This window comes from Uloborus diversus, chromosome 1 (assembly GCF_026930045.1).
Source record: "Uloborus diversus isolate 005 chromosome 1, Udiv.v.3.1, whole genome shotgun sequence".
Taxonomy (NCBI): domain Eukaryota; kingdom Metazoa; phylum Arthropoda; class Arachnida; order Araneae; family Uloboridae; genus Uloborus; species Uloborus diversus.
The window spans coordinates 48,566,550-48,638,638 of record NC_072731.1 but is presented as its reverse complement, the minus strand read 5'-3'; the positions used below and the strand labels follow the sequence as shown (position 1 = coordinate 48,638,638).

The window sequence follows — 72,089 nt, the reverse complement described above, 5'->3', positions numbered from 1 at the left end:
AAATCAATTTTTGCCGTGAGAATATAGATCGAATGTACTTTAGATTTAAAAAAGGATGCTGTGAGCAAATTTTAATTTTTACAAAACTAAGGCTAAATAATAGAGAGACAAAAGTGCACATATGAAACAAACCAACTAACATCCCTATAAACTAATAGATACGTCCATTTCCGTCAATAAACCGAATATTAGAATTTCCATGTAATCGATGGTCAGACAGTAAGTCAATTTTTGGCTTGCAACAAAACTGCAAGGTCTGTAGAATAAAAAAATGAATAAATAAATAGAAATTTAAAAAAAAAGCTAACTATAACAAAATATGTTGTACTTGTGCTTAATGGCAGCAATCTAGAATTTAAAGAAAGTAAATATCGGGATATTAGTATTCACTTAGGTAAAACTTACATCTATTCGTTTGGTTTTAGAAAAGTTTCCAAACGAAAGGTATAATGCAAGATACGTGTTCTAATATTAAGAATTCTGGTTAAAAAATAATAATAAAGAAAAAGTATCAAATTTCAATTTTTTTTTATTTCAGTTGAGAGTAGTTATAAAAATTAGGATTACTAAGAATTAAATCTCGCAGCTCGTCGACTTACGTCTAAACAATAAATGTAAATGTTTTGCAAGAAACTATTTTCTTTCTCTTCGAAGAGTTTTAAATTCTGCGGAGCTAAAATAGTTCATACAGAGCTAAACAAGTCAATTTTCCATTGCACGTATCATATTTCTGTTATTAGCCGTATCACTCTCTAAATTATATTAGACTTACAGTTGCACCTTTTCAAAGTTTGGAATTGCTTTTAAAGCAAAAACGTTTTTTTTCATGCAAAAATAACACATAATTAATATAAATATCTAAAGAATTTCCTCACGCTAACTACCAGGCATTCCGGATTAGCAAATTTCAGTTATTAGTATTTTTACTTTTAAAGTGGGATCAATTTAAGTTCAAGTAGTTTTTTTGAATGCACACACAAGCACACAGAATCAAATAAATGTTACTTTCATAGAAACACTTAATTTTCATCAGCTAATATTGAAAGTATATATAAACAATTATCCCTTAAGATAAGGTCTATATTTTAATTGCCCCCCTCCGTAAAATAAAACTGACACTTTTTTTTTCTTAATTTCCTTTCTCTACAAGTCAATCATTGCAAGAAAATTAAAAGTAAAGTTAACCATTTATGGAAAAATAAAGATTTTACATCTAAATCATCATTTACGGCAAAAATAAAATTGTTTGTTTTTATTTCTTTTTGTATGAAACGTTTACAGAATGTTTATTAGGTTTTAATTCATATTTCTTGAAGTAAAAAAACCCCCAGATGTTCAGAACCTTTAAATATTTTTGCGAATTTTCTGTGTTTAGAAAGTTTTTAGACACAAAAGTTTTGAAATTTTCGAGTAATACCGAGCATTTTTTCGAAATGTTAAAAAATACCTTTAAAATAACTAAACAAATGCATTTTGTATACGTTCTACCTGAAGTTTAGATATGTTTAAAACTTACTCCATAGGAACTAGTGAAAAGGTTATTTGAACTATTCAAAATTGACCTACAACTTATTAAAAAAATAAATAATGAGCATTCGCACGAAAAAGAAAAAAAAAAAAGATGTTTCGAATTGGGGCTTTTCACTTAAACGTTTCTAATGAAGTCGAGGGGGTATTAACAAAAACAGAGCGACAGGCGCGCATCTCCCCCACCTTCTACTAATTCTGCTTTCCTTTTCGAATATTGAATTGTATTATTTTTTTTCTTTTGACTTATATTTAATTTTAAACATATGCTGCCAGATATCTTTATGCATAAAAAAAAAGATTTTTTGTACCTTAAGTTCAGATTTACAGAAAAGTTGACTTAAAAATGAACAAAAGGAGATTTATTTTATCAAAAACTGCTTTACTTATTAGTCGTACCAGAAACATATCTTTTCAAGAATCAATTGTACCCACGTTTCACTTTTTCAATGATGCTTAATTAATCATAATTGATTTATTATGATAATTATACTACATTCACTGCAATCGGAATCATATTTTCATTTATAAGTAAGAGCGTTGATTTGAATTTACTCTTATCGTAATCACAAACAGCTATAAATAGATACCTCTTGTAATAGAGTATTTGACAATCTTAACGTTATATTTGATTAAACTAATAAATGCACTTACAAAGGGTTTATTATGACAGTATTTGTAATGTACTTTTATGGCATGCATTTATGGTAATTGTAATCATGTAGTAAATCAATTATAATATTTAATGGAATCTCACTGACATTTTCAACGACAACTCTCCATCATCGCAACTAACGATATTAAAATACTGCAATCATCACAAGAGTGATCCACTGGCAGCTTATATTTAATCTTTTATAAAATGATGATCATATAACTGCATCTTAAAGAAAATTTTATGAATAATTTACAGACCAATTCGCTCAAATGCTTTACAGCTTAGTGATTAAATTACTAAAGCATAACATTATTTCCACTAGAACTATTCTTTAATATTCGAAAAAAAAAAGTTATTTTCTTGCTCATAATTCGCAACAAGCGATGCCAAAATGTACACAGATTTTCGGGAAAAAATTGAAATGATATGCTAGAAATAAAATATGCCCCTTGGAACATATCCAAGAATGAGATTGGAAGACTAAGTTGTTTTCACTTCACTTCCTTTTGGTCTTTGGTTTTTAATTTTAGTTTGCGTCGATTCGTCCATGGATGGTATCATTATCCGTCCTGAAGGTTGTAATTCTGAGGTTTCTTGAGAAATATATTTATGCTCAATGAATTTTATTGTTATTTGGTGGAAGGTTTTAGACTTGTTAGATATCTAAAGACTTTAAAAGTTACTACATCATGCATGATTTGTACGTTTATTATTGCACAATAATAATAAAGAACTGTTATTATGAATTTGAATGCTAATTCTTAGATTTTTTGAAGACCTTATATGGGGCAGTGAGAAGTAAAGGGATGAAACTGGATATCTTAAAGTTTTGAGTAAAACGTGTTTAAAGATAAGGTCCTGGGTAGACTTTCATTGAAAAGTTTTTTTAAATCAAGCTGTATAGCAGCACCTACCAGGGCTATTAGTACTATCTCTTGCACCAGGACACAGGAGAGGTCCACTCACCACTTGCACTGGTTATCTCCAAGCTTTTAATTCTGTCACTTACAAACCTTTGCTCACCAATGCTTCATATGAAAAGAATGGAACAACATTTAATAATATTTTTTATCACAAATTTATGACAGTTTACTGTTAACATGGCTAATGATTCTGATTTGAAAACATACCAAGTTCAAAGGAAGGTAAAATAATTCTGATATGATGACTAAAAACGGTTCATGGTAAATGATAGTCATTTGCCAAAAAGCTTTGATATGTCTTGAATGTCACTTGATATGTATCGAAGGGACAAAGAATTATGACTTGTCCCATGCTTTTTTGACAAAGTTGTCTTGACCAAAAGAAGGAGCATAATTAAGCGACAATGAAGTGTAGCTTCTGTTGGTGATATTATATTGTCGTTTATGGTTTATTTAAGAAACATTGATAAATGACGGATTGTAAAAGCCTGAAATCTTGGCTGGGTCATCTTCATAAGGAAAAAACTTATAACAAATAAAAAAAATAAATAAAAAAACCTCCAACTCTTTTGAATTATAGTTTAGAACAGTCTCGATCACATTAACTTTTAAACAAACAACATATGAGTATCGTTTCAGGATTGATCACGCGTATATGCACTGGAAAGAACGTGACCTTAACACTGTTGAGTCATTGAGATTGAGCGTGACCTTATATTAAATCTAAGCTTGAGGACATTACAGCGTTAGACGCTGCAGATTTACGCTCTTCATCAACGAAAAAGTACGTTTAAGACTTCCGCTTGATGAAGCGGAAAACTGCGCCAAATACAATGCAGAACTGAGTAATAGCGCTTTGAACAAAGTCCAACGAACTCAGTTTTTATACGGTATTACATAACAGAAGCTCCGCGCATGTCTGCCTGTTTTCTGAAGACCTTCACCTTTTTACTTCAACAGCTATTCAAAGACCACCTTTGGTTAACCATTATTCAACGGAAAATAGTTACTTGCTCAGACGAATAATGATTTCATAGGAATGATATTGCCAATACTCCTGCCGAAGAGGATGCCAATGTTCCTTTGAAAAACAAAGAGTGCTTATTTTTTCTTGAGATTTTCCCAAGAAGAGAAGTTTAAATCCCTATGCTTGGAGTAATCCTTCGTAATATGATTGGTATAGCAGAGATTGTCCTGGTTCTGCTATTGCTTCTGGTAGAGACATGGAATCACCATCTCCAGACTTGTCACTGAATACGTAAAATGCCTTAGATACGAGTCGGATGGTAAAGTATTCCACCTGAACTAAATGTAACACCGAGCAGGTTTCTCCCAGTCAGGTTTTTCTGGTACTTGATAAAGAGGACCTTTTACAATGTTCTCTATTTGATTTTGATTTTATTAGGACTTCCGGGCTCCTTCACCTGTCTTGAGAAGAGTTAGATCAGGCAGGATTAGAAACAACACCGACGATTTCAGATAAATCGTGATTCCTGAATCTTCATGTCAATGGACATATCGGAGTAGGCTATCTTTTGGAGGGTCAATTGGTCGACCTATGCAGTTTAGACCATAAACTGATTAATATAATTATATGTTAATATTGGCATTAATGTTTGTAGTACCGTAAACTGAGGCTACTTGGACCCGAAATTTCCTATTTCTTGCGAGTTTTATACTGATTTGTTGATTAAATCCATAATGTGCACTGATAACCTTGTTTTTACCACTTTTTAGACGTTCTGCTACCAACTTAAGTCTTTAAGCAATATATTTTTAACGCTTGACATTTCTTTTCTGTTTTTAAAAATTGGTTTCAAGTAATCCCGCGCTCGGGCTACTTGGTCCAACTCAGCAAATCCATTAGAAAAGGCTATAAAACAGGTGATGGGATACAGAATGACCATTGATTTTGAAATAAAATTCAAAACGCACATTCCAGTGAGCAAACTATTTGTATAAATTAATATAAAACCATTGATATATAACCAGGGTCGAGTGGGAGATCTCGAATACTTTTCTTAAACCAAAAAACTCTTCGTTAAGTATAAAATGTCGCTTAAGCTTACATCAAAGGCGATGTAAACTGGTTTACAGACCCATCTTTACAAAAACATTCCCATAAAACGCCTTTAAAAGTTTTATTGACGTTTATGTTTCATTATTAGTACTTTATCAAGTTATATAGAACAGGGAAACATCAAAGTAATAGGGTGGTGGAAGCATCAATTTTACGTTTGGAACTTTTACTTCCGCTCTGTTGAAGCTTCACTTCTGGTTCACCGTATCTCTATCTCTCTTTCTCTCACACGCACACACACACACACACAAACAAACAAAAAATGCTAGCGCTCAATTGGCAATTAATTATTTATAGTCAAATATGTCTTCATAGAAAAATCTTCGAAAGGGACCAAGATGAATCTTTTCCCAAAACTAATGAGTTGAACAAGCCCAGTTACCTTAATCATGAAATACGCAAAGGTACCTTTGGAATTTACGCTGTTTCATGATTCTTAGAAAATAAACTAATACCAAATGCACTTAATTTAGAAAACATTATGAATTACTTAAAATATCATTAGGAAGAAACATTATCATTCATTTCTCAGAATAAAATGAAAAGAAAGGGGGGGGGGATTTAATCGTAGTTAATGCAGTTAATATTATTTATTCATTGCCAAAAAAAGACCTAAAGAGAAATTAAGAAAATGACAGAGAACAGAAGTGAAGTAAAAGCAACTGGCAGTCCCAGTCTCATTTTTGGACGCGATCCAGGGCATACGTTGGTTGTCATAAATCAATTTGTTTTTGTCATAAATCGCACTATTTGGCATCATTTACTCCAAATGACGGCACAAAAAGCGTTTCTTTACGATTTCGAAGAACTCTGGTGGTTAAGAATTTTATGCTTTTGTAATTTATAGCATAGCAAAATATTTTTTTTTCAGATGCATTTTTGTAAAACTAATCTTTACTAAACAAGCAAGTTCTTGTCATGAAAGAATTGTTCGATCAAAAATTTGAAGCAAAATTAATTCGAGCGAATTCTTTACACACAATTTAAAAATAATGACTTAGCTTGTGCCTTTTTGAAACAGAATTTTTGTAAAAATAGTCCATCGTGTATGGAAAATTGTGGTATCATTTCAAGGTTTATGTGTCTTCGAAGCTCTAAAAACTACGAGAGGGCCATTCCACAGAAAACGGTAATTTTGTCCCGCACGTGACGCTTTATACATTTCATAAAAAAGAATAACTTAAAAGGATGATGAAAAAAATTTTGTTGCTTAAGAAACCACAAACGCATGTGTGACTTCTTATACGCAAAAACTTTCTTCAAAAATTATTTCTTTTTTATGAAATATAGGAGCCGTCAAGTGTGAGGCAAAATGACCCTCTTCAATGGAATGGGCATATACATATTTTTACTTCCTTGTACCATAAAGGATGTATTATATTCGCGAAAAATTTTTTACTTAAAACTCAACCTTAATTTCCATTTTACGCACCCCCGAACGAATGTTGAGTTTTTTCCGACCCGACACGTGGATAAGTGCCCAAGAACGTATAAACACGCGAAATATCCATAATGACGATTCCCGAGTTAATTACAGCGAATTTTCTCGTGACGTTTGTATGTACGTATGTATGTATGTGCAGATGTATGTCGCATAATTCAAGAACGGTAAGTTCTAGAAAGTTGAAATTTGGTACGCAGACTCCTAGTGGGATCTAATTGTGCACCTCCCCTTTTGATTGCATTCGGGTGTTTCTAAAGGGTTTTTTGCCCCTTTTTGGGGGGAATCATTGTTAGTTTCGATGTAAACTCAAGTGGTGTTATAATTTGGCGGTCACTTGGCGATATATCGCCAGTGTTTTGGTCGCCAAGTTTTGTCGGCAACTTGGACGATTGTTTTTTGAAATCTGTTATAATTTGGCTACTGTTGGTGATATTTAGAGAGTAAACTATTGACTCACATTAAAATTAGAGTAAAAGGAAGTCATGTGATGCAAACATCAGATCGTTTTTTCTATGGTTTAAATAATTATTTCTAAACTAATGAGAAATGTTTCCATAACTTTCAAAATCTACACTTTGTTTCGTCATTACTGTATTAATAGAGCAAAAATATTAGCTTATTCATAAGCAAGTTACCAGAGGTTGACTTTGGATATCCCGCGCGTGACGCATGTAAATAAATTTTATTTTAAATAAAAAAATTGTTTGATAAAAGGATAATTGTGTCTGGAGTATCTCTTTGTATCAAATGTAAAGTTTAAAATTGCTTACTTCTGTTTCATTAAAATATTAATATTCGTTTTGAGTTGTTTCCAATAAAAATACAGGGTGTTCAGGAAAGGACTCCCTGATTTAAAAATTAGATATCTCGAAAACAAATGCCGATATTGGAAAAAATAAACGGTTACACGCTGTAATTGCAATAGAAGTCCCCATAAATAGCGCTGCAAAGGGGTTGGACGATAATTTCTAGCGTAAATGTAAGTACCTTTGAAAGATAAAACTACTGTTGAACGCCTAACCACTTCGCAGGACAACTTATGGGAATTTCTATTGCAAGCGTTACAGCGTGCAGCGCCCCCCTGTTGTCAGTTTTTGTACCTAATTTCCAAGTTTCTGTACATGGTTTTTATGGGTTTCACAATAAACATACCGTTTATTTTATTCCAATATCGACCTTTTTTTCGAGATATTTAATTTTGAGTCCTTCCCTGGAAACCCTGTACAAGCAAATAACTTTTCTTAAAAAGAGAAGGTAAGATGCCTTGCCTTCTGCAAACAGAGAAACCGTGACGTTTTCGATCAATAATTGTTCCCGATCAACCGTAATGATTTATTTCATATAAAAGTTTCACTTAAAATTTCAAGCAATGTCTTTAGTCAAAAACTACTCCTGACCATTTTCGTTAAAAGTTACATCTAAAACTTTATTAGAAACCTTACAAATCTGTTATATTTTCGTAAAGCTGCAATAGTAGGATTAAACTCATAAAAGTCAAAGCGATTGGTGAATGCTTCGATTACACCCCGTTTTCAGTTGCATATGGTTTCACAACATTCCACTGAAAAGATGTATAGATGATGTTTTAACTTTCTACGTTGTGTAAGACTTTGAAATCATTACAAAAAATATCATTAGAAGGTCTAATATTTTCTATTTTGAATTACCCTCTGTTAAAAATGTGAAAAGGTTCACTCAAGTTATAAGGTGGAAACTTTCCATCCATAATTTATTATTTTTTTTATCGGTCATTTTTTTAATCACATCAGCAAAAAATAACTCGCTTAAATTAGATTTAAAACGTATTTGTTTACAACTGGCTTCAGTTTTATGGCGCCTATTCATTTTCAATTAAATCTCTGTATACATTTGAATGCTTCCGAAATGACAATAGCTCCCCTCTAACACACCTTAGAATAGTTCTTAATCAAAAGAGTTCTCAATATTGTTCAACCAAATGATTAAAAATTAAAACGCCCGTTTGACCGAATTACTCAGCCCTGCTAAAAAGAAATGAAACAGCCAAATTGGAAACTTTAAAAAGTGTAAGGTATTCTGCAAATTATTCAGCGTAACCACAAATTTGATGATAAAATTCTTTCTTACCATAAGGTACATACGATTTCCTATTTTGTTGGAATATTTTGTACTTTCCTAAGTGTATCTCATAAACTATTTTGCTATCTAAATTCATGCTAAACATTTTCGCAATTAATGTGTTAATGTAAAAATATTTCTGTAATTTTAAACAATTTTCTTAATTATGCTAAGTCATAAGGAGGATACAGAAATGCGAGCATGTTTGTTAAAGTATTTTGAATTAATCCGTTAAATGACTCTTATAACTGCAGATCATTATATTTTAATGTAAAAAATCTTCTGTCCAAGGTAAGAGTTATACTTTTCTCAAATTTCTAAAATGATCAACAAATTCTACATGAGTTTATGTTTTATTGCAGAGGAAGAATATTTTGTGAAACATTTTGATAATTACAGTATTCTGATGTAACTCTTTAAATAGTAAAACAAACAACTAGTGCACCATATCATCAAAATCACAAGTTCATATTATTTGATAACTGATGCTTAAAAGAAATTGAAATTTCTGCCATAAGAGAGAAAGAAAATATATTACCGTTAATAGAACAATTGGAAAACATATTTTAACTCAAGAATTTTAGCTTTAATTTAATTTTAAATTGACGACACATTACTAGACTAAATCCTTGACAGTCCATAAACGCGTGTTTAAAGTTCTTTCGGACTTCAATTTTATAAAAACGGTATTATTTCTTTTAATGCCTTTCTTCAAGCCTCACAAAAACACATACCCCGCTTTTTTTCTTGTTCCAGAATGTTTTTAATTATTCTGCTATTATTTGTACTATTTCCAAGTTTTCCTATAAAATTGTCGATTTTGACAACCTGCATCAAAAGTTTGCACGAGTTTGCACAGAAACGTAATAAAGTTATAAATAGAGCAGATTACTAATTTCATAAATTTTCCTTTTTTCGCTTATTTTTGGATTCACAAGTTTCAGTCAGGTGCATAAATTGAAAACAACTACAGGATATTATAAATTGGACTATAGAAAGACAATTTGATGCTACTGACTGACTTCAACGTCAGTCCCAGAAATAAAACAGGGTGATATTTTTCAATTTCGATATTTTCAAGAGAAATCCACCATTTTAGCTAGTTCCATTTCTATTTGCCCGAATTTTGCATCAAATAGCCTTTATGTACTGTCTTTTATAATATTGTGTAGTTGCTTTTGAGCCATACTCATGACGGAAGCCACAGAACCTAAATGTAATCGAAAAAGCTAAAAATTATGAAAATAGAACCGTGTTCTATTTGTAGCTTTATTATTTTTTCGGGCAAACTTTTGCTGCAGATTATCAAAGTATACACTCTAAAGTAACTTAGGGTATAACTTAGAAGTTGTACAAATGAGTACACAGTGTTTAAAAACATTAATTTACATAAAAAATTCATAAAATGGAGGATATTTTTTCGAGGCTTCAAGAATTGCATTTAAAAAAAGATTTACAGTCTTAAAAAGTAAAAATTGATATAGAATAGAATACAAACCTTCCCCAAGCAAACCCATAATAAATTTTTCTTCTAATATAATTTTAAAGCGAAAGATAAGACGTTGACAGTTTATTGAAAATCTCAAATATCGTAAACAAAAACAACGGAATCATCAAAGAGCTAAGTTCCGACTGCTGGCAAATTTTTATGGATAATTTCAATGAAAAAAGAACACTTCCACATAATGGCATGTTTATCCACCTGTTTTGAGACTTAAGGTCGACACCAATCAGTAAAGTTGACACTTCGACTTTCGGCTCAAATAGCCCTCTGATCGGTGTATTAAAATGGATGCATAGTCGGTCTGTAATCTAATGCATTCTGGTCAAATTTTAATTTTACACCGAAAAGACTTAACATAAAAGATTCCTTAAAAGTACATAACAGCATAAGAATTAGATTCTAGCTTGCAATCTCACTCATTACATATTGCTAAAACGAAATTCTCAGTGATTTTCGATTCTTTTTATCTCTATATATAAATAACTAAATATATATACGGGGTGACAAGAAATAACATGGACACACACAATGAATTATAATTTTAATGCTCATGAAAATGTTATGACCTAACTTCAAAATACAGGGTGTCCAGGAAAGGACTCCCTGATTTCAAAATTAAATATCTCAAAAACAAAGGCCGATATTGGAATAAAATAAACGGTATTGTGAAACCCATAAAAATCATATTCAGAAACTTGGAAATTAGTAACAAAAATTGCCAAAAGGGGGTGCTGCACGCTTTAATTGCAATAGAAGTCCCCATAAATAGTGCTGCGAAGGGTTTGGACGATAATTTCAAGCTTAAATGTAAGTACCTCTAAGAGGTAAAACTACTGCTGAAGCGCCTAACCCTTTCGCAGCACCATTTTTGAATATTTCTATTGCAATTGCAACGTGCAGCACCCCCTGTTGGCAATTTTTGTTACTAATTTCCAAATTTCTGTACATGGTTTTTATGGGTTTCACAATAAACATACCTTATTTTATTCCAATATCGGCTCTTGTTTTCGAGATACTTAATTTTGAAATCAGGGAGTCCTTTTGCTGGACACCCTGTAAATATGAATACATTATTTCGTGTAATATACAGGGTGACAAGAAATGAATTAGACACACATGATACATCATAACTTTAACGCTAAAGAAAATATTACGACGGAATAACGTATTCATACTTCTTTTGAAGTTTGGTCGTAACATTTCCATTAGCATTAAAATTATAATGTATGTATTATGTGTGTGCAAGCTATTTCTTGTCACCCTGTATATGTGTTACCGTTAAAGTATATAATGCAATTATTTTATAGAATACCTAGTATTCCATGAAATAACTGTTTGTGTCCGATAAAGTGTGTAATATTTTATTAATCTGACACTTTAACCAGTTATTGTATGAAATAATTACGTATTCTATAAATATACTAATGAGAGACAGTTAAAGTGTAAAATAAGCAATTTATTTAAAATGAAATAACTATAGGTATTCTATAAATAAACTAATGATAAACAATTAAAATGAAAAAGACGCAATTTATCTAATTTATGCAGCGTGTAAATGGTATTTATGGAAACGTATCATAAAATCATTTGTTACAACAAGGATTATTAAAATGACACTCGGAATTACGAAGAATTTATTTCTAAAAAAAAATTGTTGATACTGGGTTTAACACGAACTTTCCTGGATGGCCTGGAATAGTTCATAAATGCAGTAGGGGTGGAAGGTAAATGGTGTGGATGCAAGTGGCAAGGCGCAAGATATATGATATAGATTATTTTACACTTTAACGGACACGATCAGTTATTCCATGAAATTACTAGGTATTCTATAAAATAACGGATTTCATACTTTAACGGTAACATATGCCTTGAATTTAATATACTACATTTTATTCTTAAAAATCGCAAAAATAAAGCTTTTTTCTCTTTTATTAAATAAAAACACCATTCCATAAAACATAAGACGTGTTCGATAATTTTTGCAGTATTTCTCTTAAACGCTTAGTTTTAATGCACGCCTGAATTATTTTTCAGTAACTCCACTTCTTCAGCAGCAACTTTCCGGAGACTGTCAAATTAACTCATTAATGTTTACTTAACTTCAAAGCCTCGGTATTTTTCTTTTGAAAACACATTTCTTTCATATTTATGATCGTGAAAGGTCTCCTGGGACTAAAAACATTTTTTGCCTTAAGAATTCGCAAATGATTGATTTTGAAGGTTTGACGCGTAGTCTTGTCTTAATCAATTTTAGTGCTGCGTATTGGCCTTTCAATAGTGTTTAAAGGTTTTGTTTTAAAAGCCGTGAAAATACTTCTTCGCTCCATTAAAAATTGTTTCGATTCAAGATTGTTTTATGCAGTAAATTGTTTTAAGCAGTAAATAAACCTTTTTAATTTTTTTTTTAACGAAAGCTAGCCTTATGGAGGTTTGATGATTCGCTTAAAAATATTTTTAATGTTTAATGAATTTTCAAGCAAAAAAAAAAAAAAAAAAAACTTTTATAAAACAGGTTCAGTTGGGATCTTTTGAAACTATTCTTCCAACAGTAGATAGTTTCTTTCTTGTACGCAGAAATGGCTTTTAACTTTGCCTTTTATAGCTGGGGAGCAAAACGACAAAAATTAATGGAAAACTGCAAACTGTGATTAGAAGATGCCACTTGGAAGGAACGTTGTTTATGACTATAAAATGAAATTAAGACCTAGAGGCACTTTCAAAAACCATTTTAATTCAAGAAGGCGGCGTTTTTCAAAATGGCTACCCATATTAGCGTTTTTTAAATGTATGTCATTCATAAGAGGTTTTAATATCGATTTATTGATTTTACAGGTCAAGGATTTTGTTTTTTTGTGTTGAAAAAAAGAGTCATTAATCAATATAAGATCATAAGCGATGTTTATTATTAGCTCTCAGTCGGTTTTTAAACTCTAAAATGCACCGAAATTCAACAAAAATTGAATTTTTTAAATTTTAATTTTGCTATTAAACTATATTCGTTTGAACAAATACAGTCCTACGTCTGATAATTTAGGTAAAGGAAGGCCTACTCAAAATATTGAGTTTAACATTAACACTACCTTGAAAAAAGGAAGTGTGCTCAGTCTTCCAGAAGAGTTTATTACGATAGTGAGACCAGCATTACTTTCTTCAAAAGGACCTGATATTGCGATTTGTTTCGATGCTACATCAAAACTTATATTGTCAACCACTGCCATAGACAACAAGAAGGAAGAGATCACATGAATCACGTTGTCAGTACTGATACCAATATTGGACTCGATCTTTCTTGGACTGCCTACCATGCATCTTAGTAGGACAACTTCAACTAATTTCATGCCTAGAATTTCCACACTTTTACATCTATTTTACTAAAATTCATTATCAATAGCTATGATTTGCGATGAACATAGTTAAACAAGATACGCAATTTCTTAATAGAAATCAAATTCCTGCCATGGCATTTTATCAACCATTGTTTGCCAAAGCAAAATTAATTCAGTGGAATAACCCATAACTATATGGTGAAAAGAAATTTTTCATCATGTTTGGTGCACTTCACATTGAACAAGCTTTTCTCATTGTGCTTGGTCAATGGGAAGACAGTAAATGGAGTGGTGCAATTACTTTTGCTGATATTGCAACTTCAGTGGAAAGTTCAACAGTTGCGGAAAGTTACTTGAAAGTTAAGCACGCTAAGAAAGCTAGAGTAATTCATCAAGTAACTGCTACTGCCCTGTATCACTTGCTTTTTTATGCTTATGCTTATGAAGAAGCATATTCCGAGCTTGAGTTTCAGCCATGGTGTGAAGAACGAATTGAAAAGAGTGTATTGGCTAACTTGTCTTAATATGGGAATCTTACTGCTCCTGTATGTTCGCTTAGTCAGAGATGGAAACTACATTTTGTTCCGTCAGTTCTTGAAAGAAATGTTTACTTGTATTTTTTCCGCATGTAATGAATTTATTGTTGTTTACTGTTAAAAAGCAATCCAAAGTTTATCCAGACTTAATGTTGGCAAGGAAAAAAAGTAAGATATTGCTAAACTTAAGACATCTATATCAACAATACACATGACAGTATTCCTAAAACCGCTTTCTACCATGTCTTGACGATGCAGTATCATTTTTGAGTCTCTTTTCTCTGGGCCAGGGCAAGTAACATCAATGAGGGAAGATTTTGCAATACTATTTCCTTTAACGTCTTCCCCTAAAGTCATTAGAGTCTGCACATTTGTTATGGTATTTACAACTAACGTACCTTACAGAGCAGAGAACCCTTCTTTGTTATTGGAATTTCTTTGAAAAACCTTGCCGATTTTTATGTAAAGTACTGTGTGTGAAAGCACATGTCTTCTTCTTTCTGCAACCCACTTTTCTCTAATTTGACCTTTAATAGTTGGTATAATATATCTGCCTCAAATAAAATCAATTCTCTGGCATTGGAAAGTTTCAATATCTATACGAACGTTTGGTTTAAATACATTTTCATAGTAATCAACAAATGTTTTAGAGGTTTGTGGCTTTAAATTACTCACGTCGGTTGTCAATCCATCTAAAAAGATCTTTATGATGCAGAGATTGAACTATCAAAGCTACATCGATCATTTATTTCTGGACAGTTTGTCATAAGAAAATCTAATAGATTATTCTCAGCAATCAGTATAAATCTAGCACATGAACAAAATTATGCAATAGTTAAAGGGGATGGCGGTGCAATAGGATTGACACCGGATCCATCGGCACTTAATCGTTGGATGGTTTCTAGACCAGAAATAAGCCGATTAATAGAAGAGTTTGAGCGTGATATTAAGCAAAAACATGAAGAAAATAGTCGACTTCATCTTGAGTAGTACCACTCATTTCAAGTTAACATTTTTACTAAGGTTAGAGCTCTTTATAGCACTTCGAACGAGCTTGGAAATCCATTTTTGGAAAATGTTACAGTGATGTCAATTCCCTTTATGTATTTTTTTTTTCATCTTTTGCTGCCTCTAAAAGTCCCATGGTTTTTAGTGTTTTTTGTTTCGTTTTTTTTGCCTCCCCCCCCCCCCTTACTCCACTTATAAGCCCCAATCTCCGTCACTGCTGTTAGGTTTGTTAGCTGTAAGTACCATAACAAACGTGCAAGTTCTAACAACTTTAGGTGAAGATGTTCATGGAAATACGTAGAACTACAAAAACTTCCCTCGTTGATGTTACTTGCCCTGGTCAAGAGGAAGCAAACTCAAAAACAATACTGCATCTTCAAGACAAAGACATGATAGTAAACGGTTTCCGGAATATTTTCATTCGTATTGTTGATACAGATGTTTCAGTTTTCACAATATCTTTTCTTTTTACTTGTCAACGTTAAGTCTGTTTAAACTTTCGATTGCTTTTGGAACAGGAAAGAACAACAAATTCTTTATGGTTCATACAATACATGAAGCTATTGAGAGAAGAAAACGAAAAGAAAGATTTTACCTGGATTTCATGGCTTCACATGTTGTGACAGCATTCCTAGCTTCACTGGAAAGTCCAAAAAATGAACTTGGAAGGCATGGATGATATTCAAAGAAGTAATTGTGGCGTTTTTATTTATTTTGCAGCCACAAAGTTCTGTACTGAGTGAAATTTTCGACGTTTTTGAAAGGTACGTAGTACTACTTTACTGTTTCACAAGAAATAGTGTAACTATAAATTATGCAAGAGTTGTTTATGACAAAATATCAGCCACTTAAAAGTTTGCCACCGACAAAGGGTCCCTTAAAAGAACAAGTATTGCGTAATGCTTTCCAGGCTGGACACATTTGGGGATAAGCTCACAAACATATCGTACGTGCATCATCTCCAAGCGAATGGGGATGTCTGTTGGATGACAAATCTTGGTAGCTGAAATAGAGTTACCGGAAATTTTTGATTCAGGCACGTAGCTCATTAAATGCACGTTAAAACTCTGCAAAAGGGTCATTCCATGTCAAGTGATCCAAAATTTGGGAATTTTTTTCCCTCACCCTTTTGTATTTCTTTGAAATTTGGCTCATCGATTGTACCCTTCGAGATAATCAAAAGTCCAAATTTTTAGATTTTTATCTCTATTATTTTTTTATTTATGACACTTTTATTTTTAGAAAAACCCTCTTTTCTTCATGGATGCTTGAACATAAAATGGATGATAACTCAGCACCAAATATAGATAAAAAGATTTGGTAAAAAGCATTTTAAAGTACATTAGTTGCTGTTTAATGGGATATGTAACATGACTAATTTTTAAAAAATTTAATTTTTAAAAAATGAAATTTAAATTTTAAATTTAAATTTCTCAGAAAAGGTATAATTAATTTTTTTTATAAAAATTCTAAAAAAATTGTGTTTATTTTATCTTTATTTGGGCAAAGTTTCTAGTTGGGATCTCAATAGGATCATATTTTTGTGAATTTTTTAAAAAAATTTGACTTATGAAATAATGACATTTTTCAGATTCCAACTAGTTAAATATGAGGTTCTCTTACTGGGGATGATCTAGTAAAATTGATCATGACTATGCTTGAAATGAGCTGACATGAATTTGTAGATTGGTAAGCCCCCCCCCCCACCACTTTTAATCGCTGGTAAATTTTCTTCTTTAAAGCAAGACAAAGTACATTACAACACCTACGATTAACACTAAACCAGTGTCTCGTCTCACCTAATGCTTTTTTTTTTTCAGACCAAGTGTTTCTTTTTCAATCCTTACTTCAAAAAGTGTACTTGATTAATTCACTATCTGATAAGGAGTTATGATTCATTTCATCCCCTACCCCTGCACCAATTTTCAATTTTGGAGGGAGCTAAGAAATAGTTTGTCCCATGATCATAGCAAAATAGGAGTGTTTTCCCCATGTTGTTCCATTCTTTTCACACTGAAGTAAAAATAAATCTAAGTATCAGATCATATGTCTGTCCGCATAAAACTAACTGTCTTTCTACAACCTTTGGAGTGCAGCTGTCTTTTTTTCTTTTCTTTAAGACTAGTTTTCTTTTTAATTTCAGTTGTAAAGGAGAGCAATGCAGCGAGATCTATTTATTCATATATTAAAAAAGCATTATAGATCAAATAAAATTTTGCTAGTTTGAGCATAACCTTCCATGTTGTTAAGCTTCATTCCAGATTGCCCCCTCCCCTCTACCGTCCCACTTTCCGAAAAAAAAAAAAAAAAAAGCTGCAAATGAGTTTTTCTATTTGTCTGTTAAAGTTTTTCAGACTTTTAGTTTTTATGACCCCCCCCCCATTTATAAGCCTTAGTCACTACTGATGTTTTAGTAGCGTACGTCCCAGTTTATTATGATTATAACTCTTACACATGCCAGTTTTTTTTTTTTTGAATACAGTTTTGAAAAATAAATAAATAAATAAATAAATAAATAAAAAGTGGTTTTGTGGCGGGGGGGGGGGGATGAGTACTAATCTACAAATTCATGTCAGCTCATTTCAAGCATAGTCATGATCAATCACTACTTACTAGATCATCCCCAGAAAGAAAACCCCATATTTAACTAGTTAGAATCTGAAAAACGTCATAATTTCATAAATCAAATTTTATTTAAAAACTCATAAAAATATGATCCAATTGAGATCCCAACTTGAAACTTTGCACAAATAAAGATAAAATACACACAAATTTTTGAGAATTTTAAAAAAAAATTCATTATACCTTTTCTGAGAAATTTAAATTTAAAATTTAAATTTCATTTTTTTTAAATTAAATTTTTTTTGAAATTAGTCATGTTGCATATTCCATTAAACAGCAACTAATGTACTTCAAAATGCTTTTTACCAAATTTTTTTATCTATATTTGGTGCTGAGTAATCGTCCATTTTATGTTCAAGCATCAATGAAAAAAAGAGGGTTTTTCGAAAAATCAAAGTGTTATAAATAAAAGAATAATAGAGATAAAAATCTAAGAAATTGGACTTTTGATTACCTCAAAGGGTACAACTGATGAGCCAAATTTCAAAGAAATACAAAAAGGTGAGGGGAAAAACTTTGGATCACTTGACATTTAATGACCCAAAAACAAGTGTAGCTGCAGAAGTGTTTGTTATACTGCACACTACTATGTAAGAGCAAAAATGAATGCGAACAATGAAGCAGTGTTTGACTAACCACATATTAATATTATTTTTGTATATATATGCATTTAACATTTTTCTTATTTTTATATTACCACTTTGAAAAGCATGTAAACTATTTTGTAAGTAATAAAATTATATTTAAAAAAAGGCAATAAAAGGAACATTTAGCTTATTTTAAACATCCAAAACTAAATCTGTGACATGAAAAACCTATAATTCGATATAAAAACCTCTTTTGTACGACATACATTAAAAAAACTGTAATATGGGTAGCCATTTTGAAATACGCCGCCATCTTGGATTTGAACGGTTTTTGAAAGTGCCTCTGGGTCTTAATTTTAATGTATAGTCACAAATGACATTCCTACCAGGTGGCATCTCTTCTTATCATAATTTGCAGTTTTTCATCGGTTAGCTCTCTAGCTATTAACGTCCATGGTATCACAAGTACTGTCCAACCACTTATTGCATGGAATTTTCAAATGTCCAGATAAGACGAATCTATGTGAATAAGGGGGAAAAGTAAAAATTTGATGTGCGTATTCCGCTCATTTGAATGAGACTCTGCTTCTGCAAAAGCTGACATCGATAAAAAATAATAGATTCGTCCATTACCGGCTGTAAAACGGATGTTTGTCTTTCCATACAATCCGTGGTCAGACAATATTCTATTTTTGTCGATTTAAATGTCGTTGTCACTGTCTTATGAAAGTGTTTAAAACCAAATGCAAAATTTGAGACTCACAAATACTAAAAGGCAGAATATAATTGTAACAAATAGTTTTGAATTCATAACGCTTTTGAAACGAACTAAAAAGAATAAAAAAAAAATTCTCTACGCCTTGTGAAGAATATTTCACGTGTCTTAAATTTTCTCTATTACGACGGGCTCGTGAAAATTAAAGCCCAGTGGAAAAAAGTGCTTTTCAGTATTTAAATTGACCTTGGATGAATCACGTAAATAGAGGAGGAGGGGGGCGGGGCAGATTTCAAATCTGCCTAGGGGCGGCATGAAGCTAAATTCGGTCCTGCTCGAGAATAACATTTTCATACAACATTATGGATCAAAATGCATGGATAATTACTTTCTCACTGACACTTTTATGCTACAACATTTGCTTTTCTTCTAAGGAAATTTGGAGATTCGTAAAAAAGGGGAAAAAAGCTGAATTGGAAGCATATGGAGAAAATAGCACCTTTTAATAAACTTTCATAATATGTTATTTTTATAGAAAAGATGCATAAAAAGGAAAACTTCATTCTTCGTTACATTTAATTTAAGCTATTTTTGAATAATTAATGAAACAAAAAGTTAATCAAGCGAAAAAGCTAACTTATTTAATCTCGGATGAAATAATTTTTGTTTTCTGAAAGTAAACTACTTTGCTTAGCAATTGATTAAAGCAGCAGTTTATGTCAAGACGAAATTAATCTTTTGTAAACTATTAAATTTCATCAAGATTTTTTTATGCCTAGTTCCATTATATTCTGAGCACGAAAAGAATGTTCTGTTGAAGAAAATAATGTCCTTCTTTTGAAGTCGGTATTATTAATGTGTTAATTTACGGCTATAAAGCTTGCTATTTTGCGGAAAAAACCCTACAATTATTATGGAAGAAAGTCAATTTTGTTCATGGATCTGGTAATTGTGATTAGGGCCTATGTAATAGAGAAATAAAAAATATATTTTCTGATGAAAAATATTATTAGAAATAACTTGGTGCCATAAGCTAGTAATAAAACTGAGATTATTATAAGGGAAAGTAGATAAGAGTGGTTCTCAACATGAAAGCTATTTCCATAAATTAATGAAACAATTATGTACTAGACGATTTGGCAAAGGGCAGAACAGGAAAAGTTCTTTACTCGCCAATGGTTGATAGCAAAAAGTTCATTTGTAGGCATTTCTATGAAACAATGGCCACTATTGGTTACTCAAAGTGCAAAACAATATGCAGTGAAACCTCCATTTTATGTTTCTCACGGGACTGGGTTAAAAACGTAAAATATGGAAAATACACAGAAAGCAAAAACCAAATTAAAAAAAAAAAAACTAAAAGTAGTAAAAATGACTCTTTTCAATATTTCACAAAAACAACATTATTATTGATACTTTAAATCATTTTAACACATTTAATTGTGAATCTGGGGTTTAGGTTGAAAATGGTCCGTAATCGTGGATTGCTTTTTAATCATTGAGCTCAAGCTAAATGTAGCACCTTGCAGGATTGAATTACTTTGCAAGTTTTCGGTCCTGTTTGTTATGATAAAGATAACAGTCTTTCACTATTTGTAAGCTCTTCAATGCAATAGTGAAAGATGGGACGGGTTGAATGAACGAAAGGGGTAGTAGCGTTTTTGTTTTCATACATTTACTTTCAGTATAGTGGATTATCTTTAAAAAGCTCAAATGAAACGTATTTCTTATTTTAGAACATTTCCTTTTTTAAAATTTCCCAGGGAAAACGTAAAATGTGGGAAATTCATTAATAACAAGCCTTTCATTCGGGTTAAATTAAAATTATTAATATACGGAAAACCTGGGACCTGATGATAAAAATGTGAAATGAGGAAAAAGCGTAGATTCGGGGGACGTAAAATCGAGGGGTTCATGTGTTTTTTTAATTTATTGAAATTAGTGTTTCAAAACAGATTAATTAACCTAAGTTTTCTTTTAAAGTAATACATTTTAAATAACTTTGTTTATACATGTTGCACCTCGATTTCGAGGGAAAAACTTTTTTCAATTACTTAACGCCTTTTATACGCGTTAAAGGTATAAATTTATTCTTTAAGGTGACGATTGGGCAGCAATTAACAGAAAATGTTTACTCTTTTTTTGCTTTAACTAAAATTGTTCTGTTATTTGGTGGATGCGCATCTTTCATTTTTGTTATTGAAACTCTGTAAATGCGACGATGCTGGTACATGGCTTCGTTGAACTGGTTTACCCTACTTTCGCCGACATTTAAAGTTTCCTTCTCCCTAATATCATTGCACATACTAAAATTTGAAATTAAAATTTTGAAAGTTTGATGAAATATGAATATTTAAAGCAGTTAGTTTCTCACTGTGCATACACGAAAGATAGCAACTTATAACTTTCAAATCTTATCAACCAAATGAATTTCAAAACTTATGAAAAAAAATCTTGTTGAATATTTTTAAAATTTAGAAAGATATCGGTCATTTAGCGAGCCGCATTTTAATTATACTCAGACGGAAGACGAAACGTGAGGGATCCGTTCGCAAATTCACAACACTCCAGGAGTCGCTCTGTATGATTGGTGATAAAAACAGGTTATTAGTGAGCGACCTCTTTCGATTTTATCCGAGAACGATTGAAAGGTGACTCAATGAATCTCCGAATGTTTCTGAACTCCAAAGATGTGCAACTGGGTTTTTTTTTTATAAGTTACTGATTGTATTTAGTTACAAAATGTTAAAAGTTTTAAATTGGTATCTTTCGCTCATGCTCAGTAACAAATTAACTGATTTTATTGTCCTTATTTTATCAACATATCAAAATTTTTATTTCGAATTTTAATATACAACGATTCTCTTGTTTGCTATCAAATTTTCGGAATGTTTGATAAGCTAGAACGAAAAACTCTGCTGGTTATCAGCCAAAAATATTTGAACAAAATTGATATTATTTGTGAGAAATGCTTCTATCTTGGTAAATATACAGTGGCTCCCAAAAGTGTTCGTACACTTTGAAATTTTTTAGTAAAATCAAAATAACGCGAAACTGAATTCGAATATGAAGTCCAATATTTTTTCCCATCATTCCAAATAAAACCCTGTAGTTTTTCAAATTGACTGATCTTTTTGAAATGGGTCAAAAAACGAAGAGACAGAGAAATAATACGCCACAAAAGTATTCGTACACTCAAATATTATGAAATAAATTCATGATTAAAATCATAATATGTCGTATTATTATTATGTTTGCATTGTGATGACCCTTAAAAGTCATTTGACTTTGATTTTTTGCTTATTTATTCCTTAATATTGTGCTTATTACTTTAAAAAAGCTGGTATTCGTAAAAAAACACAAACAGCATTCGAAGTTTGAATTTTTTCCTCACAGTAGCGCAGAAATTTAATTGACCGTACGAAAAACAGAAAGCTTACGCTTTTTGTCGCAAAATCAATGTTAAATAAGCTCAAAACGTTTAGGAATTACGTCTAACTTACAGATAAAAATGAATTTAACACTTTTGGTTAAATTGTTGTATAATTGTAAATAGAAGAAAAAGATAGGAACTGAATCTTAAGAACTTAGTTAGACCAGTTAATCAGGACGGTGAAGGTGTTCTTGGGTGAGGTTGCGTATCAGCATCAAGACTTGGTAATTTGGAAGTTTTAAATGAAATAATGAATTATGCTGTTCATTTCAATATTTTAAAAAACAATTTTAAACTCATAGCCAAAAATTTGGTTATCGGAAACAACTTCATTTTTTATCAAGATAGCGATAAGAAGCACACGGTTTTCAACGTTTGCGTCTAGTGCCTCAAAAATTGCCCTAAAGTTTAGAAAATACCCCTTTAATCTCCAAATTTGAACTTAATGTAACATATTTAGAGATATCTGGAGGCTAAATTACGAAAATACGGCTCTGAAACGAAAATAGAGCTAGAAACGGTAAGACTCGAAGTGTGGTTGAACACTTACTCAGAAATTAAGCAAAAAAAAAAAAAAAAAAATATATATATATATATATATATATATTCCCAAACGTTTAAAAGGTGTTGTTGATACTGCATAATATTCTACGAAATAATAACTTAATAAAAAGTTAGATTATTCAATAATATATAGACATTTTAAAAAGTGTACGAAGACTTTTGTGGGATAAAATTTCCGGCTCTTTTTGCTTTTCAATTTTTAAAAAATTAAGTTTTAATATTTAAAAAAAAAAATCATGACGTTTAATTGAAAATTGATTATAGATCTTATAATTAAATACATATTCCGAGGTATTAATTCTAACCGAAGTTAAATTCTTCTAAATTATTAAAATAGTTTTCCGTAGTAGGTAAACTAATTTCTGAAATTTACAGCTTATTCCATGCAATTTGCGAATAAGGATAATCAAAAACCTTATTTGTTTCCTCAATTTATAATTGGTCCCCTAAATGAATAGGCCATATAATTTTTAATGAAAAATGACAACTGGAGCATACATTTAATGGGACAAAAGTTAGAGCAATTGGTTTCTTATTTCGAAAAAAATATGAAAATGTAAATTTTTGCAACTGTATTGAAACTAATGAGCGATAGTGCATGTATAAATACTTGGGATTATTTTTTGGGGACTTTTTTCTTCTTTTTTGAGAGGTCTCATTCCTAAGGGGTGCAAAGCAGTTTGTGAAGGAGCGCACGCCTGCTTTTAGTCACGCGTTTGTGGTTTGAGATTTGCGTATGCGAAATTTGTTGCTATTTTTGCATTTAAAATGCGTTTCAATGCCTTTTGACTCTCAAAACGGTAACCATTTTAATTAATTATTGTAAATAAAGTGATGATAAATGACAGAATGGATGAGCAATGAAAAAAAAAGAAAGAAAGTCCCTAACTCGACGTAGAATAATAACTTCTTACTCAATCTGTTCAAACAGTAAAAAATATTGCTAATTATTTGGGCGAAAAAACTTTGGAACAGAAGGGCTAGATAGATGTCTTATCCCATCTAATCTACATTTATAGGAATGAAAAGAAAAATTCAATTAAGGGTAAAACTTCCAATTTCATATTTTACGACTGTGTAAAGATATCGTGCTTCAAAAATAGGAAATATCTGAAATAAAAAATATAGTCATTTCTATTCGGGACCTCAGCCGTTATCAGGCAGGCGCCTAGTTTGTGACGTCACTCCAAGTAAACAGAACTAGATTGCACGATTTATGACAAACAAAATGTCGTGTTTCCTGGATCAAGTCCAAAGAGCGAGAAGGAAGGAGACAATTGCCTTAATGTGGTCCTACTTTCTTCTGTTCGTTTGTCACTTTTATAATTCCAGTTTCTTATTTTTCAAAGAAAAACTCGTTTGGAAAGTTCTCTGTTGAAAAATTGAGCAACATTTTCTTTGTTTAGGGACACTCTTGAGTATTCAGAGATTTTGTAGCAAATGACTAACAAATGTATGCTGCAGGAGTAGGATTTATCACTTTCTGAGAAATGAAGGGATAAAGATCTTGAATAGAGAAGCAGATCTTTAAAATATGCATTTGTATATTTGTGTGTAAAAGTGATATGCAATTGAAATTATGTTTGAATTATGCAAAAATAAATTTAAAACAATAAAGACTTTGTGTAAAGTTAGTTTCGCACGAAGATCTTTCGAGTGATAAAGTGGACATTTTGAGAGTGGAACGTGGACATACTCGTTTCAAAAGTTCCCTCTGTTGAAAATTGAGTAAGATTTTATTTGTTTAAGGACATTTTTGAGTATTCTTAAATTTTGTAGCAAATAACTAAAAATCGAATGCTTTAGAAGCGGGATTTAAAACTTTCTGAGGAATGAAAGGAGAAATATCTCGAATGGAGAAATATATTTTTAGAAAATGCATTTGCATTTTTGTGTGTAAAAATGATGTATAATTGAAATTATGTGAGCCTTTATTGAATTAAGCAAAAATATGATCTGAGGAATGGAGAATAGACGGAGAAACATAGTTTTGAAAAGTGCATTTGTATTGTTAAGTGTAAAAGTGATGTACAATTGAAACTATGTGAGCATTTATTGAATTAAACAAAAATGCATTCAATGAAATCAAGATTTTATATCAAGACGCTTTTGCATGAAGATGAACATGTGAACCTTTTGAGAATAAAATACTTTTATCTAACGAAATAAATGTTTGTTGATGTTTATCTATATTGAATTATTTATGGCATTAGGTAAATTCAAGGGTTGAGAAGACTAGGACGATACAAGAGATAACAAGTTCATTGTTTTCACACTTGCCCAATGTTGAAATGGCGTGTTTCCATTACGAGGGCCGTAAACAAGACAGAGTATCAATGGTTAATGTTTTGCTGGAGATACTGTTACATTACGAACGTAAATTTAAAGAATCATTAGATAGAAAGGAAAGTAACCATCCTTTTTTGATACATAACAATGATGACATAGTATACTTATTGCATGAACACATTAGTTTTTATTATTTTATATCAGAGCTACTACAGTATAAGCACTATAACTTGAGTTCATAAGCATTTCAAGATGCATTCTATGGATAAATTATTCTGCGTGCAAAATCAAATCTACTTATATAATTACGTCTGCCAACAAGTATTAGAAATCAACTACTTACAAACTAAATCGTGAACAAATTAATTGCACTTCCTTTGCTAAAACAAATCCTTAGTATATGCAATATAGTTAAAGGAATAGTTTAATATGATGGTGGAAGAAAAATAAATTTCATTCACACATTAAATGAAAATCTTTTTAAAGTATTGTAATGTAAAAGATAATTACAGGGAAAGGATTGATTTGTCTCATAGACTAAGTTGTTTCAGAAAGTATAACCCAATTGCTGATGCACTAGTTCACACAAGTAGTGTATTTCAGAACACTATAAAACAGAGTTTTCTTCCATTGACTAGATGGAACCTTATAATGGGAGATCTATTCAAAAGTAATTTAAAAATGCGAACTGCAATTCAGTTAAAAAGTTTTTGTTTTTTTGGCGGATTTAAAGGAACTATCTTCAATGGACAACCTACGAAAAGAGAAACAAAACTTGGAGTGAAGTCATTACAAAAAAGAAAAATCATTTGAAGAAATAAGACATACGAGAAATCTTGAATGTATATCATTAATTTAATGAATCCATTTAGACAGTAGAGGTGCAATCATCATTACGTAAAGGGATAATGTAGTTGTCAAAATGAAAATCTTTTATATGTCAAGGCTGTTCTGGTCTTAAACTGAGGGGCACCGAGCTAAACATCTTATTGAATAGTGCGTGTGATTTTTGTAGTTTTTAAAAAGTATATAACTACCTATAAATTCGGCATTGTTCATTTTATCTACACCATTGCCTGACAAATCATTCAATTCACAAAACACAATATTTCCAATTGTAAAAATTTAAAAACCGTCACCTGGTCCTATCAGCAGTTTTTTTTTAAAATTACACAGCTGATAAGGTATATACGCTACTGGTATTAACATTTTTAAAGCTTCATTCCAGCATGCGACAGGAAAATGCTTTTTTTTAAATAGAGGATTATAGAGCTCATTATGACCTGTAGTTGTGATGATTTTAAAAATATGCTGTTTGTCCCAAAACGTGCCTGATTGTTGAACACACGTCACTTGACACAACTTTTGTTTTAGAATTAGACCTTGCAAAGTCGAGAGACGCTGCTAATTGACTCTAAATTTACATTTTTAAAGTGTAATCCTTAGAACTGAATTAACTTAAAGTGAAAAATTTTGTAGTCCATCATTTGAAGGCGCTTCGTAGAAATTTCTTGATTATAATTTTTAAATGGCAACAATGCAAAAAAGATTAAATGACTGCGTTAACGTAGTTTAAACAGCTTTTCTACTTTTTAGAGAAAAGTTAATTTATCACTTCTAGCATAGTTGGAGATAAGCGGAGTTGCACTTTATCCCATTTTATTCAGTCTTTGGATGAAGAGTTTTTCTCAACAACATGCGGGGGATGGAAAGGGAGAGGAAATAATTTGAAGAAAAGTTCCGAACAAATTGATTTTCAAGAATATTAGTCTTTAAAGAGATTTAAAGCTTTAGAAAGTTGCTCGAAAAGCAACCATCATTACTGAAAGAAATGAGATTACTTCTAAATCTGAACTCTTTCTGATTTTCCCATCCAAAGTATATGAAAAAGGAAATGGAATTTGTTAGCTTATTATTTTTTTCCACTTTTTAATTATTTTGAGAGAGTTAAAATTGCACTGAAATGGCTGTTTTAGAATTATTTCTTAAAAGTACTCTACGAATTTTAGGAGCAAAAATGACTTTTCCGCTGCCATTGTTATCTTCAATTTTGTGACTCAATCTCTTAGCGTATACACCATAGGAAACTCACCGGGAAATACGTAGAGCTGTGGTAGGAATCCTTTTAACCTAGTTTTTAGATAATAGGTTCTGTATAACATCATAGCAATTAAGGGGAGTCAGTAACCCCTATACCGTCAATTGTAATTTGCACAGGTTCATGTACCTTTTTCTGAAAATCTATTAAAGATACAATTATAAAAAATTTTCTGTACCTTATGCAGACTCTTTTCTCTATACTGAAGTAAAATTTTACAGAAAGGAAGCTTAGGTTTTTTTTAAATTCTAATGCGTAAGTAACTATTTTTTTCAAAAAATGCCATTTTGCAACACGAAATCAGCTATATAAAAATATTTTTTCAAAAATGAGAAACAATTTCTTTTAGTATATGTTATTAGATGTATGGAATAGGTGGTAAAAATTTCAAAGCCTAACACTATTTAGTTTCTGAGAAAAAGGAACATTTAGTTTCAAAAATACCATTTCGAGATATTGCAATTTAAAGGGGAAAATCATACCTAATCAAAATAGGTTTACATTTTTTTAAAGTTTATTTTAACTTTCTTCTAATATGAACACGATCAAGAAGTTTGTATCATTTAAAAGGTATTGAAATGGAGTTTCAAAACATATAAAAATCAAAAAATCGAATTATTGATAGTAATTAGGGTACTGACCCCCTTCAATGATAACTTTCCACTATATCATCCCCTCTAAAAGTGCAATTTCATTGAGATATAAAGGCACATGTATCAATACTAGGTCACTTAAATACGTTTAGTCAGTTACCATACAAGTTTTTAAGAATATCATTTCATAAGAGTATTTATTAAATAATCTTTTGAAGCTTAATACATCATTGTGGATACATAAAATAAGCAAAAGAATATCTTAATTTTAAAAATAAATAAATCTGAACCTGCTTTATGGTTAAGTAATGAGCATAAAGTGGGATCATGTATTTGTAGTCCAAAAAGTAGCTGCTTTTTTCAATGTATTTAAACAATTAAGAAGTACAATTATACAAAAAAAAAAAAAAAAAAAAAACACTTGCGCAGTTAAGAACTTTCTAAGAGAAACACTCTTGATTTTATTTAACTTGTTAAGGAGACCAGCCGCAGTTCATTCATTTTGGTAGTATACCAAAATGATTGAACAGTTGATAACTGAAGAATGAACAATGTTCATCATCACTTTCACAGCTACAAATATTACGTACTAAAGTTGTGAACGAAATAAGCTGATAAAAAAAGGAAAATTTAGAAGTTGGAAAATAAAGTGGTGACACTAATCTGTTTTGCCGGTCAATCTTTCAATACTCTATCCTCCGACAACAATCTTGGAGCTACTTATCAGTTTCAGATTTAAAAAATATCAGACAGAAACTTTCTAAACAATAAGGACTCCTGTACTGCTTGATAATAAAAATTATTTAAAAAAGCAGGTATACCAGATTTCATTGAATCTATTATAAAAGGCTGAAGTTCTTCCTAAATTTTTATTTTATCTAAGCTATAATTAAGATTGAGTCATCGTTACTTTTTTAACTTGCTTAGAGCATAATTAAAAAAAAAAAGATGTCTTTGTGGCCTTGCATTTTAAATTTACATTGATATGAAATCTCAAATTTTATCCACATGTGTGAAGAATAAATTAAAGAAATGAAATAAAATAAAAGTCGAGCTTTATCCTTATACAGTCGAAGCTTATCCTTTTTGGTAAATTTTCTTGAACATTCCGAAGTCAATCAATGTTAGTGCTAAATTACAAATCCTGAGAACAAGTGATGACAGCACTTTTTTTAATTTGAGGAGGAACGAAACATCTAAAAATTATGTATGTGTGTATATGTGTGTTTCTCAAAAACAATGACAAAAGAAAAAGACTTTCAGACAGTTCAAAGCAAAGTTACCAAATTATTTGGTAGGGTCTGGTGGGGTAAAGTGGTCATAAAATCGTAGGTTTTCAACTTAGGTGGATCATAAATACAAAAAGTTCTTCAAAAACTCGAACTTTTTTTGTTGTTATTTTACATTGTATTATTAAAGAACACGGTAAATTGAATTTTAGTAAAAAAAAAAATTTGATTTAAGTAGTTTTATAACACTTTCATTTCCCTATGTATTTATGACCACTTTACCCCATGGGATGGGGGAAAGTGATCATAGCCTGGGGTAAAGTGGTCATAGTTAAAAATATATGCAAAACCATTATAAATAACCCTAATATTTGTATATTTCGGTTAATTTTAATGTTTCAAATATACACACGAGTATATGTGTGTATGCACAAGTATATGTGTATACACGAGTATATACGTGTTGTGTAAGCATGAGTAAACCCTTTTATATATGAGTAGATACATGTATACATCAGATACAGGCATGCACGTGCCTACTCAAGTATATACGTGTATACAAGATATATAAGCATGTATAAGTGTCTACACGAGTATACGTGTTTCGTGTATATACGTGTCACGTGCATATACGAGTATATATGCGTATAAACGAACATGATATGCAAGTATGCATTTGTATCTCGAAGATATACGTGCATGCCTGAGTAATGCGTGTACAGCAGGCGTATATATGCATATAAAAACAAGTCTACATACATACATACACGAGTATACAGGAGTTAATTTCTGGATACCTCCAGTGCGTGTTTGTACGTCTCTCTCTTTATATATATATATATATGTGTGTGGAAGCGCGAGTATATACGCATGTACACGAGTAAACAGGATTATATACCAGTATAGACGTATATACGTACATTTACGTGTACACACCGATGCATGCATGTATACACGAGTATATACACTTATATACATGTATGCCTACAGAGTTACAGAGTAAATCCAAGCTCTTAGACAAAAATGTAAGGGGTGTGAGAGGGGAGGCTAAGAAACAAAGAGAATCATAAGGAACTTATGGTCACTGACGCGCTACATGCACACAAAGCCAGAAATTGGTGGAAGCAAAACAGGTCACAAATTTGTTGCACAAAGAGGATTTGACCCAACATTTTAGTTTTTAAGAAATATTTAGAGCAGTTGTTAAAAGTTGGTGCCTGTAGTAGCTCTGATTCAAGCATTGCAACACAGGCGCAGCGAGTGATGAAAGTTTTTCTAAAGTCAGGTGCAGCGACTGATGAAAGTTTTTCAAATGTTAGGCGCAGCAACTGATAAATGTTTTTCAAAAGTCTCTTTATTGCTACAGAGAGTGTATTACAGCTGCAGGTCGCAAATTTCATCAATTGCTTTTAAACTTTTTTTTAGACCTAAAATGTTGGGTAAAATTGTCTTTGTGTAAAAAATGTGCAACCTGTTTTGCATCCATCAGTTTCTAACTTTGCATGCATGTAGGGCGTCAGCATTGTGTTTGTGACCATATGCTCCTTATGTTTCTTGGTTCTTTGTCCTCCCCTACAATAGCTATTACTATGTTACCCAAGAGTTTAGACTCACCCTACATACTTGTATATCATATGCTTGTATGCAAGTGTTTACTCGAGTACGTACGCGTATGTACGTGTCTACCTGAGTGTATACGTGTTCGTATATTTACAAGTAATAAGCTAGTATATACGTGCATAGTCGAATGTATATCTGTATAGATAAAAAATACTTGCAGATATCCATATACATATTTATTGGTGCATTTATGTGAATACGTCTATATACATGCCTTCGCAAGTATATTGCGTATGCATACGCATATACTCGTATATTTAACCCTATTTACTGTAAAAGCAATACATATTAGGTGAAATTAATATTTAATTAAAATATACCTTCTACTTAAAGATTAAGTAACATTAGAAGAACAATATTCGTTAAGCCTAATACTATGACCACTTTACCCCATCTTACTTAAATTGTTCTAAAAAATTATCTAAAACAGATTCAGCTAACTGCTAATGAGTAAGAGTTCTTGAGACATGTAGGAAGCTTCCTGTGCAGTCAATCTGTTCATAATCTTAAGAAACAAAATTTCCCAAATAAGTTAAAAGAGGTGTTTTGATTTTTAAAAATTTCATATTCATAAAAAATAATTTTTTTTAACCAAATTAAATTTTGCCATTTGTAAAATTTTGTATTCAAAATGTAGTTTCTAACTGCCCGACTCTAAAATAAAATTTTCACATTCATTCGAACATTTATTTCCAAGCTATAGCCATTTATTTGAAGTATGACCACTTTACCCCATTGACCACTTTCCCCCACCAGACCCTACTGTACAGAGATTTAAAATAAGAAGAAAAAATAACAACAACTATGATGAATTTTTATGATTTTATTCACAAACTCGCTTTTTACAAGATCTAGGTTATAACGAGCAAATATCAGGGTCCCTTTCCGCTTGTTGTAAGCGAGATCAACTGTACTCTATTTATTAGGTACAATCTTAAAATCAGCTTTTAACGCAAGCACGTGCATTTATTTTACAATTGAAAGACTATTTCAACTAAAATAATCCTTTAATAAAATTGCAGTAATTATTGCATTTACTGGAATATATTGAACTCTTGGACAAAATGATTAAAAACCAGTTGATTGACGTTATCTCTCTCTTTAGTTCTTCGTAATAGAATTATTACAGCGTGTTTCACAACTTTTAACGCAATTTACTTGAAACTCCAACATTTTTGTAACCTTAATTATCTGCTCAAAGCAATTAATCAATTCAAGCGCGAGAAGGCATTATTGATTAATGCCCTGAAAGATAAAGAACGTAAGCCATTTTGAACTGCAGCTTCTTTCCTGGCTTTAATGAAGGAAAAACTTAAATATAAAGATAAAAAGGATAAAAACTGTTAGCTATCTAGTAAGTGTCTATATATATATATATATATATATATATATATATATATATATATATATATATATATATGTATATATATATATATATATATAGCCAGAAAGTGTTGAAATGAATTTCTCAAATAAAATGTATTAATAATTTTCTATTAAATAACGAAAAATATTTGTAAAATGAGGTAGTTTTTGATCTTCCATGTTGAAAAAAACTCTAAATACATGGGATTTGCTTAATGCAAAGGGTTTACACGCTTTTGAATGAAATTATTTAAAAAAAAAATCATAAGTATTCATGCTGGTAAGCATAATTTCGTAACCAGTGAAATCCTGTTATGAAAAATTTGAGACTGAAAACGCGTTTCGTTTGAACAGATATTTCGTTGTAATGGAACAACGGAATTTCACTCTCTGTACTTCTTAACATAATGTTACATGACTCAGCTCACTAGTGGAGCCAGAATGCACTGTGTAGGAGGGATATTTAGGTCATTAAAGTCCTGAAGTGCATATAAACTACTGTATCAGGATTGGCAATATATGTTAAAGACAAAGGTTCTGGTGAGTTTCCAACTAATAATGTTCCTTTCGCTGCACCCCTGACTCTGTTTATTCAAAGGCTGTTTTGAGATTTCAGCTAAACTGCTGCTATCTGCTCTAAGCAGGTCACTTATTCCCAATCATTACTTGACGATTCAAACCCTTTGCTATTGATTCTGTGACGAGCATTCTGCTGTAATCAAGGGTAGACCCAGCTTCCGATTTTGGTGGTGGTTATTACCGAAAATGGGTACGTCAAAATGCAGTTTTGTGCTCAAATAGAGGATCTGGAGCGAAGTTTTTGAGACGTAGGTCACCAAATTGCAATTCCAAGTTAATATTAAGTCGTTTTGTGGGAGGCATGACCCCCATGACCCGACTTATGGATCCGCGCCTGGCTGTAATACATAAGAGTTGCAACAAGGGGTAGAAGGGAAAACTGTCAGCTTTATGATGGCTGGCGACGTTACGGCTATATGAACAATAGTGAAAACAGAATGAAAGCTTCAAATCTGAAACATGTATGAACGTGTGTGGTAGACTGTCAATGATTTGGCAAAATTTATTCTTGTTGTTGATTTCCCGCCTCTCCCTGGAACTATGCTTAATAGCCCTAGAGCTGGTGACATATTTTGGAAAAGTGTTTTAGGCGCTTTAAAACTGGAAAAATTGAACAATTTGATTGTTAGGGAATCTGGAATCGAAAGTCAGCCCGTTTGCGGTTATTTTGCTACTGCGCGGCTACTTAAAGTTGCGTAGTAGCAAAAAATAAATAAATAAATAAAAATAAATAAATAAAATCCATCCTATAGGCGCATTCAAACTATTTAAATTTCTGATTTTGGTGCTTGATGAATACCTCAATAACACTTCCAGACTGTACACGATTCCAAAAAAAAAAAAAAAAAACCCGATCTTTTAGGCAAATTGGAAATACTTTATTTTATCAGTTCAGCTCCCACACATTCCACTCCCAAACTGTATGGACGATTATAAAATGCTCCTAAACGTCCTTGAACGGTTTAAAAACAAATCCTTCAGGCATTTGCACAAAAAACAACGAAAAACCCATTCCTTAGGTAAATTGGAAATACTTTATTTTATCAATTTTGCTCTTACACAATGAAGAAATCGCACTTCTAGACTGCGTGGATAATTGTAAAATGCTCCCAGATATCCTCGAGCTTGCAGAAAACTATTTAAAAAACTAATCCTTTGTCTGTATTCTGTAAAAGCTAAATTGAAAAACTAAAAATTGTCCAAGGTTTTGGTTTATTTTTCGATTATTCGGGCTGTCTGCTAGTGTTTCACAACCGTCCAAACCGTCTGGAAGTGCAATTTCTGCCTTTTGTTAGAGATCAACTGAGAAACTTGCAAGGGCTATTTTTTTGCAAGATCTAAGCCGTATGCAGATGTTTAATAATCGTCCAGTCAGTGTGAAAGGAATATTTCTTTAATCTGTAAGAGGTAAAATAAAGCACTAAAATAATAACAAGCTACCCAAATTTTGGAGTTTTTGGTATTTTTCGGAAGTTCAAGGCCGCATGCGGGTGTTTTGTAATCATCCAAACAATCAAGGAGTGCTATTTCTTTGTTCTGTAAAAGTTAAAATAAGACTCTGAAATAATTGCAAGGAGCCTAAAGAATGGGTGTTTTTAATGATTTTTTTTTTAAGTACCTAAACTAGTCTCGGAATGATATCTCTTTATTCTGTAAGAGCAAAAATAAGGCACTAAAAACATTCCCAAGTTTATTTTTAATTGATTTTTTTTTAAATGTCCGGGCAGTGGCAGTACTTTAAGACCGTGTAAACAGCGTAGGAGTTCTAGTTCTGTATTCTGTAAGAAGTAAACTAAGTAATTAAAATATTTCTAATTCACCTACCCAAAAGTATTGGTTTTTTGATTGATTGTTGAAAGTGCATGGTCTGGTTTTTCGTTGATTTTTGGAAAGCTTAGGGCAGTCTGCAAGTATTTTCGAACCGTCCAAACTATCTAGGAGCGCAATTTTTGCGTTCTAACTGACAGAGAACGCGAACTGAGCTCGAGGATGTATGGGAGTATTTTGTAATCGTGTACACAATCTGGGAATTTTATTTTTGTATTCATCAAGGACCAAAATCAGAAATTTAAACAGTTTCAATGTGCGTAGAGAATGGATTTTTTTTTCTACTACGCAACTTCAACTAACTGCGCGGTAGCAAAATAACCGCAACCGACCTTGCAGACTCTCGATTCCATATTCATGAGTTAATGGAACGAAAACGAATATTTACGCACATTTACAAAGAGAAGCATAGAGTATACTTACATAAAAGGGAGCAGAAGAGAAGCGCAATACTTCACCATTTAAAAAAAGTAAACGCAAGTTTATGTAAAACTACACATGCGAAATAAAATCAAGATGGATGAACATAAAAGAAAAAAAGGTTTCATATGCAATTTGTAATTCAGTGTTTAAAACAACTGCAAGTAACTTTAGGCAAATAATTCTTCTAATTACATCATTTTTAAAATGTTAAAAGGATAAAATGCAGAAATAAAGCATTATCTTTCAAAAACCGTAAGAACACTAATTCTTTTGTTCCGTTCAGTTGTAATATTTCTTCTTTAATGCACAGTATTCAACAATAAACTAATCCCTAATTTTGTTTAAGGTAAAACTTAAATAACTTCTGAAGGATATTGATACCCAACTTCAAAGATTTTCATTTTTTCAATCGTTTTTAGTTATTATTCGCCCTTTCACAAAAAAAGGCCCTAATTAAAAGGATTAGAAGATTAAAACCCAGCGCACTGAATTCTTTGATGGCCAAGCTTACAGCGGTGAAAATAAAAAGATAAAACTTTTTAAGTTTTCTAAAGAAGTTCACTTTAGATGTTAAGAAGTAAGTTATTTTTTTCATTACTTTCTGTTAACAAAGTTTTGTCGATAGTGCACATGTTGGTCCTTTTTTTTAAATTTTTAAAATGAAATAATCATAATATACGGTCGAAGTTCCTCAAAACATGTTTCTTTAATACTCAAACAGTTTCATGCTATTTAACAGGTTCTTCGCAGCCCGTTGATAAAAATATACCTTTCTTGTGTGATTTAGCCATTTATTACAGGCTTCCCTCGTATGACACGGTAATTCGTTCCATGTAGTATCGAAACCGTGTCATACGAAACTTTTTTAAAAATATCCTTTTAACTTTTTTTACGCTAATTAATCATATGAATAGTAAAAATTATGTCAATATTTATCGTGTTGTATTGAAATTATGTTATACGAGACTTTGAAATAATATGAATCAAGGGATGTGTAGGGTAGACCGGGGCACGGCACGTTTACGCATGGGGCACGTTTACGCAGTGCTCTTTTTTTAAACCGAATTATATCTGAAGAACCAACAGTTATAACAGATTGATGCTGCTCCCTAGCAAATATCCTCACAAGTTTTAGAGCATAAGTCGAGCTTCGGCCTATTACGCAGAAAGAAAAATCTGTTTTCTACCGAGTAAATTTTGAGTTGAACGTTATGCAGCTTATTATGAATTAATAATACTTAGTTAAGAAAAAACAAATATATAAAAATTTTATCCTTTTTTGAGGATTGTATTTGGGTCATTCTTCAAAAAGTAACTTTTCTGTCCCACAACTTTTACAGTAAAAACTTTAAGGAGCAATTAATTTAACAATGATTTTTAATTTCATCAAAAATATATCTATTTAAACTTGTCTTCAATTTTTTTTTCTTTTCTATGTTTCCAATGGAGCTGTATAAGAAACCCACCTCAAGAGGCGTCTGGACCATAACCAGACCTAGTGCGCTCCCCTACAATGCATCAGTCTTTTGTGTGTCACCATTAAGGCGCTGGTGCATGACACAATAGTTTTTTTTTTTGACGCCCGGTTTCCACCAGATGGAGGCACCTGGGCTCTCATTTGATGCGAAATTGCACTAGGAATTTTATTTTTGCTAAGGAATTCTAAGCCAAACGAATACCCTAGGGATCTTTTACATGCCGCATAATGATACGACATTGGCGCTGATGATTTGGCTTGAGATTCTGCATCTCGAAAGTCCACCAACTAGCCACCTCAGGCAGGCCAGAACCCGGGTCCACAGGCCTGTAGAAAGCCAGCCCCTAACCATCACGCCACCAGCCGGTCTGCTGGTGCCTACAATGTTTTAATACTAATTTTTATTTTAGTATATTTTTGTTCACAACATGTGAATTCTCACCACCGTGGCATGTCACACTGTTTATGTTGCGTAATAACTTGTTTAATTCAAAGTATTGACTTATTTATTATTTCTTTCACAAGTGTCTCAAATACTAATTGTTTAGGTACATTTAATTTTTTAATATTGTGTTTTAGAAGGACAAGGAGTCATGTCACACAATAAATTCTCACCTCCGTTACCTAAACACAAAATGCCATTCCTCATTAACACGTGTCAGTAATGACATCAAATTTTATTTTCTGTGGTACAAGGGTTACCCTTGTTTATTTTCAGCCATAGTTGAAGTTGTGAGATTTTTGACGAAAAACAAGAATGTGGATTTTGCTTTAAAAACTTAGTGTGGTTATTCTGACTTCTCACCTCCGTGAACTTGAACTTCAGGGATGTAAATTAATGTAAAAAAAATAAGTGAACATGTTTTCATATGCTTAACATGTGCAGATTGTAGCAACAATGCAAAAAAAGTCCATGAAAAAATGTATCTACTAGGCCTATATTAATGAAACGATCCTCACCTCCGTGAATCTCTCCCCTGTGACAGACCTCATCAATGTCATTATTTCTGAGGTGAAAATAAATGATGGAGGAAAAATACATCAATAATTCACACAATACATCAATCATCATTCTGACAAAATTATAAATTGTCAGTATATCCTCAACTTTACCAAATACTATTTTTTAACATACATTTGAAACTATTAACTAAGCTGTACTTTAATTAAGAGAGCTTAATATTATATTCCCACTCATCATTAAAACAGTCGATTGTTTGCAAAATTAACAAAATTACTTTGATATTAAATTGACCTCGATTTTTAAATATTAAATTTTTTCTTCTTTTTTTTATTTCTGTGAACAATACATTATTCAATATTTTTTTATTTATGAGTAAAATAATTGGAACTTAGCTGGGCCATTGTTTATGGTTACTTCTAGTAGGTAACACTTTCATGTAAGAATAAAAGAAAAAAAAAAACAAAAGGTTTCAAAATTGAAAAATATTTGCGTTCAAAAGTTACGTTTTCTGTAAAATTACCCATTTGTATGGACTGAAGTGTTATTAAATTTTTTTGCACAATAAAAATAAATCCAAACTTGGTGACGGGGCAAGTTTACGCGTTGATGTCTGAGCCGTTTTACGCACGTTCTTGCGTGTCTTACTTCTAAACGTGCCCTGACGCTTTGTTTTTGCTCCGAACTGTCTCAAAACTTTATTATTTTCAGGCTATTTTGCTTTGAAAATAACCATTTAATTTTTAATTGTGTTACACATCTTATAGCTTACAATCACGTAGTGCTACCTTCGTGCCCGTTCAGCTTTTACTTTATAGGTTATTCAGTCTGTAATAAATTTGCTTTATTTTAACAATGGTAAGACATTATGTTGAAAACAGAATCACATTAGGTGTTAAAATAAATATGCGTAAACGTGCCCCGTGTTCGGGGTATGTTTACGCCCGGACTTGGACTCAAAAATATTTTTTTTTTAACGGTTAAAAACAAAATGAACATTGACTGAGTATACCAATTTTGACTCCATTAACTGCTTCATAAAACCGCAATGTCTAAAATTTCCTGAGTTAAAACATAAAATTTAGAAAATTCATTGAAAAAAAATATCGTAAACGTGCCCCGGTCTACCCTACCGTGCTACATCAAAACCAAGTTTCATAAAAACAAAGTTAAAACCTATTAGAGTTATTATCAAACATAACCAGAATGTATTAAACAAAAATGAAATTTCGACTTTTTCAAACATAACTTTCGTGTTATATTAAAACCATGAAGTATTAAACAAAGGTTTCGTACCGTGTAATATCGAAACCGTGTTGTACAAGTATCGTGATATACGAGGGATGCCTGTACTCTTGAATTATTAATGCATTGAAAAAAAAAAAAAAAAAAAAAAATCCTTAACCGTTTAACCTGCGAGGCCTATGTTTTCACTGCTGTTAGTCCTACATGCATACTTCCAATTGCGAAAGGGTCAAAACTAGATACAGAATTAAGATATGAAAAGTTTGAAAAGGGAAAAAATAGTCAAAAATACGGAATCTAACGTTTTATATGGTCTTTAAATTACCTACGTTTGATTCAGGAAAATGAAAAGCATGAAAAAACATTTTGTACACAAAGTTTGGCATTAGCTCGACCAATATTCACCAAAATATGAAACGCAGCGTTTTGTAACTTACACCACTTTACACTGGCAATCAATTGGGTAGAAATATTAGAGACTAACAGGGGTTTAAATATTATCTGTGTGTATAGAGTGTTTTATCAAACTGTACGGCCTTTTGCAGGGTATTTTCACGCATCATATTCCATTTGCATTTATTTTCAACAGTAAAGAAAAGTACACTTTGTTTCTTGACTTCGATAACTTGTCATTGTTCTTAAAGGGCGGTCTCATCTTTTGCATGGTCTCTTAAAATCTTGAACTCCATTATCTTCGAGAGTTTTGGACGCAAATGCTTCAAATGTTTTGTGCTGAAATTATTTTTAAATTCAGATTTTACACCCCAAACATCAGTTAAGAGACCTGGGGTTCGCATAAAAAGTTAGATTTATTTTTCACTTATTTTCTTTTTCACTTCAAACTTTTAATATCTTAGTTCTTCACAAATTGTGACCCTTTATGCCATTAGAAACATACATCTAGAACTAACGGTTGCGAAAAGAGAGATGTTGCAGGTTATATGGGGACACGTTTTATATAGCTTTATATGAATATGCATGTAATTTACATTAAGGTTTGATGACGATGAGTCGGCGTATGTGACGTTTTGGAAAGGAATGATGTGATTGAATTATAGTTTTACTCATTTCTGATCACTCTGACCATTCTTTGGTTTGTTCATTCCTGCAGAAAACTGAAGTTTTCAGTTTCCGATTCCAATTGACCCAGTATCTCTTGCTGCCATAGCTATACTGTTCCAATTTTGTTCATATAAATAAATAACACAAATACCTTTGGGAAGTTCTCCTACTTTAAATTGCTAAATTTTGTGGAGTACACACGAAATATAACGCTGAGGTTACATGCACCTCACCACCTAAGTTACAAAAAATAATCTCACTAGTTAAATTGCTAAATTTTGTGGAGTATCCAAGAATTATAACGCTGGGGTTACTAACGTTGGGATATATATATATACACACTAGCTGCCCCAGCCACGCGTTGCTGTGGCGCAGTAGTTGGATTAAAATAATCTTTTACTCCTTATTTTAACACAATCAAATTAATATTTTTGGTAAAAAGCTTAGAATAGTTTACCCGATTCTAAAATATATGAGATTGATACTGGGCGTGTTTGAACGAAGTAGGTACCTTTTAAATTTATTCAGTACTTTTCTGAATTTTATATTAAAAAAAAAGCCGTACTTACTCCTTTTGCTTTGTAAATTTAGCAAGTACTTATTTCAGTCAAACGTGAACAATAACTTGAAAGTGATAAGTAAAGTATCGAAATGTTGAATTTAAGCACTAACCAGTATACACTTTTTGAATGCATATTTTATTCATATCAGCTTAACTATAGTTTGTAATCAATAACTTTCAATAGCTTATTTTAAAAATATACAAAATAAACTGATAGCATATAAAAATTAGTGTTTAAGAAATGAGAAAGATGCAATTGATTCCGAACTATTGTTTTCTACATTATTAAAATTAAAAGTTACATAAGAACTAATTTGTGCACAATATTTTTCGTTAATCTGTTTTTTGCAAAAACGAATAAATTCGATGGTATTCCCACGCGTGAGCAGGCGACGTATAGTTGCCCATGAGAGAAACATGTGTTTTCCAAGTCCAGTCCGCAAACTGACATTGTTTGGCCTTGTGATTTATTTATGGTTATAGCGAAAGCTAAACGAATTGGAAACTGAAGCCTTCGAAATGGTATTGGAGATTCTGTAGCTATTAATGGAATGCGTGGCAGTAGAACAGTTTCACCTTTAAACTTTCCTGTTAAAATTGTAGCTTCAAGAACATTTCCCGTTATTCTTTTGATAACTAAACGTGTGCCGTTGCATAATTTAGGAGGGTTTAAATTTCGGAGAAGTATAATTGCTGAACCAATTTTCAAACGTAGATTGTGCGGTGGCATCCCTGGAATATCCAGAGAATTTAAAAATTCGGTTGGAAAGTTAACTGCTTCGTTTTCATCAACAACTGTATCGATTGAGTTGAAAGACATCAGATTACCCGGCAGCAACTGTTGTATCTGAAAGTTTATTTCGTCTACATCAACATTTCTGGCAGCCAAAATAGCACGATTGCAGAGCCAATTATGATTTAAATAATTATTTAATATGTCCGGAAAGACACTCTCAATGAGTTTACTTTTCGTTTCAACGGCAGTGCAGAAATCATCTGGCAGTTTTATGTAATGTGTATTTTGGTACAGTTCAATTTCCCCGTTTTCAATATCCAACAGTTGTTTAGAAAACACTTGTGCGGATGGATCGTTTTGAACTTGCACTCGCATGTTCATGGTGCAGTATTTTAACATTTCGCCAGAAAAACGATTGCTTTAAACATGCATTGATTTCGTCGGCAAAAGTAGAGTGAGGAATGACTGGTAACGTCTGCCGGAAGTCCCCAGACAGAAGCAAGACAGTACCACCGAAAAGTTTATTGTTGCCTTTCAAATCTTGCATGCTTCTATTAAATGCTTCGAGTGAATGTTTATGAGCCATAGTGCACTCATCCCAAATTACAATTGCACAATTCTGCAACACTGCAGCCATTCCGCGTTTTTTTTTAAATGTTACACATTGCGTTCGGTTTATTATGAATATCTAATGGCAACTTCAAAGCAGAATGTGCTGTTCGCCCACCATCTAACAAAGTGGCAGCAATGCCTGATGATGCAATTGCCAATGCGATTTTCTGTTGTGATCGTATCTTTGCAAGGATTAATGATATCAAAAATGTCTTGCCGGTTCCACCTGGTGCGTCTAAGAAAAAAAAATCCGCCTTGTTCAGTATCAACGGTCAGCATAACCTGATTATAAATATTTTTTTGTTCAACTGTCAGTAATGGTTCATTATTCGCAATAATTGTAGCTAAGTCAACGGCATTGTATTGCTTTTCTCGTTGCAAATCAGTATTAACTAAGTCGGTAGCCAGGCGATCAGGTGATGGCATACCATAATGACTAAGTGGCAAATGTGAAATTAAAATACATAAATCTTCGATCAATACTAACGCTTCGTTATGCATATATGGTGTAAAATCTAGATTTGGACATTGTTTTATTTGTTTAACTCGATGCAGTATGTTATCAGTCATATAATTTTTATATTTTTCCCGCAGAGCCAATGATTGTGTTGGATAACATGTCGTCAAAATTATTGCAAACAGTTGACGAATATTATTTGGCGTTGATGTCAACGCCGCGTCAGCAAGGGTCAAATCCCAATGATTGTGTGCATCCAGTAATTGCAACTCGCGACATGCATCTTGATATGTATTGAACACTTGACCATTAACTGTGCGCAAAAATTCGAAAGATGTTGGTCCGGGAATATTCACAAACAACAAACACAAAAATAAAGCATTCGCGTTGTTTTGGATGCACAGTGTAAAGTCGCCCCAATGTCTTGGCTTTGAATATGCCAGGGATTGATGAATGTTGTGTTCCTTGTTTACGTGGTTCCCATTTTTTCCCGATTTTATTCCATGTAAAATAGCGTGGAATATCGGTATATAATATTGTTTTTGCGAATTGTCAGATTTTTGACACAATGTAAAAAATTCAGTTAGTGTTGTTTTTGGTGGCTCAAGTGCTCTTTGGAGAATATTTTCCTCAGTAAAATATACTCGCTGACCGTTTTCGAGATGTACTGCAAGATGCTGGACAGAAGGGTCTCTTTCGTGAATTGGAAAACTAAATATATGCCAGATAGCTTCGTTGCTACTGATATATCTACCCATTTGGTAACGTGTTAGTTTATCATTCTTGTTTATATTTCGTACTTCAAATACGGCCAAATCACTACTTTTATTAACGTATTTGCAAATGTACTTAATTGAACGAACGGAACTGCAATATTCAACATTAATATGAGCCTTATACGTTTTTGAAAGTAGTGGTGAGTATGGAACTACCCACCGGTTATCAAGTTCAACGTAATTTGCAAAAATTGACATCCGCATTGAATATGTGTTGCCACCATTCTCAGCGTTTCTACGGCGGTACAATGGATAACCATCAATATCCGTTATAGTATCATTTGTAAATTGTTTTGGGAAACGTTTCTTACATTTTCCATCTTCCATGCATGGTGATGTCATGTTAAAAGCACCACAAGGTCCGTGGATCATGTGATTGGTGACAATCTCAAACAACTCTGGGTCAGCTAATGGATTCGGAATTTCGGCGGAAATTATTTGATCAATTTCTTCTGGACGGATTTTATCTTCAAGCCAAACTAAAATGTGAGCATGAGGTAAACCTCGCTTTTGCCATTCAATGGAATATAGCCAGCAGCACACGTTACCGAAAACTGAATGTTTTACAATTAAATCAATCAAAGATTTTAGTTTTTGTTTGAAGACACGTGCGACGATATCATGGCGATGTATTGATTCTTGACCTGGTAGTAACAAAATTTGTATTTCTTCCCACTTTGGATTACATGTAAATGTAACAAACAAATCAGGTCTACCGTAATGCCGTACGTAAGTCATCGCATCTTGTATGTATTCCTGCATATTCCGTGAGCTGCCTATGTAGCTCGAAGGTAAAATATAAATACAGTACCGATATCATTGTTGTTTACGTTTTCTTCAATGTTTCCGATAATAGCATTTCGTAAATGGATGTATTCTTCCGATCGTAATTTAGCCTGGTTGTATCTAATAAATCGTAAACGTTCACTTTCGATCTTAGCGTACATATCCACAACGTATTGATGGTACAGCTGACGATATCGGAGGAGATAATTATCTTGTTTAAATCTAATCATCAATCTGTGAACATAATACTTTTTTATTCATTTCATTACCTAAAAATATAAGCAATTAAATGGAAAGAAAAACTAAAAACAAGGAATTAAAATTACTAAAAACAGGAATTAAAAAAACGATTATAACACGTACCAGTGGCTGGATTACGCTGTTTGATGTTGATGTGATATTCATCCTGCCCTTCCCAGAATATTAGAGGGTATTGTAGTGCATCATACGAACGATGTAGGTCTGAAATTATACTAACAGTTCTGTCTCGACGGGTTATTTTCAAGTTAAGTCTCTGCTGTTAGCTGGATCACCAACCATAATAATGGCAACTTCATCTACAGTTGGCGCGTTGAACCTGCCAGCATGTTCTCCAGTTGGTACTTTGTCGGCTTTGATGACAATTTGACAATTATCACTTCTCAATTGTGGTGACACTCTTTTAAACAACTGAATCAGTTGATTACAATTTTCAAAACAAATTTCCAACGATTCCACGATTGCTCTCTCTTCTGCTTGTTCGATAAAATTATACAGGCATCGAGTTGTCACACGTTCCTCACAACTGCCCATAAAATAAATTTGGAGAAATTTTGGATCATCATCAGGCATCGGCATTAGTGACCCAATCTTGTGATACACTTGGCCTTGAATTTTAAATGTAGTTTCAAAGTTGCGTCCATCAGATGCGAGTTCGCAAATTTTAGTTGCGCCAAAGGACGTCACGAATTGAATTTACGTGTCTTACGTAAAAATAGTTTCGAACAGTCCGATTCACCAGCAAGAAGTGATTTTAAAGGTTCCGGTGGGGTAGGAAGTGGGAACAGTACAACTTTTCCTGATGCAGAACACATACCGCTTGTTTCATTGCAGAATTTTAATGCTCGACAATATTGGCATATTTTGTCCATCGCACCAATAGTAATTTTAGGATGAGAAGAGTAATCAACATCTGGTGCGTATTCAAACGCAAGCGAACGAATGATGCACGCGTTAATTTACGACTGGTTTGCTGCCTCTCTCTGTCGCATTCTCTGAATGTGGCTAAATGCCGTTCCCGCGCCGCTCTTCTTCGCGAAATATTTTGTCGCAGACGTTCATCACGCTGTTCTTGGGATTCTTGTGTGCGATTTTCTGATGTTCTGAATCGTTGAACTGCGTTTCTTGCTGCAATTTGCTCTTCCGACTCCTGAGCTCTCTGAGTACGTATGCGGCGTGCATCTCTGCTATACGCATTATTAAGGTTAGATTTTTTCCGCGTCATTATACTGAAATTGAAAAAAAGTAAAATAAAAATTAAGACTGAAGGGAATAAATTAGATTAATAACAATTATTAGATTTAAAAAAGAAATTTAAAAAATAAATAAAACAGAGAGAATATGTGTATGTGTGTATATATGTATGTTCCCTATACAAATCTACAATTTACATCGGATCTCCATTAAATTTGCCTAGGAATTACACGGTTGCCCGAAAGGGAACATTAAGGGGGGGAGGAGCTGGTTCGAATGCCAAAAAAAAAAAAAAAAAAAGACTGAACTGTTCGAATTTTAATTTTAAGGACCTGAAAATTGCATTAAACGGAACTTTCTACCGGAAATACCCGATCAGTTCGATTTTAGTGCCATTCGAAAGCCCGCAAAAAATGCCCCTATGGGAGATTTTTTTTATCCTTTGGAACTGAAACCACCAAGTTCCTAAAAATCACCAACACAAAAGTTGTAATTTATCGCCTGCCGGTAGCTCACTTTTGTACATACACTTGTTCTTTATTGATGTCCAGTTCTGTTGTGCAAAAATACAAAACATTTTTACAGTACGCAAGTATTTTTACTACTTGAAGAATCAATACAGCTAAAGTTTTGAGGAAGGACCATTTCAACTTCTTTTCCCTTATTTCAGCCTTTTAGTGATTTATCCGCGGTTCATATTATCCGCGGCACTTGCGCCACCCAATTCCGTGGATTAATTGGGAGTTTACTGTTGCTTGCAATTCTTACAACACTTTGGGATACAGAGACTTCTGGATTCACCAAGAGTGCTCCAAAAGCAATATTGCAAACACGGTCAAAGCTGAGGCAATTGCGTAGCTTGCAATTCCTACAAAGCTACCGGATACACAAACGTTTTCGCTCTCATTGGGAGCTTAGCCAATCTGGACGGGCAATGAGCAAACTGAAACTGATAAACTTAATAAATACGTTCAGTTAATCTTTTAACTGGCAGCTAAAAATATTCTTTCCGACAGTCTGCTCCATTCGTGCAATTTTTTTTAGCACGAACCGTCAGTAAACTTTTTGACGAACATACTTTATTTTCCCTGGAAGCAAATGAAAACCTGTGAAACCCTGAAACGTTCCACGGAAATTATCAAAGCGCAATGCATAGTATAACAAATTAAAATAGTACAGTTTAAAGAACTATGACGTGGAATAGAATGCTCTAGAAAGTGAAAACATAACAAATGTGTACACATAGTAATACATCAATAAATAAGTAAAATGAAAGCAAAAAATACTCGTTTTTGTGTACATTGATTATATTTCTGTTAACAAATGATACTGCACAGAAAAAAAAACACAGTTCACAGCATAACTAAGTCAAATAGAACGGTTTAAACAAATACGACGTGGAATAGAATATTTAGAAATCGGAACACAACGCAATATATAGTATCTGCGCAACCTAAACGTCAAACGATGTTAGGGTTGTATCGATAAACTTACAACGCCATCTATTAGGAATTCATGAAACTAAACAATCAATACCCACTATTAATGCATAATTAACATTTTATTTGCAATAAAAAATTATAAAATCTATCCTATCTTTTAAGTTGGACCAAATTACAGCTAGTTATGAAATTTGGTTAAAATCGATTCCGTAGTTTATCCCGAACAAACATCGTCGTGACACGCGATTTATATATATATATATATATATATATATATATATATATATATATATATATATATATATATATATATCTTCACTAGTTAAATTGTTAAATTTTGTGAAGCGCACATTAATTATAACGCTCGGATTACCTAAACCTCACCTCACCACCCAAATTACAAAAACTTCTTCAGTTAAATTTCTAAATTTTGTGGAGTACACAGGAAATGAAATGTCCAGGTTACATGCACCTCTCCTCACCTCCCAAGTTACAAAAAATAACCTCACCAGTTAAGGGTAAAAAAACTAAATTCTTTGAAGTTTTAAGCACAATCATTTGAAACCATTCTTAACTTCACGCACTAACAAAGCTATACAAAATTAACACTGGCATAATATTTTTTTTCTGTGAAAATAAAAACGTAAACTGTTATAAAATTGAAGGAAATGAATTAAATTTAAGCATTTGTTATGTGGTAGAGTGGCCATGAATTAATTACAAAATGATCAAGGTTGTAATAGGTGGATGAAATAAGTGAACATGCTAATTACAGATTACCACGCTCAGTCAATAAAAAGTTCGAATAGCGGAGCAGGAACAACAAGAAATGTGGTAATTAATTCTGAAGATCACACTAGTATGCAAAGCAGCCTATGTTGCATAGTTTATTGTGAGAAAACAGAATAAGAGACATGTTCATAGGAATTTTGTTGAGTTATAGCTTCGGGTGTCACCTAACCAGCTGACTGAAACGCCAAAGTAATTGTAAAACGCATTTAAAACATCAATAGTCCTTGGTCTGAGGCAATTTTTGTTACTCTTAATGCCTAGAATCATCTTTATGATTAATGAAAATGCCTTACGCGTTCACGTGAATTAAATTTAAGTTCAGTACAATTTTTTCATCGTTTGCTTTTAGTCCAGTACCAATTAGACTCCATTTCTGTTCGGGGATGTCGATAAATAATATCTTACTTTTTTCCAACATAGTTGACCCCTTCCTCCTTTGTTCAAAAGTGTCACACTTTACCTTATATCTCTCCTCTTGTCACGTGTCACTATCATACATAATATTCTTTCTCAAAGGTTTTTTTTTTTTTGACCACGACATAACTCCTACAATACTTGACCAAGCTTTATAAGTAAGAAAATAGCTCCGTAACGTAGTTATGAAGACAAAGCCTGCTCTTGTCATTTCATATATTTCTTGTCATATATATATATATATATATATATATATATATATATATATTTTAAGCTTCAGTCACACAAAATAATAAGGTAACTAGTTAATGCAGATTTTTTCGCTAAAAAAACGAGTTAGTTGATAATATCTGGACTTGGGAATCTTTCATACTATTTTATGACTATGAATAATAAACGTAATACAGAAAGCGGGCTTATATTTGAGAATGAATTACAGCTGTTCTCCATATAATATTTTTTTTCTCTTTATTGGCAATTTTTTGTCTGAAGATATATACTAATAAATTTTCGCTATTTCTAGAATGTTAGAAACTGAAGAATAGCTTCGTAACAAAGTAATGAGGGTACACCCTGCTTTAGTCTTTTAAAGCTTTTGTTCAAGTTAGTAAATTACCGTCCAATTGAAAATAACGCTCGGTTTGGTGAAAAAATAATTTTCCTCAAGAAAAATGACGTACTAAGTATTAAATATACAGTTCCCCATTAAAAAGATTTAGTTGATGATAATATCTCGACTCAAGAACCATTCAGGCTACTCTAAGATTATAAATAGTAATAAACTTAATGCAGAAATTGGGTTTATATTTAAGAATGTTAAATGCTGTTCTCCATATTAGAGAAAAAATCTCTGTTTACTACCTATTTCTATAACATTATCGCTGAATATGATCTGAAATAAATAGCATGATTTGGTTGATAATTCACTCACACCTTTCAAAAACGTCATGCTTAAAAAAAATAGTGAATTTGATTTATGCCCTTTTTTGAAATGGCAAGAATTAGTAGCATATCTTCGCAAGACCTGCATTTCTATAACTTAACATTTCGCCGCTAGATAGTATTAGTGTCGTATTTGCATCTTCAAATATGTTCTTTTCAAGAAGATCGCATCTTGGGTTGCGCTCGATTCCCAACGCATGAAACATATGTGTGGTTTAGTGAATGATGGTATCATTTATCCCGAAAACAGTATTTCACACACACAAACAAAAAAAAAGAGTATTTTTCAATCAAGAACGCACTATTTGCATTTATGTCAGTATTGTAAATAAAACAATTTTTAACAATATTGACATGTTTTGAGATATTTCGATTAATTTATGAATAGTATCTGTCGTGTAGCTCCCTACGAGGCGGGAAACAAATTAGTGAATTGGCAACCGTAACGTATAGTAGATACAATAATATGCGAAAACCCAAGTCTTGTAACCACGACAATCACAAGATCTCTTAGTTAATGATTCAAAAAAAAAAAAAAAAAAAAACCTATAAATTTTAAAAATTGCTTATCTGGGAAATTCAGACTTAAACCACCGCATTTTACGAACTTATGCAGTTTTTAAATAACTGAAATAAGTTGGCACAAAATAAGTTATACATTTCATGAAACAAAACCTTTCGTCCATCCTCGACTTCGAATCACGCAAGCAAGGAAAATCCTCAAGACAGCAAAAAGTTTCTGTACACGATTTCAGAAGAGTAAATAATGAAGTTTATTCGAACTCACACAGTTACGATTTCGGCTCAATTGCCGTGAGTCACCTAGCATGCAATCACAGTGGGGAAACATAACCCGAACTGTATAATTATACACAGCCAACTTATAAATTGTCATCAACTCACAAATATCGAACACAGCCATCACGCACTCTCTCTTTACCCTGGAATATCAGCAGCGTTCAAAGTTCACTGCCAAATTCGAAAGCCCGGAGAGACATTGTTTCGCCGGCTGTAGGAACAAAATCTCCGCTAGATATTTCAACACACCCAGCTTACATTTTTTCAGCATGGGGAAATTACATCGAATCCGCTCAAAAGTCCAGAAAAGTACGTGGCTCACCGCAAATCCATTACTCTTGAAAAAAGAAAAAGCCGTTAACCGAAATGCACAAATAAAAGCTCTTAGACAAAGTCGCACCATATTCGGAGACGAATAAAACATCAGAGATCAATCTCTGAATTTTCTGGCACCGGGTGACGTCATCATTTGTATTTCGCCACAGACAGAGCAGGTGATAGGAAACAGCTCTTATGGGGAAAAACAAAACGCTTGCGCGAATTCGAAACTGAATAAACGAAAGGATTCCAATGTGGTACACGACAATATCTTTGAAATTTAGTGCTTGAACGTCATAAAAAAAGGCAACTTTTTAAACCTTACGCTTTTTATACATCTTCTTCATGAAACAGAAAAAACACCAGATGCGTTTTAAAAAAGATAGATGCGTAAGAAAAAGTTCAATCGGCGGCTTGAAAAGTAGTTTTCCTACATAATATCTTACTTTTCAACTTAAAAACCGCTCTCCTGAAAAATCACGTTTTTGAGATATGACGTTGTTAAAGGAGTAAGCGAATTATCTATTTTCCAGCGCTTTAGTTATGCATTGTATGCAGTTGTATAGCTTCCATAGGTGGCACCCGGGGTGGAAATTTATAGTGTTACCCTACACAAAATTGTTAAAATAAAACAAATTACACAAGCGTGAAACATGGATTTTAATGCAACACATATCTATAAAATTTTCAAAAATGTATGAATTATGCCTCATTAAACTACATTAGTGTCGACCAAACATTCAAAACGCTTTTAAAATATTACATTAAATTAAAATTTACTGAAAAAAGCGCGAAATTTTATGAAAGCTGAACACTCCAAATTTTTTTTTGGAGTGTTCAGCTTTCTTGAACACTCCAAAAAGTCCTCCTCCGTTCTTGTCGCATTTAAACATACTCATCATCCTCAGTTCCGACCATCCAGTTACTGCGCATATAAGACGCCTCAAGCATAGAACCCAGAGATATTTTTATAGTTCATTGTCCTTTTCTAGATCTGAATTCTCAATGATTTCGGTTGTTACAAACATTCGAAATAGATCTTTTAAAGAAAAAATTCTGAAAAACCTGTTTTTAGTTGGTCATCATTATTGTTAATCATTGCTTCTTTTTATTGTGTTTTTAAAAGGGTTCTTCTTGCTCATTGGGTCCGGGTGTCGCCCCGAAAAGCCTGTCTTCCAGAAAGACCGATAACACTGCATGTACTTAACTACGTCACTGATTATAGATGAATTAATATAAGAGACAATTATTATAGTGATATCAGCGATCTTGGAGGCATTGATTTTGTTTCTTTTTAATATTGATTTCTGAAAGCTGTTACGAACACAATCAAAACAGAAAAACTGTAACCACAAATGCATTGCTTAGTTTGGTAAGTAAGAGAAAAAAAAACACTTGACTAGCTCCAGTTTCCTGTAGCCTAACCAATAACCTTTTTGTTATCTGTTAATTTATAATATTAAATCCCTTGATGCAAAAATACTTTTCCAGAGTTTTATAGAAACATGTATAGGTACACAGGGTTAGATATAAAATGTTTCTACCTAGATAGATGGGAACGTTTTAAATTTATTTTGAAATGAATTTTTGTAATGAAGTGTACGAGACAATATATAACGAGTAAAAGATTTTTTCCTTGTTTTTTATTAAGAAGGACATAGATGTTTTTCGACAAAATCATATTTTTTCCTTTGAGAACTAATTAATAATGGATTTGGAAGAATTTTGAAGCAGCAAATTCAAACTCGGAACTGAAGGAAACATATTTTCTCCGAAATTTAACGAATTTTCTTAAATTCAACAAAAATAAAGGGAAAAAAATTACATGTTATATTCTAGCGCTTTTGTTTTCTTATAGTAAAATATTTTCAAGGAAAAAAAAAACTGCCATTGATGTGACATTTGCTGCAGAATAATGCTTATTCTATGTAAACATATTTACTAAGAAATTTGCAGAATTTATATAAAAAATGGGTACAAAATTTTTGCAATAAAAATTTCTTTACAGAATTTAAGCAGTATGTGTGAGGCAGAATACACATATATAATACATACATGTATGGAAGTTTCACCTAAGTCAAAGTAAACTTAAGCTTTATTTTAAAAAAAGTGTTAAAAAATCTACGCTTTATGAATTTACGTATTTTTGTACATTTCTTACGTAAAGCGTTGAAAATATTTTTTCAAACCTTTTGTCATAAAATACAAAATGTATGCAAAGGTTTTAGGCATCCTAATTTTAAGATAAGAACAACATAATGCTATTAGAAATTGCGTTATTCTCGGGTATTTCCTAACATTTTTAGTCCTCTTGAAAGTGAATGGGACTTGCAACAAGAGTAAATACTGCAACAAACATACATTGGGTAAAAAAAGTGATGTTTACTTAAATAGCCTAAATTAAACTAATATATTTAAATCTATAGAGTATTTCGCTTACATAAATGATCAAATATATAAATATTGAAATGCATAAATGTTAAATGATTCCTCAAAATATCCCCAATAAACAAATATATAATTACGAGTAGTTGTACATCCGATATCAAAAGGTTTTTAGTTACGAGTATACTTTGCATGTTATTTCCTCCGCTATTCTGCTATATTTTATTTAATGGATCATTAGTGATGATTAAATATTATCAACACAGATGTTAAGGACCTAAACAGAGATAGTGCCCTTGTTTTAAAACCCGATTTAATTTTTACCCGATTATCCACGGACTAAAGTGGCACGATAGCCGCGGATAAGCGAAAACCGCGGATAATCCGAATAATAGATAAGAAACGCTACTAGTGCATATAATAGCTATAAAATATGAATAACAATCACACATACATTCAAATTATAACTAAAAACGATAACATTGAATGTAAAAAATATATGTAAAAGCTAAAAATTAACAATAACGGAATAACGCAATCATACGCAAGTTTAAAAACATTTAATCACTATAATATTCGTACGTATCTTAAATTTTTTCGAAAAACTCGGTTGATTTAAGTCATTACTGTTAAAAATAATGCAAAATGACACGTGGATAATCCAATCTGCCGATAATTGGGAGTTTACTGTATATAATCAAAGAAAATAGTTGATATTATCATTAAATATATTGCCCTTTGACTTACGATAAATCATACTATGAAGACTTAATAATTATTACGAAAACCATTGCACTTACTTGAGAAAACTTGACAAGAAAAGTGGTTACTTCTGTTGCTACTTTTAGATAAATAGTTCTAAGCATAGTTTGAGTCCAATTAAAGTCGCATATGAGTCTTTGATGCTGAAGGTGATATGTATTCATAGGTCTCAACGCTGCATACAAAGTTCATTCATACATAGAACTATCAAACTATTCCACTCTGAAAACGTATAAGTTCTGATGTATATCACATTATGCATCGTGAACATAAACAAAAAGGAACAGGTGTATTATTCTTTTTAAATTCATTTGCAGCATATATTTTCGTACTATAATGCTTGATTCAACATGATCCGCTTGTCCTCGCCCAACTTAGCACATTATTAATCAATAACGTGCAAAATGCAGAAATTACATACAGGGCAAGGGAATAATATTCCTATTCCTATTCAGAGTCACAACTGACTACAACTGTATTTATGTCGAGGACTGCATATGGAATAATATTAGTAAACTATTATTACAAAACAATCTTTTCTTTCTTTTCGGTGCTAAATTGCACAGGTTTATTTTGATGAGGACTACAATCTCAGTGCCTTGCCTCCCTTACGCATGATACATTTTTTATTGCACATATAAACAACACATGAAAGAACTTACATCACAAAGAAGGGAAGGTACAACCGGAGCGAGGTTGGGAGTCAAACCCACGGCCTCAAGTGTGCCAATGTCAAGCAGTCATTCAGACCGCTCGGCCACTGAGGCCGCTGCAAAACAATCACAATATCTACGTAAAACATCAATGTCTCTCTCGTTCGATTGATTGATTGAAAGAAGAGGAACTGTGTGAAATTCCGTGGTTTGGTAGTTTTTATCCAAAGTCTTTTATTTTAGCTTGTTTATGTTTCGGAAAAACGACAAATTTTCCATGCCAATGTTTGATTTTTTTTTTCAATTTTTCAATAACTATTTCTACAAAGTGAAGGCTTTTTTACTTTAACAATGTTCTGCAAAATTTTGAATTATTGACTTATAGCAATTAAGACATAATTTAAAGGAAGCAGGTATAATTATGTACCTTAAAAAAAGCATCTAAAAGCATTTTTTTTAAATGTTTAATATTTTGTTTGAAAAAATTATGTGAGCAGACAGATTCCAAAAGCAACTAAACTGAAATTCAAATGTGCGCAAGCGTGGTATGCTGCGCATACAATTTTGCTAAGTGAACCTAAGTAAAGATTGTTAGCGAGTGAGTTCATTTGTAGACTCGTGTGTGGAACTTAGGTAAGCTCTGTTTTCCTTTATTTAGTATCGAGTTGAATATTTTACATTGTCACCTTACATTATTATAAGTGAACTATTTATAAATACATATTCTAAATTTTTTTAGTATGCATTATTTATTTTTCTGAATGCAAAACAAATTAGGCATACTAGTGATTAATCATAAAATGCATTAAAGTGATTAAAAAACAATATAAACGGATATTTCAGTTTCTTTCGAACTTCATAAAAATGTTGTGAAAGAAAAATTCAAGTATAGGTGAAATAATGTTAAAATTTCAAATAAGTCTTATGAAGTTGACAATTAGTGCATTAATAATCTTTTTAAAACCTATATTTATTTCATTGTAATTTCACGCTGTAAATTACAGTTACAATACTGCAATTAATCTCTCAACAATTAATATAATAAAAATATTCAACAATATGTGTAATTTTATCCGTATGTGTTTAAACGTTTTCTGTCACTTTAATACAAGTGCTTTTTTATTATTCTTTTAAAAAATTCAATATAACAGTGCTTTTTTCTAGTTTTAAATTTTAATAGATCATTGCAATGATCCTTATAAACATTTAACAGTTAAGAAACTTCACAATAAATGTACTTTTTTTCAGAACGTTTCGTAAAACTATGAATTTTAACTCGCTGTTAATCTAATGTTTTCTCACCACCATTTTCTCACTATTAAATGAAATTCATAGTAAGCTTCATAGACTTTGCAAGAAAAATAAGATTCTTTCTCGAGTAACGAGTGTCGGGAAATAGCGAAGTAAAATTTAGAACAGAAATTTGAAAGCTTCATAACTTCAGTGGTAGTAGTGGTCCGTTATGATTCGATGTGGCAATGCTAAATACAAAGTTTATGATTAGAAAACTAAAAATATATCTAATATATTTAAATATAGAAATTCGAATTTAAGGAAAATTACTTCACTTATTCTGTTTCATTCTTCAGACCATACTGTTTGTGCTATGGACTAACTGTAAGATTTTGACTTAAGTAGACACAAAAATTCTTGCAAGCGAAAAATTTTGGATCGATTTATATCATTAACCTCCGATTTCTTTAGAATACACAAATTAAATTTTCATGGGAAAAAAAGTTAAACGAAATTAAATTTCAAATGTAGCATGCACTTCTTTCACTAATTTTAGAAATGCTTTAAGGAATAATGTGCTAGAAATAATTTATGAAACAAATTTAGAAAATATATTTGAGGAAATACTTTGTTTAAAATATGTGTTTATAACTCTCTAGTCTGGGTTTATCTATCCAAATAATTGGATTTTAAATTTAAATTTTGACTGTTGAAACTTGAGTGCTAGGTTCAACCACACATATAATTCTGTCACTGTAATATATCCACCACTAAATAAAGCTTTCGTACATCCTTTCTAAGAAGTTTTCATATTAAAGTCTTCAGTTAAACTGAAGGTGCGAGTTTGTTTTTATTAGTATTCTTTTAATGTTGAATCACGCACAATTGAGAGCTAGATAGGGAAAATGAGAGTTATTTTAGTTTCTGAATAATCGAAGACGGGAACATTTGTTAAGTGTTAGGGAAATCCAGCACCATATTTAATTGACCTTTTCACATATAATTTACGTTCTCAACAGCCTGGGGAACTTCAAATTTTTCCAGGGGGGCAAAGAGTATATGCTCAACGGGAGTTATGCAAGAACCAGCAAAGCGTTCGACCACTGACATTTAAATATGGTTTCTCGTAGCCAGAAAGAAGCAATTCACCTCCTGATCCCTGTAAATGACGGACCTGGGTCGAAACGTAAACAAGATTGCACATTTTCGAGCTCAACGGTTCCGCAAGTCGGTTCTAAGTTGAAAAGTAGTGCCACAGGGAGATGGCGGATGAACTGGAAGCGGAAACTGACCACTTCATTCTGTAATCGGTAGGATCAGCGAAAACGCACTAGTAATTAAGTCTTTACTGTTCGTGCGTCTTCGCTGATCGAACTGATTGCAAGTTGAAATGGCCCATTTCCGCTTAAAAATCATCCATCGCTACGTGGCACAACTATACCATGCGCGCATCATTTGCTGAATGGAAATCCAAAAACTGCATATGAGACTCGAGACCTTGTCTACGTCATCTTAAAATGTTAAAAGTGGCGAATGCAGACTTTCATCACCAATTCACGAAAATATTCGAACTTTCACCAATGTGTATGGTGCTTGAATGTCCACATTTACCAGAGTTCGAACTTTCACAGTAACATATCGCTCATGGGCTGCAATAGCGGCACAACTCAAAAAATCGTGTTTTGAGATAAGTGGGTTTAAAGTTTTCATTGCTAAGGAAAATACATAGACAATGCATTTTACATCTGCCATCTTGTGGTGTAATATTGAATTAGGAGTTGTGCTAGTATTGCTGCTGAAAAGAATGTATTTTCTTATTTACACCTGTTAATCCAAAACGCGTGTTTTTTGAGTTGTGCCACTACTGCAGCCAATGAGCGATACGTTCCTGGCCATGCCCATAGTATTTACATTTGGTCCAACTGATGTACTTTCAGGTCCGTGATAATTAGTGTTGGCCCAAATACAGGAGCGGGTGTCTCACACTTGGTTGAAGGTTACGGGTATTACGCCATTAATACTACAGTTTGACAAGTTCCGTTGATAAAGAGCATGACTGACTGTATTCTTTCAATTTATGAGCAAAACTTGACTGATACAACTTTTTATATATTGAGACTAAAATAATTAAGCATAAACGAGAAATATAGTTACCTTCCACCGAAACTAGTTTTTTTCCTTGCTTAGAATTAGACAAAACCTACTAGTTTTTTTAACAGCTCAAAAATTACCTCAAGACAATTTTTTTTTTAAAGTTCTTTATAAATTTTAGTCAAATAGCTCGTTGGATAATGGTTCATGTTCCACATTAGAAACAAAAAAAATTGAACGAAAAATTGAGAGATAAAACTACAAACATTGGGAATTGACGTATTGTGGCAAAAATTTGAATATTTTCTCGAAAGTATGTGTGAAGGGAAAATGGTTTAAGGTCACAAACTTAACTATTTTATAAGATTACATTTAAATTTATTCTACAGCATTTAATGAGTTATTTACTTTTAACATTGGTTTAAACATTTTGAGGACATACCAGTGAGGGATATAAAGTATAATTCTAAAAGAAATCTGCTGCAAAAGTTTTGAGCTTTTCACCAAGAATTTCCAATCTAGTTTCAGAACACGTAACCGTATTTGCAGTGTTTACTTGCACATCTAAAAGAATATTCTTTTCCTTGAGTTTTATGCTTCTTTCATTTTTAGAGCTTTTTGTGATGACGTCAAACCCTTTTTGCACTAAGATAAACGAAATCGAACGAAATGTCAGGAAAAAGCTCTGAATCTGCGAATATGTTAAGCTGTTAGAAAGGCCAATTTAACATTTTTCTATTTGGTAATAAACGATGAAACAAAATACGAAGTATTTAGATTTCTCAAGGGTCAAAAAAAGTTACCCGGTAGATTAGGACTCATGCAAATACCTAAAAATATGAACTAAATTGCTCAGTTTCATGAAAATGTTTTAACAAACCAACTTGCCCGTTAAATTTGGGCAAAAACTGGTGTTTCCTCAATGTATTGGTTTGCTTTCAAAGAAAAGCCAGTATGGAAATTTTCACATGTATTAAACTTTTTACCGCTATATCGTTCACTCAAAGCTTGAAAGAATATAGGAATTTTTAAATTTACATTTAGCAGTTTGTTTTAAGAATAAGATTAGTTCGGTCATTTTCGTAAAAGATACTTTACAGTTTCGAACATGGCAATTTAAGTCTTGGTATAAAAACTGACCAGCTTATATACGAGTTGATGCTCTTCCGTGTGCCTAAAGAGTTTGTGAAACTCTAAAGTTTCTGGTTTGATTTTTAAATGGTCTAGCCTCATTGTGTCATAAAGTAAATTATTTAATTTTTTCACGAATGCTCTGTTCTTTCTGTGATTAAAGAAATATTGTGAGATTTGGCGATTGCTGTATGATGTCCGATCAAAGAGGGTGGGTTAGGACCCCCGACCCCTTGGTTTTGAATTACACTGCCAACCCTCGTCTATTAATGTAATGGACCCAGGGGTGTGAATAGGGTGGGTGGGGAGGAGAAGGGACACCTTTTGACCCGATCCTGACGGGGGGCCCGAGATTTTCAAAATGAGGGGTGAAATATATGTAGATGAAGAAGGTGAACAATATAGAGGGGGCCCGTAGAATTCATTTGTGACGAGCCCCAAAATTTCTGTGCACGCCCCTGAATGGACTTGCTGGGAAACAAGCCAATTTCCCCAGGAGTTAACTCAGGCAGCGCCACAAACTGCAATATGCTTTTTCTTCTGTCTCAAATATAAACTAATGCAATAATTCTTTATTCACGTAAACAAGCCCAATTCTAATTTTGTGTTTAATTGGATTGAAAAAGTTTAATCAAATGACAATTAGTTGTTAATTAAATATTTAAAATCACTTTCAGATGAGTTCATGTTTTGCAATTATAAGAATATAACAAATTCAATTCATTTGAAAAAAAACCTTAATGAGAATTGCCAACTTTTTAATGTTTGACAATATTTTGAAGAGTTAAAATTTAATGTTTGTAAGGGAGCGAGTTCGTTAAAAGCATTCACTTGTTGAATGAATAAAAATGAGCAGCATATTTCTCAGTACAAAGTTTTGTTTTGTGTGAGAATAATAGACAATAGTTATCGCGAATTTTGAACGAAGGTAATCTAATTTTTCAAAATGCAATGAAACCTAAGTTTAAAATTTGTTTTATACTATAATGCAAAAGTTTCACCATAAGTTAAATGGAAATGAAATCCACTTTGGCGTTGAAAGCCTTCTACAATTCCTGCTCAAATAAAGATGCGTTGTTTGGTTGTTAGGATGCTAGCTCCGTACTTCTAAGTTTTAATCTCGTTTTAAGTTGGATACTTAAAAATGCTTCAAAAATCTATCAAATTGCTGAAAGAGAGTTATACTAGTTTTGTAAAACAAATTCAAATTTCAGAAGTTTAAAATATCAACAGAGTTAAAACATGCTTTCTTTTTGTTGGACCAATGTCAATTTTCCCCGAAAAGTTGTCAGATAATGTTTAAATAGTTTGGCTCTCTTGTGTGTAGTAGTTTAATGCATGATTTCTTTCATTGCTGAAACCTATGAGCATTTTAATGGTGTTTGTTTCTCTATTTAAATGTCCTTAACACATATTTAATTTCTTTTTCTGTTTCAGATATTTAATGCATTGTCTTCGCATTGTAGACACATTGTTTTCAACCAAAACTCTTCTCAGCTGCTTTATAAAGGATGAACTGTTTTCAAGTATTTTACAGCTTTATATTTTTGATCGCAATATTGAAAAGTGGGAACGGGCTAATTCTTAAACACTCAAATGCTTTTGGGATTACAAGACCAACTGCAGCCGATAAGCTTGTATTGCTGCAGCGAGATGAATTAAAATTTCTCCTTCGTTTAAAAACGCAAGGAACACCACAGTCTGAAAGTAAAGAATATAAATGCCACATTCTAAGCGCATTGTAAGTAGTTTAGTATATGAATAATTTTTGTGGAGAATATAATGTATACTGTCAAGTGCCCATACTTGGAACAGTCTTGAACTTACACTTTTAGTAGCATAATATTTTTTCCATTCGAGCGAAGTATTCTATTTTTAGGATGTGCCTCTGTACTTCCTCAAGACTAGGTAAAGATATGTACCTTTAAAAAAAATCATTGGCCCAAGTTAGGGAGGGGGTCCCTAACTGACACTTATTTTGACCTTTCATGTATTTAGCAATCGATAATAGTTTGGGACAACACGTACCATTAAACAAGTTTCTTTGCAGCTCAATAAAGAAAATCATTAGATAGAAATAATACAATCTTGTAAACTTTCAATGATTTCGAAATGTACACTTGCCCCTGAAAACATTGAATGTCTCCCCATCCTTCTTAATTCTGTTGATCGTAATATTTATGCTTTCCCCTCAATATTTCGAAGCATAAAATCAATTGGTGAATCCAAATAATTGTTAACACAGCGTATTTTTACCTTTCCGTGTTCTTATTTTCACACTTTTTCAGTCATTTTCATTCCTTCTTAATACTTAAAACATAACTACAAATAAATTAGTCTCATCTATATTTCAAGACTAATTTTCATTAATAAATCTAATATGTAATATTTTGGCGAAACGTATTTTGATCATCAATAGATTCAAGTTTTTTCAACAATGACAACCGTTTTGTCTTACTATATGACACATTTATTTTCATAAAAATAGCAATCAATTTATAAAATTTTGTATAGATACGTTTCTATTAGTGCAACTATACACTTTGTTTCCAACATATTTCTAATGCACTTTTTATGCCTTAGTATCCTAACTTAGAACAGTGTCCCAAGTTTGGAGCGTGTTTGAAATGTTTCTAAATTATGAATAAATAAGTTCAACTAAGTTGGGTGGAAATGAATTTGCCCAAACAAGGCAGAGGTACATAGCCGAGATGGAGTGTTAAACAAATTCAAACTAATGCTGCTCAGTTAGCGTAGGTAACCAGTTATTTCCATACTTAAAAATCGCATATGTTTTCGATATTTTCAAAATTATAAAAATAACCTATAAAGCTGATACATCAAAGTTCAACTCACATTTCCTCATAAGATACCTGTTCATTTACTCTAACACCATTTATTTCTTACTGGTGAAATACCAACAGGTGTACCAGCCCTCAAAACTAAATTCGGAAAAATATCCAAGTTAGGGTACTGTCCCAAGTATGGGTACTTGATTGTAGTATTAAATTTTAAAATTTCATAATGTTTATAATTTTTGAAAGTTAGGGTAGATTTAGTAGTGAAGGAACACCCCACTATAGCTGGAGCAAACCTAACCTGGCAGCATCGTGAAGGTTGAGGATCCTAATAGCAGCAGGTTGGGGTTTTCTCAACTATAGTGAATGATCAGCTCGTAATAAAAAAAACTGGACCTATTGGCAGTAACTTTTATCTAGTTTTTTCCAAAAAGAAAGTAACTATAGAACGCTGTGTTTGCCCACTGTTTGGGGGTAATTTTTTACCGTGTTGGTTAAAGCTCCAGCAGTCGCCAACTGGTAACTATTTCATTGAAAATGGCTTCCAAAGACTAAAGTCCTAGTCACCAAAAGTTGCCATCATTTGTTTCTTTTTTGTTGAAAATAACATCAAACTAAGACAACACGCTCCCAATTCAGTTCTTCTGTTAGTTTTTTTCTCCGATAAGCGTTCTATTGAGTTAGCACAAACTTTCTTTGTCGTTCATTTCAGGCCGAATAATTTTAAGTTGAGACAAAATCCAATTGATCCTGGTGTTTTTACACTTACAAGTAATAAAAAATGGCCCGGCTTTACGATTGCGATTTTTTTTTTGCTGTAATGTTAGTTTTTGCGTTTACAGTCTTTTACGGTTCAATATTCCCTGGAAGAAAAAATACTGGTTAAGCGACACAGTTTTGAACTAATAAATTAAAGTCTGTATGAGTTTTCCCATGATTTCTCATTTAGTTATAATTGCCAACATTTGTATTAAATTTTAATTTAGCAAAGGGTTTCGCAAACCTTAACGATTGGGATCCCTGCTTTATACTATCTGAATGTTAAAAACTTAACATAGAGTTCTGTTCATCATGGAGGACTTGCAGACAAGACCGAAATGCTTTTGGCCTCTTAACTCTATTCAAGTCTTATTTCAGTATCAGTGCTACTAGCAGTACTAAATCAATTTCCTTTTCTTAAAGGAAATCGATATGCATTAGCGAACTTCATTTAAAAAAAAATTAATTAACAGTACCACCGGTGATACCCTGCACAGTTAAGTGTTGAAATGGAAACCATGACTAAAAATATTTCATACAAAATCTGGGACACAGGGAAAAACCTTCCTAAAAGTAACTTTGGCTCGCGGCTTTAGTACAATTGCTTTGCCGCTTTACCACACTTGTCCAATAATTTCTACTTACTCTTTTTCAGGTATCAAAGTCTTAGCAGAAGTTTGCAACCATCTCCTGATCATAGTAAGCTAATAAAACGCATACATCAACTGTCAAGCAGTTGCTCGAAATCAAATTTTAGAATGGCAGAATTTTTCAATCAGTCTTATATTTTTCCTGGTAAGTAACAGGTTTTCAATAACTGTTTTTAATGAATATAATAGTTGGATGTTACTAAAAGCAATTGAAGAGTCAAAAGTAAAAATGGCTTTCAGTCTTCCCTACTCAAAAATGGAACTCTGTTCCATTTTTGAGTAGGGAAGACTGAAAAATGGAACTCTGTTCCATTTTTCAGCACATTAGGACATAACTGTCGTATGTTACTTTTTGAAGAAGTCATCAGTAGGATTAAAACAGTAAGTCCACATCAAGTCGAGTTTTCAGGAGTATTATACTGCATTATTGAGATCAAACTTTTGGAGATTAATTTGCAGTCTTGCGATTTTCTGAGGTCTGGATTCCAAAAACTCATACTTCGAGTATTTAATAAATTTCAACTTCACATCATTCTTATCCAAAAGTTAAATGCTCTGAAACCTGAAAAATGTAGATGTGTTCTAAAAATATATTGGTGTTTTTCTTTGATTGAAGAGAAAAGTTTCTTGAACTGGACATTGCGATGCAGTTTTTGCTTCCTTTACCCGCTGAAATTACAGTTAAATTGTAATATACTTTAAATAAATTTACGATGTTTGCCTCAATCTGTAACTTTAGCTACTAAAAATTAGCCTTTAGAGTGGTTCACACACCAACATGGTGCGCATACCAATAATACACGCTAACACCATTAAGGCTCAATATTTGCGTTTTAAAGTTCTGATTTTTCCCCAACTTCGCCGACACTTAAAATTTTTTCCCACCTTCAATGTATGAAAAGATGACTGAAACGGGGGGGGGGGAGAGGAAATTTCGTGTCGGCAAAACTGGGGGGGGGGGGGGGGAGCATCGAAGTTTTTTGTTTCAAGAGTTGAAATTCCTCTCTTTTACGGTATGGTATAACAGTCGAGCTTTTCTGTTGCGCTTAATCTGGCTTCATATCTAATTCGAAAACTCCACTAATAGCTCTAGCAATAGCTATCTCAAATGCATACCAATTGAATTTATTAATCAGGATACGAATTGCTTTTTCGATTTACTTAGTACGCATCGCCATATACATGAGTTAATTTTAAGTGTGTACAGGAAGCAAGTATTCGAAACAAATAATAGTTTTAAAATGGTTTTATTTTACTTATTCCTCGTAGAAGTATTTTAAAGTCACTTTAAATGTTTTATATTCTTATTCTCATCAGGGCTATTTGTCTATTTGTTTTTGAACTTGGTTGATCGGTTTTATAGGTACCAAGTGGTGTGGTCAAGGAAACGTTGCCGAAAACTTCCATGACTTGGGAGTATTTAATGGAAGTGATGCTTGTTGTCGAGAACACGACTTTTGCGATGACGTCATAAATGCAGGTAGAACAAAACACGACTTGGTTAATCCTTACGGTACAACAAGGTAAATTAACAACAAAATTCTTACATGGATCTTTAAAAATTGTGTGCTAATTGTAGATTTAAAGACAATGCAAGAAAACGAATAGGTCCGAAAAAAAATCACTCAACAATTAATCCGAAACATGCTTTAAAATGTTTATTAGTTAACTAGTTAAATATTAGCAAAGGTGGTCATAATTTTTTTCAGATTTAGCTGTTTTTGAAGTTTCATATAGTTAATTTTGTCTAAAAAGATTTTTATGACGCGTCTTTCACTTTATGCACATTATGACGGACTGCATATTAACCGCTGAGAAGCATTTTGCATGTAATTTGTTTTAACTTTTATTTTTAGTGAATAATTAAAATTCTTAGTTGTTATAAATATCATAAATGCATATAATCCGCATTTTTCGAAAACTGGTAACACAATGTCGATGGATTTAGTCATTATCTCTTGTTTTTTTGGAACCACGTTGACTTTTTAACGACTGATATGGGAATCGGAAATTATTGACGGGAAATATTTTTAACGTAGCCAGTGCCAGTACACTGCAATAATTCCTGCTAAAAATCATTAAACTTGGGAAATTTTATTTTGAGTGAATCTTTATGAATTTAGTAAACTGTAGTTAATCGGATCAAATTTATTTTAAGATGCTTCTAATTTCTTAATATTTGTCTTAAGCTCGAGCATTTAACCACAAAAATCATTTTAGAGTAATATCAAGTTTTAGTTTACATGCGATAAATTGGCTAGCAGGGTTTTAAACACGAATAGCAACAGCTCAGCACAGAAATGTATCAGTGTGCAGACTGTTTATCAAGTCTTTCGTTGATAAGAAAATTTCGTAAGAAGAGTTAAATCAGAATTAAACATTCTCTTTTTACTTTGACCCTAACCCCAAAACGTGTTTGCCACAACGTTAATACAGTAAGTGTGTAGCTTTCGTATTACAGCGAAAATTTAGACTATTTTCAATTTCTCACCAGTCATTAGCGTTGTCGGAGTTTAACTGCTAGAGGTGAGCGTTTGTTCATAACAGCTTGTGAAAACTAGTTCAATCGTCATTTTAGTACCAGAAATCGTTTTATCGGGAATTTGTTTGAGGGGAATTTCTGCCCTTTGAGGAATACCTGAAGAAAAAAAACTGTCCAATTCAGTTAATCTTTTCAATAATTGATTTTCTTGTGAATCTTTTCTAAAATCACTTCATTTAAGATTTAATTTTAATGGTGTATTAGGATGAAATTTTTTTGTTCCTTGCTCCCAAAGTAATGCAGACTAAGTTATCTAATTGGGTGAGGGTATGCTTAAATGATTGTAGAAATCATATTTAAAGCAAATTGGCATACGAACCTTTCATACATTTAAGGGTAATGTTTCTGTTTGCTTTCATTGATTTTAGAAAACAAAGGTTTGCTATGTAAAGGACCAAAAACTACTTTAACTTCGAAAAAGTAATTGTTGGTCGCTAATCTATCTTATTATTAAATGCAAAAAAAGAAAAAAAGCTCATAAATATAGCTTACTTGCCACTAAAGTTTTTTGCATTTAAAATATCCAGCGAGTCGATATATGCAGAAAACACAATAAAACGAGTTATGCAGAAAACACAATAAAACGTTCTGCTGTAATCCTTCTCGGAACTATTTTACATTTCTAGAGAGGCAGAGATCATTAATTTCAAATCCTAGAAAAAAACCTTACTGATATGAATGTTTTATACTTTACACCATCGTCACCTACGACTCACAAAGGGGGTGCCGTAAGAGACGATAGGTGCAAAGTACTTTTAACAAATCGCGCCCTGGCAAGAAAAGTGACAGTACTCAAAACTTCGAGAAAAACGTGCGAAATATTGATTTAAAATCTAAATTTATTGCTCTTACTTGCCATAAACTCACAAAGCTAGTTTACGTAACTGGAGCATGCTGGCGTAAAAACGATTTAATAAATAGTGGCACATCATTAAAATTTCTTAAATTAGAAATATGTTTTACTTTAAGCATACAGTATTTGTTTGAACAACGAAAACAAACCATTAAAGATCACATCACAATGGTTTCGCGCGTATTGTAATATTTGACTGAAATCTATTGCGTACAACCTCTATTTTTCTCATAGTTTTTTTTGAGTTGCATAACTTCCTTGATGTGGTGTGATATGAATATGTACCGATGAATATGACTGCGGTTACGTGAAGGAATTCTAATTCTGCTAAGGATCGAAAAGTTGAGGAACCAATGCCTTACATGGTGTCGATCTGGTAGGATCAGTCAAAGGTACCCCCCCACCCGAAGGCGATGTGGCCCCCTCTCAGATGCTACAGAGCACCCTCAGGACAAACTCCTCAAAATGAGATCAAAAACTCTCAAAAGCACCCTAAATATTCTAATGAAACAATATGAGTTATTGACCCCCCCTTTCTCGTTACACCTACCTAAAAAATCAGTTACTTTTTCATTTAGGCACGACATAAATTTATTTTTTGCTAAGTCTTAATTTGTGTTTAAGATCAACGCTTGTATCAAGATATTTATCTTTTCAGATTGCACTGCAAATGTGATGAAGACCTGAGACAGTGCTTCCGGAAAATAAATTCGGTCATAGCCAACACAATCGGGTACATTTTCTTTTCCCTGTTGCAAACGCAGTGTTTCGACTTTGATCACCCAGCCATTGGATGTGAGACTTGGAAAAGGTAACATTGAACGGATTTGTTTTAGCCCTTAGGAAAGATTAACAATGATATTATATTGTTGAGCTAACTTCTTAGTAATTTTTAAATAAATTAGCTCCTTTTTCAAAAATGATATATTTTGGACTTTTAGCACATCTTTCAATCCGTAAAAGTTTTGTCATGTTTTCCTAAGATGAATCTTCCTTGAAATTTTAAGCGACATCCTTAAGAGATCATGTGAGGCAGTGAGAAGCAAAGGAATGTAAGTGGACATTTTAAAGATTTAAGTAAAATGCGTTTAAAATTTCGGTTCTGGGTAAGATTCCGCTGAAAAGTTTTTTCGAAATCATGCTGTCAAGAAGCACCTACTAGGGCTACTAGTAAAATCTCTTGTACCAAAACAGAGGTTCACTTACCATTTGTTCTGGTTGCCCCAAAATTTTTAATTTTAACACATCTCTTTGCTTCTCACTGCCTCATACGTAGCTTCAATTTCATAAAATCATATTGCAGAAAATGCTTAAATTTGCTTCAAGTTATATTTTTCCGTATCTACTGATAAAAATAACTAAATTGCAGATAGTTACAAAAAAAGAGCAAACATTTTTGTTGAGCGCAAAGATGCTACCCAGAGAACTTCAAATAAGAAATAACGGTGAGCCCTGTCACTAACATTTGTTATTGTCGGAACATTAGTATTACGAAATGTAGCGTTTTCTAATAGGATAATTGTTCAAAATAAAATTCAGTGTCTAGAATTCACTGATTTTCCAATAATGTCAGGACTTTAAATATGGAATAAGCTAGTTAACTTTTTTTATTTTCGAAAACATACTATTTTTATTCCTTGTTTAACCTTTAAAAATAGTTTACTTGTTTCTTCATTAAAAACAAAATTTCAACTCTTTTGCGAATTTCTATGAACTAAGGAAAATAAGAAAATGTATTTCCCCCGTGAGAAACATGTATTTCCCACGTGAAAAGCATTTTAAAAGTAGTTAGTGCGATATGTGCGAATATATCTGCGAAAAAAAACGCAGCTATATTTGAGTAGAATTTGATTCCTCGCATTCATTTTAACTAGTTACGGAAAAATGAAACAATATTAATGGAAGAATTATTGTGTAATCAAGGATTCAAATTATTTCTTATTAACATTTTTCAATGAATTTTTTAAAGTCAACTTCAAAAGTATAATTTTTCCATAGTGGATACTTTGTTAATGATTGTTTTTACAGGGGTGCTGTGAGACAATATTGCGTAAAATATAAACTGCTGAAAGATGAGCCGAAAAGGTGGCAGTGGTTTGACCAAGAGCCTTATTTTTGAAATTTGATTGAAAATTGCCACGACAATTCATGAAGCATCGGCATATCCTTGAAGCTACCTGCAAAAATAAGATTTTAATGGACTTATTTTTTTATGTACTTTGTGATAGTGTAATAAAGACGAATTTTAATCTTCCGTCTGATTACATGAGGGTATGCCTTTACAGAGAATTTATTAGAAACATGTATACAAAGTTAATTGTCGATGTTTGTTCCTTTTCTGGTGGATTTACAAGAAATTGTAATCTTTTAAAATACTTATTATTCTACTTTTACACTTAATTTGAATAAATTGGAAGCTTTTTTATTTTTAATGCTTCAAATCGGTTTTTATTTTGAGAAACGACATTTTCCGCATTACATTGCGCAGGAGAAAAGTTTGACGTCAGTAACTTGTTGAAACTCTAGTAAAACTATTTCGCACTCATCTTTAGTTGAATGTAATTTCGTTCTTTTTAGAAGTTTGATACTTGACGTGTTTACATTTAATACAGGTACAGATTTTAAACATTTGTATTCAAAGAGAATAAGATACAGTGGACTCGATCTGAACACTCCCTAATGTGAACACCCCTATATTCTGAACATATCTTGATGGTCCCGGGGAAGCTCCAGAGACTTAATATAGGCTGATCTCTCTGTACTCTGAATATACCCTGTAGTATGAACACTAGGGTGGAGTGAAAAAAAAATCAAAATTTGATTAACGTTGAGTAGTAGTGCGGAAAAGTTGTCTTAAGTAGAGATATTTAGTCATGCAAAAGGATTTCGACAGAAGAAAAAACCTGCGCCTTCAAGTTGTCCATTATTGCGTACAACTGGAAAAAGTTACAATAATTTCCTCAAATAAATTTTTATAAATTTGATGTAATATCCTTAAGAGTAGGCGTTTTGTGCAATCTACACACTGCATAAGGTAATTTTAATAACAAATTATACTTTAAAGTTTTATACATGCTTTAAATGTGACGAATATAGCGTCAAAATGGAATAACATCGTGATGCTCCGTACATTGAGGAAAATGTATTAGATGTTATTATTTGAAAATTTGCTTCCATATGAATTCTTTTGTAAATACGGAAAAAATAAGTAATACAAGCATTTCTTATCCAGTAAAAAGATAAGTCTATCCTCAGTCAGTAACTGTATCTCAAAATAAAATTTGCCTACTATAGGGAACAATAGTTTTGTAAAAATTTGAAAAGACAAATGAAGCTTGAAACAGCCGACATAATCCACATCTCGAAGTAAAGGTTGCTAAATAAATTTTGATATTTTTGAGCCCTCAAACAGTAATTACATTGATTACTGTTTGAGGGCTCAAACAGTAATCAATGTAACAAAACATGTAATGTTTTGTAATGTAACAAAATGGTATCAAAATGTAATGTAACAATGTAACAAAACAGTAATCAATGTAACAAACAATGTAAACAAAACAATGTAACAAAACATTCCGAGAAACGAGTTTTCTTGGAATATAAAATATAGTTTGGCGTGCGAGTTGAACTATTTGACTCCTGACAATTTTTGGTCTCAAGTGTTATTTTTGTGGTTATTTCTAGATTCTAATTAGACTCAAATACAGCCATAAAATCCAGCCACTCTTGGTTATAAAACTAACTATAGCTAGTGCTTCTTTATCTAATTTTACCTATCGTCTCGCTGCGTTAGTATCACATGTGAGGTTTTGAAAACCATAAAATTCAGTAAGTACGCCATCAAGTACCATTTCTTTCAAAGTTTCATCTGAAATTCCTATTTTGGAAAGACGAAGTCAAGTATTCCCACTTCTGCTTATCGTAGTCTCAGCTTCGAAATTGAAATCTAAAATTGTAAATTTTGAATGCCCAGTCGAATTCTTCGAATTTGTCTACGTAATCTGATGCAAACCAAGTTCTGATGATGAACATCAGCATTTCCAGTGTTATATTTTTTAGATTCTCAAAGTAACCAGTGTACAAAGCTACAGTATTGAAGCTCGAAACGTTATCTGAAAACATGGTTTCCGTCAAATATGATGGCAAAGTTGAATTCAATTGGACAACAATTTATAATTCCAGATTTCAATTTCGATGCTTGAGCTAATTGATAGGTGGGAGTAGGAAAACTCTAATCATCCTAAAATTGGAATTTCAGATAAAACTTGGAAAGAAATGGTACCTGATGGCGTACCTACTGAACTGTATAATTTACAAAACCTCACGTTACATTAAAACAATGAGACGATGCGTAAAATTAGACGTAAGAAACGTCAACCACAGTTTGTCTAACCAGGAAAGATGGATTTCTTAGTCAGATTAGAATCTAGAAATATTGCCCCACAATGCATCACTAAGGCAAAACATTGTTAGAAGTAAAGATAAGTCCGACTTGCCAGCAAAACTATGCTTTATTGAGTGAAATTAAAATTTACTTAGCAACTTCTGTTGCTTCGAAGTGCGACTTATGTGGGATGTTGCAAGCTACACATTTATTTTCAAACTTTTATACTTAACCCAAGTTTTTTATCACACGTAAATTTTACATTTTGCACTAAAGTTATGTGCTTACGTTCTTTATCACCCGTACGTTTTCAATTTTGTAATACGCTAAGGGAAAAATAAACTTTTTCTTTCTCTATGTAAAAAATACTTTGATTACGTTTTTCACTTCCTTTTACAAAAAAGGAAGTATTGTATTCGTAAAAAAAATTTCACCCAAAAATCGTCTTAATTTCCATTTGCTCACCCCCGAATGAATGTTTCGTTTTTTCCGACTCTACCACACGTGGATAAGTGCCTTATAGCGTATAGGCACGCGAAATATCTGTATTGACGATTCTCGAGTTAATTACAACGAGTTTTCTTGTGACATCTGTATGTGCGGATGTGTCACATAACTCAAGAACGATATGTCCTAGAAAGTTGAAATTTGGTACGTAGACTATTAGGGGGTCTAGTTGTGTAATTTCCCTTTTGGTTGCATTCGGTTGTTTCTAAAGGGGTCTTTTGCCCCTTTTTTTGGGGGGGGGGGGTCATTGTTAATTTCGATGTAAACGCAAGTGGTGTTATAATTTGTCCGACACTTGGCGATATATCGCCAGTCTTTTGGTCGCCAAGTTTTGTCGCCACTTTGGCGACAAATTTGGTGAATTTTTTTTTATAAATCTGGTTTCAATTTGGCCCCCGTTGTCGATATTTAGAGTTAATTATTGAATCACACTAAAATTGCCAATAATGGGGAAATGACATTAAATTGGAGTAAAAGGAAGTCATGCGATGCACACGTCAGCTCGTTTGATATCTATGTAAGGATTAATTAATACGACAGCACATTTTTACAAATAATGACTTCTGATTCTTTCCTCAAAGTACGGAGCCTTGTAATGTTGATCAGTTTTGATGCTACATTGGTCAAATTCAAGGCATGTGTGGAACTTTAAAATATAATTTATTATTAAAATAATCACATACGGTGTGTAATTTACACAAAAATCCTACTCTTAAGTGATATTACATAAATTTTTTATTTTTGTTGAAATTATTGTAACTTTCAGTTTTTATGCAATACTGGTCAACTTTAAGGAGCAGGAGACCCCTCAAGATATTTTTTTTTTCGAAATCCTTTTGCATGACTAAATATCTCTACAAAAGGCAACTTTTCCACATTATTACTTAACGTTCATCAGATTTTGAATTTTTTCACTCCACCATAATGTATTATGAACTCTTCTTTTTAACCCCGTGCAATTATTACCTCTCTATAGAGTAAGAGCTGCAGTAGTCGGACATTTAAGGCAGCGATTTGGTTTTTGTTGACCTATAAATTTTAGAAATCAATACAACAACAAAAACATAGTAAGGCTTTAGTCTATTCCTTTCTAATAATGATTCACTAAATTGTTTCAGAAACAAAAACATTTTTACTTTTAAAACCTATTGTTAACCGTAAGAAAATGCTTCAGTACTCGGCCATAGAAATCCTGTGCTCGGCAATGGATGAGCCCAGTAGTCGGCCTTTTCATTTTCATTACTCTTATGGGTACGAGTGAATAAATTTAAACCAAATTCAATGCGAAACTTACAGCACAGCATTGTATTTACAAAATTAATTATTCCAATAATTACGACATAATTTTGCATTCTCGGATGTCTTTGTTACATCTGTGTATATATTATTTTTCAACTTGCAACCAGTTTGGATATGCATCACATGCAATAAATTTTTTAATTACTTATCTTCTACATCACGT

General features: G+C 32.5%; 3 protein-coding genes across 3 annotated transcripts; 1 reads left to right on the top strand and 2 right to left on the bottom strand.

The window, feature by feature from the left end:
• Positions 1 to 40,652: 40,652 nt before the first annotated feature.
• LOC129220435 (ATP-dependent DNA helicase pif1-like) lies at positions 40,653 to 41,471 on the bottom strand. The gene has a single exon (XM_054854891.1). The coding sequence runs from the start codon at positions 41,469 to 41,471 to the stop codon at positions 40,653 to 40,655; it is 819 nt and encodes a 272-aa protein (XP_054710866.1).
• Positions 41,472 to 41,768: 297 nt separating this feature from the next.
• Positions 41,769 to 43,673, bottom strand: LOC129220340 (uncharacterized). The gene has a single exon (XM_054854779.1). The coding sequence runs from the start codon at positions 43,671 to 43,673 to the stop codon at positions 41,769 to 41,771; it is 1,905 nt and encodes a 634-aa protein (XP_054710754.1).
• Positions 43,674 to 59,645: 15,972 nt separating this feature from the next.
• Positions 59,646 to 67,855, top strand: LOC129220250 (phospholipase A2-like). The gene is made up of 5 exons (XM_054854665.1): positions 59,646 to 59,875; positions 62,347 to 62,486; positions 63,705 to 63,864; positions 66,395 to 66,547; positions 67,765 to 67,855. The coding sequence occupies exons 1-5, from the start codon at positions 59,646 to 59,648 to the stop codon at positions 67,853 to 67,855; spliced, it is 774 nt and encodes a 257-aa protein (XP_054710640.1).
• Positions 67,856 to 72,089: the final 4,234 nt, after the last annotated feature.

Excerpts from the sequence above, each read along its gene's own strand:
- LOC129220435 (XM_054854891.1), bottom strand. The coding sequence starts at position 41,471 with ATGAACATGCGAGTGCAAGTTCAAAACGATCCATCCGCACAAGTGTTT.
- LOC129220340 (XM_054854779.1), bottom strand. The coding sequence starts at position 43,673 with ATGACTTACGTACGGCATTACGGTAGACCTGATTTGTTTGTTACATTT.
- LOC129220250 (XM_054854665.1), top strand. The coding sequence starts at position 59,646 with ATGAACTGTTTTCAAGTATTTTACAGCTTTATATTTTTGATCGCAATA. Across the intron at positions 63,865-66,394 it reads AATCCTTACGGTACAACAAG|ATTGCACTGCAAATGTGATG; the intron begins GTAAATTAACAA and ends TTATCTTTTCAG. Across the intron at positions 66,548-67,764 it reads GGATGTGAGACTTGGAAAAG|GGGTGCTGTGAGACAATATT; the intron begins GTAACATTGAAC and ends TTGTTTTTACAG.